General features: G+C 30.5%; 2 protein-coding genes, 1 long non-coding RNA gene, 1 other non-coding gene and 1 pseudogene across 6 annotated transcripts; 2 read left to right on the top strand and 3 right to left on the bottom strand.

Moving 5' to 3' along the window:
- Positions 1–9,787: 9,787 nt before the first annotated feature.
- On the bottom strand, positions 9,788–11,769 carry LOC121222545 (uncharacterized). Its single transcript, XR_005919853.1, has 2 exons — positions 11,348–11,769; positions 9,788–11,031 (listed from the first exon to the last, which is right to left on the bottom strand). It is a non-coding gene; the product is annotated as an uncharacterized lncRNA (long non-coding RNA).
- A 2,830-nt stretch (positions 11,770–14,599) lies between these two features.
- Positions 14,600–14,706, bottom strand: LOC121222689 (small nucleolar RNA R71). Its single transcript, XR_005920050.1, has one exon. It is a non-coding gene; the product is annotated as a small nucleolar RNA R71 (small nucleolar RNA).
- A 5,838-nt stretch (positions 14,707–20,544) lies between these two features.
- LOC121222546 (uncharacterized protein slr1919) lies at positions 20,545–29,343 on the top strand. 3 transcript variants are annotated; one of them, XM_041103530.1, is made up of 16 exons: positions 20,545–21,049; positions 21,475–21,650; positions 22,427–22,592; positions 22,750–22,802; positions 23,250–23,393; positions 23,506–23,610; positions 23,699–23,824; positions 24,116–24,316; positions 25,051–25,157; positions 25,242–25,404; positions 25,600–25,665; positions 25,903–25,996; positions 26,746–26,858; positions 27,362–27,432; positions 28,043–28,196; positions 28,427–29,343. In XM_041103530.1, exons 1-16 carry the CDS (start codon positions 20,692–20,694, stop codon positions 28,871–28,873), a joined length of 2,544 nt encoding a protein of 847 aa, XP_040959464.1. In that variant the 5' UTR covers positions 20,545–20,691; the 3' UTR covers positions 28,874–29,343. The 3 variants fall into 3 exon arrangements, with proteins under 3 accessions (XP_040959464.1, XP_040959466.1, XP_040959465.1); XM_041103531.1 differs by having other exon boundaries at positions 20,949–21,024; XM_041103532.1 differs by lacking the exons at positions 26,746–26,858; positions 28,427–29,343 and having other exon boundaries at positions 28,043–28,197.
- A 1,933-nt stretch (positions 29,344–31,276) lies between these two features.
- On the top strand, positions 31,277–34,896 carry LOC121222547 (rhomboid-like protein 19). Its single transcript, XM_041103533.1, has 8 exons — positions 31,277–31,480; positions 31,596–31,720; positions 32,926–32,986; positions 33,070–33,236; positions 33,491–33,596; positions 33,702–33,904; positions 34,009–34,146; positions 34,534–34,896. The coding sequence occupies exons 1-8, from the start codon at positions 31,469–31,471 to the stop codon at positions 34,634–34,636; spliced, it is 915 nt and encodes a 304-aa protein (XP_040959467.1). The 5' UTR covers positions 31,277–31,468; the 3' UTR covers positions 34,637–34,896.
- A 68-nt stretch (positions 34,897–34,964) lies between these two features.
- LOC121222548 (MLO-like protein 12) lies at positions 34,965–38,742 on the bottom strand (annotated as a pseudogene).
- Between the last annotated feature and the right edge of the window lie 33,347 nt (positions 38,743–72,089).

Genomic DNA, 72,089 nt, shown 5'->3' on the forward strand with positions numbered 1-72,089 from the left:
GGGTTACAACACGTCTGATTCACCAAAATATGTATTAAAAATTATGTCTGCACTCCTATATGGCAGAGTAACATTGTTAGGCTCAATAGTTGCAACACTCCCATCCAAATATGAAAAAATATCCTCAAAAAATTTTACATTGTGGGACACAAAGAACTTCTTAGAATCTAGATCATATAAATACCAACCCTTTTTGCCAAAAGGGTAGTCCACAAAAATACACTTTCGACTTCGACTAACAAACTTATCACCCTTAGAACGTTAATTATGAACAAAACATAAGCAACCAAACACATAAAGATCATCAAACAAAGGAGGGCTACCAAACAACATTTCATAGGGTGTTTTATTATGAAGAAGAGGTGAAGGAGTTCAATTAATGAGGTGAGAAGCAGCCAACAGACACTCCTCCCAAAAATATATAGGAAAATTTCCTTAGAAACGTAAAGCACAAATACATTTAAAATATGTTGATGTTTCCTCTCCAATCTTCCATTTTGTTGAGGAGTACCAACACAAGATGTTTGAAAAATAATATCATTTGTAAGAAAATAATATTGGAGACAATTAAATACCATTCGTTATCACTTCTAACACACTTTATTTGTTGAGAAAATTGATGATCAACCATAGCAATGAATGAGTTGAAAACTTTGAAAACCTTATTTTTATTAACCAATAGATATACCCAAACAACACGAGAGAAATCATCAACCAATGTAAAAAAATAATGAGATCCACAAGATGGAGTGTCATAAAACGCCCATATATCACAATGAACTAATTCAAAAATACGAGTGGCTTTCTGTTCACTAATTGGAATTTTATTTCTAGTCTGCCTAGCACGATAACAAATTTCACATGCTTTATTCAGATGATCTCTAGAGTTACCAACATAAGGAAATAATTTTACTACTTTCTCGAAAAGATGATCCAATCTTCTATGCCAAAGTTCCAAAGAGAATGAAGCTTCATCCGAAACCGCGTTGATAGTCGAAACTTGCCAGAAATAGTAAAGTCCATCCCATCTCTCACCTGCTCCAATCAGCTCCCTCGAATGAAGTTCCTGAATAGTACATATGTTAGTAGAAAATTAGATAAAACAATTCATATCATCATTTAATTGGGAAATTAAAATTAAATTACAATTCAATTTTGGAACGTAAAGAACATGTTTTAAGTGAATTTTGTTCGTCAATTTAACCATTCCTTCTTGGGTAGCCACCACTGTCTGGCCATCAGGGAGTCTTATGGAACATGCTACAACATCTTTCACATTCGTCAAACACATAAGATCACCCGTAACATGATTTGAACACCTCATATAAAAAATTCAATTTTTCTTGGACTTACCATTTAACTGAGTGGAAGTTGATTGTTTAATATTGAATATTTTCAGAAGAGACTGTCATTGCTCAACGGTAAAACTAGGATGTGTGCCCCCTGGTGGTGGTGGAGGAGGAGAAGACTTGCCACCAGCCATTTAGAATGATGAAAAAAATTGTGTCAAAAACCTTGCTCGGATGTCATGACAAAAATAAGGTAATCTCTTGAATTTTATTAATAGGCCTCAAAGGTATATATATTTATATAGTAGTAGTCACGTAGGAATCAAATTGCTAAAAGATAATATCCCATAATAATATCCTATAATATCTCATTAGGAATCAAATTGCTAAGAAGAAATAATATCTCATAATAATATCATATAATATCCCATTAGGAATCAAATTGATAAAAGATAATATCCCATAATAATATCCTGACAGATCGTATTACATTTTTTTTCTTAATTTTATTTTTATTTAAGGGCATATATTGATTAGCAAATTATTATTGTTAAGGTTATAGATTGGTTTATGTACGTCAGCATGAGGTGCATGTGGCACATCACGCCTAACTATCTGATTATTTCATCAGCCACTTAGATTTTTAACAATAAAAATAGATGAAATTTTTAACAGAAATAATCAATTTACTTTTTGATCTAACGTAAATAAAGATAGAACATTTATATTTATGCATGAGTTTTGTATAAATTTATAACTCTGTTAATATTTAGTGTCATAATAACTTCTTAATAAGATGTTATTATTTGGTTTGGTTGAGTTGTTAATAAAGTGAATGGTATGATCGGTTAAGAGATTGTAGGATCTGGATTGAGAATCTCGACGTGTCTGCAAGGTCTTTTGGACCGTATCGTTAATGTCTCTGCCTCAAGGTGAGTGAGTTTCTGACAACACGACACCGACCTTTGCCTCTAATCTTGCCATATTTTGTTTCGTCAAGGTGGATTTACCTTTTCAACATGACACTGCTTGTAGTGCTCCTCCTCTGCCCTTTCTCTCTGTGATCCGCATGTTAACGGATGGTGTTGCCCACTTCGGTTCTGTTTTCGGGTCTTTTATCTTTTCTACTTTCGGGCCTTTTCTGTAAGGTCTTTTCTACTTTGAATGAATTTTTTTTTCTCATGATGAAATAATTTGGTTAACTAACAAATATAGGAAAAGAAAGTAATCATTCAATTCAGTACATTCTTTGTTATGTTCAGTGATTATGAAACTATATCTAGAAAGCTCTTTTCTTCCATCGCAATTCCAATGAGAAAGATGGGAGTAATGGGTGGTCCTATGATAAGAATCTAAACCAAAAAATAATTAAAAATATGATATGATACCAAAAAAAAAAGCATCAACATTATATGATTACGAACATAAAATAGATTCGAGCTCAAAAGTCCGTCCATACCGATTTAAACTCATTTGATCTGAGCTTATAATAGATTTGAGTTCAAGAAAGCCCTAGCTCGTAACAGATTCAAGTCCGAGATTGATCTGGCCCAAGTTCAAAATAAATTCGATCTGAAACCCAAAAAATCCCAAATTTATAATTGAACAACCATAATAAGCATTAATAATTAATATAATTTTATGATATTACTTAAAAAAAACGTAAATGAACAATAGTCTCTATATTTTTTGAAAATGTATTCATAACATGACATATTTATATTAAAAATTTATTAATAGGAAAAATAATTACTAATAATTTTTATGTTAAATTATAAAGCGAAATAAAATTTTAAAAACATTAATTTAATACAAATAGTTTGAATACTATAATTATATATGTATAAAAAATATATAAAAATAATAATTATTAAAATATATAAAATTAAGCTTTAATGATAATAGAGTAATAAATTATATAAGTATTACAAAAAATTGAAACCGATTACCTAACTCGACCTTAAACCAATACTAAATTGATATATTACTAATACATAATACAATAATATATTATAATGTATTAGTATTACTAACATAAAATAATATAACATATAATTATCTCAAAACATATTAATACATATATAACTATTATAATAGAGATTATAATAAAATATATAGTATTAAATGATATTATAATGGTTAATTATCGATGCATATATATAAATTATTAATTTATTATATGATGTCATATAACACTATATAATATAGTAGGAGGGATAATTTTTAAATATACGAAAAGTATAGGGGCTTAGAGCATATTTCAACTAGTATAACAATAAACAATAATATTTAATGTACTATTGTTATATATAACTATTATTATATTATAGATTATAATAAAATATATAGTATTACGTGATACTATAATGTTTAATAAATATTTATACATATATATAAACTATTAATATATATTATATACTATATCGTATGATATAGAATAATATAATATAATAAAAGGGTTAACTTTCAAATGTATGAAACGTATAGGGACTTAGAGCATATTTCAACCAATATAATAATAAGTAATAATATATGATAAAAATTAATATATTATGTACTATTTTACTATTATAGCATGTGATATAGTATTACATAATGAAATAATATATTTTATAAGTATTAATATATATAAATATTATTATTTTATATATTATAATAAAAGATATAGCATCAATAGTTATGTGTAATTTAGTATATTAAAATATATGTTTATAATTATAGGTAGCAATATATAAATTATTATTAAAATTTTAACATAATTTATTCAAATCGAAATTTAAATAAAAATATATATTTTGAGTTATTTTTAAATGAAAAAATTTAAACTCACTTAAATAGTATGCAACTCTTTACCTCTTCTTCCAACAAATAATTCTATTTTTTGTTGAAGCTAAAGTATTGATTATTTAATTAAAATCAAAATATTTTATATTTTTATAATTAAAATTTTCATTATTAAAAAGCAAATTGAGTAATCAACGCAAATTACAAAATCTATAATCTCATACTTAAACAAGCTTGTCTGAAAGGTGGTTGGAAAGTCTCCACAAATATTCTCCATATATATATATATATGAGTACATAAGGTAGCTCTTGTCACGTAGTAACGTAAAAAGGATGAAAGTATGCAATAGCAATAATATGTCTGCATGCTTCTTCTGTAATAAAACAAGAACAAAAGTTAAACAAGTCCATGGACAAAGCATTGGAAGCAATAAACAAAAATAATATAATATAAAAACCCAAGGAAGCAAAGCCTTGATCTATAGAAATGGAAAGACCTCGGGGAAGAGAGAGAGAGAGAGAGTATAAGAAGAAAAGGCTGCAAAGGAAAAAGGAATTTGGTTTCCTTGTTTGGAGAAAATGGCAACTGATGAAATAAAGGAAGGAAACCCTAATGTTAATTATGGAATAAAAAAAAGGGATACTGTTTATCGTGTAGAGTGTTGGAAGCAATCAAGTGTGAGAATCTTGGTGTCAGTATAATGGGGTTTTTCTCTGCTTCTTCTTTTTTTCCACAGATTTTCTTTTATAATAAATTTTGTTGTTTTTTCTTTCGAAAATATAAGGAATTTTCTACCGTTTTTATATAAAAACTTTGTGAATCAATTTTGTTTTTCTTGTTACAATATTGTTGCCTCGAACAGCACAAACTCGAAAACACTGTTTTGGAGAATTATGAGAATGACGATGATGAGGTATCTGTCTCTCTCTATTTCTCTTTGCAGAGAGTCATGTGCTCTGCATTTTTTCACTTTGGTTTGCCTTTTGGAGTTATGTAATTCGTCCGTTATTTTTTACTATTATATACTAACATGTACATATTTATTAAGGTTTTCAGTATTGGTTCCGTGGTTAAATCGGATCGATCATTGATTCATATAGTTCAATTACGAAAGTATAAAATTAATATTTACAAATTGATAATTAGAAATTCTGTGTTCTGGTTTTGCTTGTGTAAACAATATAGCGGAAGTCAAACTGCTCTGCACTTGAATTGCTAAGGATTGGCAAGTGAAGCTTAGATTTTTATCGAGAGATGGTAACAGAGTCACTGACTGCTTGGCTAAGAAAATCTCGGAAAGCTTGAACCAATTGATCATCCTTGATGAATATCCGATCTATGTGCGACGTCTATTGAAAATTGATGCTTATCATGCAATGTCTGATTTAATCGACGGAAATTAGACTAGTTTTATTTTAGTCTAATTTTTTCTTCTACCAAAAACAAAATCAATGCCAACTACTCGCATGAAGTATAAACAAGGTAGAAAAACAAAAACACACCAGATATGTTATACAGTTCAATTTTCTTATTTTATGGGGTCTTGTCTAAAGACATAATTCATTATCTTAATAAAGTGATTACAATTTTTAACACTCACTTTTGTATCTAAAATCTAAATATTTCCTCCTCTAAGCTTCCTCCCTGAAAGCTTAGAGCATTAACCAAGTGACTTATTTGATTTTACACTTAATGCATGCATAAGAAATGTTCCTCAATGAACATGAATAAGTGCTCTTAGATCTGTACATTAACTATACAAGTCGCCTAAATTTATAAGGAATCGAGATTTATTAATATACTATATAAATTACAATTAATTTTTTCATAAAACTAGTAAGATAATAAGTATAAAAAATATATCTAATGCTTGGAATAATTATTAAAAATAATTAATATGTATTATTAAAAAATAAAAGACTTTCAAATCATTTTATAATATTAAAAAGTATAATATGTACCAACAGTAGATTTACACTTTTTATTCTTCAATCTTAATTTATTTTAATCTCTACTAATCGATGTAACTCATATTTTGTATATACCTCCTCTTTTTTATGTTTTTTTTCAATCAAATAATTTTATTATAAATTAAAAACAAAAGCTTACAAATAAAAGCACAAATCAACGAGCAAGAAATGTGGGTTTTTTTCTTAAAAATAATACTAGAAAATAATTAAATATAAAAATAGCATGGGAAATAGATTAAATAGAAAAATAGTTTTTTTTAGTGTTTTTCTATGCAATTTGACTGGTTGATAGCATTTTTTTAAATAAATTTTTATTAGTGTCGCCTGATACAGTGATCACGCCGAAATAAAGTGTAATGAATCAAAACATTCATGGATTTAATATAAAAGGTTCCTTTTTAAATTGGTTGGTGTAAAAAAAAAAAAGGTTAAGGGTGACGCTTGATAACGTGATGGCATCAACACAGACGATAATTGCTTCATAAACTTTTCTATTTAAATTTTTAAAAAAATTTTAAAAATATCTGAAAAATATTTTTTTAAAAAAACTAGAAATTATGGAAAACTTTAAACTATAGAAAACATCACATCTGTTTTTCATACCATTTTTGTATTTAATTATATTTTAATATTATTAAAAAAACCCAAGAAATGTAAATACAGTAGATGACGCCACAAGGCCACAAATGCTGAAGCAAACAGTACAAAGAGAGGCAGTGATCTAGAAAAGAGCTAAAAACGAAGATTAAAGCTAAGCAAAGAACTGATCACGAGAAAGCCCTGTTTTAGCAATTCCATCTACAAAGCAGTTCAAAACATGGTTGGTATGGATGAAATCTACTTCTCCAATTTCTCCAGTAAGAGTCAATATCTTGGAAGGAAAAAAATTATACTAAAATACACTACATCACAAGTATTTTAAAATTTATATTAAAAATTTTGTCTCACGTATTTAGAACACATGTTTCAAAATAATATACACTAAATAATGAGATGTAAATAGTGAAACTAATAATAACAATATATACGAAATTAAAATTAAAAATAATTTAAATTGTGAGTAAAAAGAAATTAAAATAAGTAAATAGATCAAATTATGCTATACCCATAATGTGGGTGAAAAATAAAATTATATAACAAATACATTTATAAAAAAATTGAATTGAATAATAAATTGAGCTTTGATTAAATTGTAAAGTATGAACACGATAAACTAAAGAGGCATGGATTTAACTCCTATTATCTGCATATATTTTTTTATTTTTATAAATAAAGAAACAAAATGAGAAAATCACTCTCAAAATAAATAAAAGATAACTAATTAACCGGTGACACAAACTTAATTAGAGATTTTATAATAAATATAGATAAATGTATTTTAAACATAATTATAGTTTAAAAGATAATATTATGTGCCATTAAAAAATATATATTTTATAAATTTTCAACTTTACTATATGGAGAAAAGTTTACCTAAGCTTGTTTATGGAAAACTAGATTTAAATTTTTTTAATTAATATAAGTGGACTATGTAACCTAATTAGTGATGTTTCAATATTTTGACTTGGTAGTATTGTATAAGAAATTATATAATTGTTATTATTATTATTATCAGGTAATAATATTTATTTATTTTTTAATTTATCAAATAAAATTTTATTTAATATTAAAGTACAATAACGATGTAATCATGTTAACTCGATGGATCCATACTAATTTTTACTTTTGAATAATTTCATTACAGGTTCTAATCATACCTGCTCTTTTTAACACAATGTTTAAAATTGCCCATAGTTCGTCCCCGACTCATAAACATTAATTTTTTTTTATAATTTATTTTCAAACATAGTTTTTTGAAATTTCGAAAATCGATTTTCATAAAATATATAGACTGATAAAATATTATACACCCATCCAAGATTCATGTCTGCACAAACTTGGGCCTATTAAGGGTTCAAGCTTTTCATAACTCTTATGAATGCTGGCCATTGCACAAGTTCAAATATCATGTGTAATACAAATAATCTTTAAGTTTTAGAGAAATCCAATGAATAAAAAACAATTTATGCTAAATTTTGTCATATTTATGACGTGGATAAAATATTATGTAAAAATATTTTTATCAAATTTATCTTTTAAGACAGTAGTAAGATTTTTTCTAAATAAAGGACAATTTCTTCAAGACAAAGAAATATTGTAATAATTGGATAGTTGATCGAATTGGTCAAACTACTAGATTTTGATTCAATAAATTGAATCATGATGATAAAAATAAATACAAATAAATAATAACTATAAATCCTACCACATGCATATATGTAGAAATCATGGATTTAAAACACAAATGTATATTCAAAAATAAAATACAATAAATAATGTATCGTATAGTTTGAAACTAATTAATCATAATAACACATGGAATATGTACGATATTAAAATAAATAAAAATTAGATTAACAATACTAAATGCTCTACAATTGTTTATCATGATATTGTTTTCAATTGTGACGCTGTGACACTAACTCAGTTAGGGGTTTTATTAATAATATATAGATACACAAATTTGGTGAGAGAAAACATATTATGTTAAATTTTTTTTTTTAAGTTTACTCACGAATTATTAATGGTGTAGTGGTAAAGAATTTGTTTATAAATTCATTAAACATGGGTTCAATATTTAGATAGGTTAATTTTAGTTATTTTATTTAAAAATTATATTTTATATGTAAGTATAAAAAGACAAAAAGGCTATCCAAAACTTATTTGTATACTACGGGTCCGTTTGATTGCCAGTAAAATGTTTTCCGTAAAATGATTTCTGAAAAATATTTTACTTTTCTGTAAAATGATTTACTGGAAAATATTTTCTGGTGTTTGATTGAATCTGTGTAAAATATTTTCTGCTGTTTGGTAGATTTCCTGAAAATATTTTTCGGAAAAGTTATTTTTACATATATTAATAAATTTTTATATTTTATTGCAATGATTTATTTATAACAATACTAAATTATTAAGCTACAATATTAATCGTTAAATTGAAAAAAACTAATATCAAATAAATTATTTGTAATTGTGTTATAAAAATAAGTATTGTGGTTGAATTTGAGTTGATGTAAAAGTTATTAGATATATTTAAGCTACAATATTACCTTGTTATTAATTAATATATTATTATTCGAGTATGAATATATACATTTCAACAATTGTGATTGAATTTGAGTTGATGTAAAAATTATTAGATATATTTAAAGATAATAATGTGGATATAGAGTATAAACTATCAATATCTATACATCACATCACAAAGAGTCAAGAAATCATTCATTTTGTGCCCATTCATCAAATTTCGTTTATATACATTGGACCAACGAAAATTTGTCCTAATCTTTTCAATTATGCTAGTTAGTATACCAAAAGATATATTCTTTTCAGATTTTACTGTTTCTTAAAAAAATAAATCAATGGTTGTACATCTTAATTAATTATAGAAAAATATTTAAAACATAATGACTTAAAAACTCTAGTTAGAACAAATAAATAAACTCTCCACCTACAGAAAATGTACCCAACAAATAAATATAATATAATGTACAAATAGCTCTATTTTAGCAAATCTTACAGCATCAATATAATGCATATAGTTTTTGATTGCATATATTTAAGTATGGTATATACGATTGAAGTTTTTTTTCTTTTCCATATAGTGGATAATATTAATTTACTTCAAATTTTACACGATTATCAAAACAAGATGCTAAAATATTAATAGTATAAATTGTAAAGCGTATAAAGTTATTTTGATTTTACATCATATAGTAGATATTTACAATAATCTCAAAACCCGACACGACCCAAAGCATATTAAGGGTTCACGGACTACTCTACACCAAACTTTTCTCCATTCATTCCTCTATAAATAACAATCTTTAGGTAGCTTAGCTCCGCCACACCGCAGATCCCCATAGGCGTAGCTCTCAATCCACATCATAAAAAAAGTAATGGAGAAAATGAAGGGTGGGTCTGCATGCACTTATATTGGTATAGGGATCCCAATCTAACATATAACTATATATAGATCGAAAAATAAAGATTTATTTTATTTTGAAATCAGAAAGCTGAAGTTCCTCGAGGCATTGGACTAGTAAGCTATTCTAAATAAACTTCATAAATAGAGAAAGAATCAAGACACCTTCAGACGAATAACAAGTACACAATTTAACACCGAAACAAATTGAAGCAAATCAGTAATTTACAGAAACAAATACCATTATGCACCATTATATCTGCAGTAGTTAATCAATATTCATGAATATCCAATATGCATTAATATTTCATCAGTTTTTTCTTTCTTTCTAAAAGGGTGGCTATTCCAGTTGGCAAGAAATAGAGCAGTAACGATGTCAATGGAATTGATATTTCTCACCTAGGCATGATTCCTACAGACATGATTCCTCACCTAGGCTCCATATTTGCCACTTTAAATGTTTGTTTGGGCAGTTTTCAAGCAGTATTTCCCATACCAATTTCGAGGCTATATCGAAAAATACTCCCAAAGATTGCTTAGTTTTGTCTATCCTTACATTCAGATTACTTTCAATGAGTTCACAGGTGAACGTTTGAATCACCCATCTCATGTCTTCAAGTTCTCTTTTAGAAACAGATTTTACTTATGTTTAAGTGTTCCAAATTCCAAATTCCCAGAAAATTAGCAGAAGAACAAATAATAGACAATTTCGATATGGCTGCTATCTTCACCTTCCTTTTGTTTTTTTCACTTCTCATTTCTTTTTTCTATTCTGTTTTTCCAAAATGGAGGTCCTTACATGCATTGTTGGCCAATGGCCACTACATTTAAAGCTTACAGTGAAGTCCTCATGCTTGTAAACAGTTCTCCCACTGCTTTTCTTTTAAATCTTGTTAAAAGAGTTCTGGGTGAGAACTTCATTTTCTTCCCATGGTAGGACTGTTTACGCTTTATAAACCAAACCTATGAAAATCAATCGTGGTAGTGTAAAGATATATTTTATTCATATAAAAATCATTTTAGGCTGGAAATGGTCAAGTACTGAAACATTACAAAGATTTGTCGCCATTCTTAAGGAAATGTAAAACTTTAACACTGAGCCCAGATTTCCTAATTCGCCATTCTTATTACCCTAATATATCCCTTAAGGATTTCATCAATAGACTAGGCAAAAGGCTTGATGTTATGCAACAATGCACAAGCTACCATCTAGCAAGAAAAAAGCAAGAACCAGACCCGATCCACCACTCAAATCAGTGAAAATTAACAGAAAAAATACCTGTTGATGACAGAGAGAGAACCACTGCTTCTGGGTTTTCTTTTCTTGACTGTGCCTGCCAATTTTTTAGGGCTTCTTCAAAATAGAAGTAAGGCCGACGGTCGACGGAGATGACGGACGGAGATGGTGAGGGGAGGTGATGAACGGAGATGAGGATGTGGAAGAAAATTTGCTTAGAAGAGAAAGGAGAAAGGGAAAATGTCTTACGGTAGAGAAATGGGTAAGACAATTTCCAAAAAAAAAGCTTTGGATTTTACTCGTGTTTGTAAAATGTTTTCCTATGGGAATTCATTTTACACAAAACAAACACCGGAGATTTCGGAAAATGTTTTCCAGAAAATATTTTACACCAATCAAACAGACTCTACATGTCACAATTTATATACTTATGTCTGTAATTTTTGAATAAGTTTTTGGTGTCATTGTCGGGGAGCCAATTGCTAATTTAGATGACATCAATTTAATTACTTTTCGCCAAGTTCAAAATTTTTTTAGGTGCTTTTGGCTTTTTGTATACACAGAAGGCAAAATCCATATTTGTTACTGATTGATTTAGAGATTAGGAGAACTTTACAAAGACTTAAAAGATTAAACATCAACTCCGAGGTTGTATCCGAAGAGTCAACAATGGCCAAATCCAAATGGAAATAATAATGGCAACAAGTGGAATAATGCACGAGTTCCTCTTGTTGTCCCTATTACTCATATATTTATCAAAGATTGTGCCATACTGTATGTCAAAGGGTGTAACATCCCAAAAATTTTTACAATAAAATATTATCTTTAATATAATAAAATAAGGAAATAAAGTAACAAAAAGGGAAAATTTTAGAGTTATGTCAACATTGGGAAGTATATTATGACATATTAGTTCAAGAAAGGATTAAATCATAAAAGTGAGAAAAGTTTAGTTGCCCAAGAGTAAATACTACAAAATTGAGGGGTTAAAGTGTAAATATGAAAAAGTTAAAGGACCAATGGTATAAATATTTTAAGGGTGGAATGATCTAGAAACTAAGAAAAATGGATGGATTAGGACCAAATTGAAAATTGTGAAGAATTTTGAGGGACTAAATCACAAGTTTACCAAATTAAGTGATGACTAAATGATGAAATTTTAAAAGATCATAAAGGGCAAAATGGTCAATTAGAAGAGAGAGAAATCTAGAAGATAATGATGATGTTGGAGATATTTTATATTAATTAATTAAATAAATATTAGTTTATTAGTATTTTAATTTAATTTTTAAATGATATTTTATTATTTTATTATTATTTATTTAGTATATATATAAGAAAAGGAAGATGAAGAAGCATGCACCCCACCATTTTTCCATGCACCAACGTGAGAAAAAGAGAGAAAGAAAGAAAGTTTTGCTTTCTTTACAATTTGATCCTTTTACCAAAAATTCACCATTTTTATCTAGAAATCAAAAGAATTTCCATAGCCACCAAGAGAGAAAATTGATAAGGAGACTAAGGGGAGCTAGAATATCAATCAATAGAGCAAGGTAAGAACATTAAGATTTCAATATATTTTTGAGTTTGATATTATTGAAAAAGTAGGGAATTGATGTTAATGTAGGGATTTATTATATAAGGTTCTATGTTCTTGATATGTTAGTGAAGGGAAACAAGAGGAATTGATAGAAAATATTGCAGAGAAAGGAAAGGAGGGTGTTATAAATTTGATTATCAACATCTTGCACTAAAACAGTTTTGGATAGCTGCAGTAGGTTAACTTTGAAAAATCACCATAAATTTTTAAAATTGAATTAGAGAGTGAATAAGATATGAAATGAAAGCTTAATGAGTCTATTTTTACATAAAAGAAACATAGAAAGTAAAATAGTTATATATTTTGAGATATTTGAATTTTAGTGAGGCAGGGTCAGATTGATTTTGGAATCCCCTATTCTAAATTTGATAAATCATTATAAATTTTAAAAAAATAATTGTAATTTTTAATTTATATGCTTAAATTCCTTAATGAGTCTAGTTTCAAGAGAAATAAACGAAACTATCATCAGAATTTTGTACTAAGAGATATTTGATTTTTAGTGAAGAGAGGTTAGAAACGGCAAGCAGTGAAACAAGGGAATCTTTAAAGAATAAACTGTACCAATTGGATAAACTAAAAATTCTGTAAATTTTATGGTAAAAATATATATGAGTCTAGTTTTAGGAAAAATTAACATTCCATAATTTGGAGTTCTTTAGCTACAAATGAAAATAATTTAGTGATACTGACTCGGATAGACAGCTTTGAATATACTTAAGGTGAATAATGAAACTTTAGAAAATGTTATTTCTAAGAGTGTTAAGTACATTAAGGATGTGAAATGGAGTGGAGGAGGAGGAAAAATATGTGTGAATATTCTGATAATATGAGTTTATTTTAAAAATAGCTAATTTACATGTTTTAGGTTCAGCGATTAAATTGAATAAAATTAAATTTTTTAGGGTAATTGTTTAAAAATGGCAAAAATGGCAAAAATGACAAAATTTCAAGAATTGAATAGTTTTATTATCTAAATTAATAAATTGAATGAAATTATTAATTTAGATCAAGATCGCGTGAAAAGTCGAGGGAAATGAAAAATTTCCAAAATGCCCCTGTATCATGGTATTTCTGCAATTAGTGATATGATTTGAATTGTGAGCATGAGAAATTGTGAACTGAATGAAATGGAAATGAAGCATTGAATTGCATGGGTATGTATCGGGTCTCGTAGGCCCTATTTATTATGAATATAATATTTTAAGGATATATTGTGAAGAATTATAAAAGCATGTTAAAAAAATTTGAAAGTTTTAATTTAGATGAAATTTTATAACTCGGTTAAATACGTTTACAAGTGTATGTGTTCTAGTAATGCCTTATGCCCTATTCCGGCGTCGAATATGGGTAAGGGGTGTTACAAAGGGCTTCATACTAGTATTCGCTTTCCAACCATGGAAGCGACCAATTTTTAGATTAAATAGGCAGTTAATCAGATGGTTGAAGCTAATCAATTCTCTGGTTTTCCGAATGAAAATCGCAATTAACATTTGCGGAAATTCATCAAACTACGCAATACATTTAAATTTAATGGTGTTTTAGTAGAAATTGTAAAATTAAGGTTGTTTTAGTTTTCTTTATCTGGACGAGCAGTAGATTGGTTAGATGGATTACCAAATGAGTTGATTACAACTTGGGATCAAGTTGTGGAAATTTTTTTGGCTAAGTTCTTCCATCCAACAAAGACAACAAAATTGTGGAATGATATTACTAGTTTCTAACAGTATGAAGAGGAAACTTTATATGAGGTATGGGAATGATTTATGGATATGCAAAAGAAGTGTCCTCACCACCAAGTGCTAGACTGGTTGTTGATCTAGACTTTGTACATTGGTTTGCGATAGTCCATTAAAGGTAATCTAGATGTAGCAACTAATTGGGAATTATTGAGTAAGTCGCTTGAAGAAGCTACCAAGATAATTCAAGACATGGTAGAAATTAATCTATAATGGATTTCGAGCAGAACTGGTGCAAGCTAACAAAAATCGATTGAAGTATTAGAAGTTGATGCGATGACTACCCTTGTTGCTAAAATGATTGCTTTGAGATGAGATGTGAATGAGAAAATCCTGGTTAGCAGGAAGCAACTAGTTTATGCTACTTTTGATTAGTGTGGGGATAATAATAATTTTTGGTGGTGCACAACTGAATCAAAACTGGTTGGATATGTTAGAAATTCAAAAAGACGGCAAAATAACCTATTTGCCAACACGTATAATCTGGGAATACCCTCTTGTACCATGAAATGACACTTCTTTCAATTGAGCATTAAATTAGTCTCCTCGCACCACTTAAGAACTTGTTTCAAATTAAATAAACATCATCAAAAGAATTTCCAAAAACAGAAAAATCATCCATAGATACCTTAACACCACTTTCCACAATGTTTGAGAAAATTGCCATCATGCATCTTTGAAAGGTGGTTAGTGTATTGCACAACCTAAAAAGCATCCATTTAAATATGAAAGTGCCAAATAGACAAGTGGATATCTTTTTTCTCTGATTCACAAGTTCAATGGAAATTTGATTATAACTTGAATAGCCATCGAGAAAACAATAGAATTCTTTTCCTACCAACCAATTTAAATTTTGTTCAATAAACAGTAATAGAAAAAAACCTTCTTTGTAGCCTAATTTAATTTTCGATATTCCATACGAACTCTCTAACCCATCACTGTTTAAGTAGGTACAAGCTCCTTATTCTCATTAGCTACTATAACCATACCACTCTTCTGAGGAACAATTTGAATATGATTGAGCTATAAACTATCAGAAATTGGGTAAATAATACCTACATCAAGCCACTTGTTTATCTCATTCTTGACCACTTCCTTTATTATCAGATTGAGTTGAATTTCGTGTTTAACAGTGGGTTTGTGATTCTCCTTTAATCTATTTTTGTGTATGCAAAAAGCTGAATTGCTTCCTCAAATGTCTAAAATCAACCATCCAATTTCCCTCTTAAATTCTCCAAGAACCTTTAGTAGTTGTTCTTGCTCATCAGTAAGCAAGGTGGATTTATGACTGATAACTTTTGATTGTCACCCATAAACACATACTCACTACACTAGAATAGGGTTTTAGCGGCACTTTTAGTGGCGTTTAGACAAAAAACGCCGGTAAAAATCAAGCATTAGGGGCGCTTTACGAAAATTGCCGCTAAAGATCAAGAATTAGCGGCATTTTATATAAAACGCCGCTAAAAATAGGCATTAGCGGCGTTTTTAGTAAAAACGCGCAAAAAACCTAAGATCGATTCTGACCTTTCGAGTGCTTTAACGGTGTTTTCTATGGGCTTTAGCGGTGTTTATGAAAAAGCGCCGGTAATGTTCGGGGTTTTAATGGCGTTTATGAAAAAGCACCGCTAATGCTCTGAGTTTTAACGGCGTTTATGAAAAAACGCCACTAATGCTCGGGGATTTAGCGGCGTTTTTAAAAAAGCGCTGCTAATGTTCCAGGATTTAGCGGCATTTATAGAAAAGCACCGCTCGAGGTTGTAGCGGCATTTATGAAAAAGCGTCGCTAATGCTCAGGCTTTAGCGGCGTTTTTGGAGAAGCGCCACAAAAAAACATTTTATCTTAATTGGTTTATTATTTATATTAATTAAATAAAATTCAATTTATTTCTAAATTGAATATTTAAAATCTTCAGAAAAAAGTTAATGACACGTAGAAATAATTTGAAATAAAACACATGGAAAATTTAAAATACTATTATTTAAAATCATTTTTAATTTTTTTAGGTACATGATTATTGATTGTTTTTTAATTTATATATTAAAATTTTCTTATATAATCGTAAAAGAGATAGTATTAATTTTAAAATATTGAATTAATTATCACTATTGTTTAGGGTATATGATTATTAATTTAAGATTTAAGGCCGGTTTAGGAGTTATTATTTTAAGGTTAATTAAATTTAGAGAGTATATATATGGATTTAGGGATTATGGTTTAAGGGTTGAGATTTAATTTTTAGGGGTTAGGGGTTAGATGTTAGGGGTTAAGAGTTAGGGATTTAAGTTTTAGGAATTCAGGGGTCGAGTTAGGGTTTTGGGTTTAGATTAATTAGTTTTTTAATTTATATTTTAATATGTTCTTATATAATTGTAAAAGAGATCATAATAATAAATTTGTTTAGGGTTATTGGTTTAAGGTATATGATTAATTTAAGATTTAAAGTAGGTTTAGGAGTTACTATTTTAAGGTTTAGGGAATATATATGGATTTAGGGATTATGTATTAAGGGTTGAAATTTAAAGGTTTAGGGGTTAAGGGTTAGGGGTTAGAGGTTAAGAAAATGATTTAGGATTTAGGTATTCAGGGGTCGGGTTAGGATTTTAGGTTTAGATTAATTAGTTTTTTAAATTTATATTTTAAATATGTTCTTATATAATTGTAAAAGCTATAATAATACATATTGAAATTATGAGTATAGTTTAAATTATTTAAGAGATATGTAATAGATAGACTTTATGTATTGAATGGTTAACTTAGGGTTTAAGGTTAATTAAGGGTTTAGTACTTGAGATTTGTTGGAAGATATGAATTTTAGTTATGGGAAGATGAACCAACTGCCAAACACACAAAGAAATAGAAGATCAAATGATGAAGCTGATGATGACTCTGATGAAGAGGATGGTTGTAACACCCCTTACCCGTATCCGTTGTCGGAATAGGGCACGAGGCATTACCGGAGTTTACTGAACATTTTCAATAATTTTGAGTCATTTATTATTCATATTCTGAAAATAATCATAACGTCCCTCTATTGGGCCCTCGAAGCCCAAAACATTCATTAGGAACCTACTAGGATTAAATTGGAATCATAGGAAATTTTTCGTAGAATCCTAAATATATATATTTTAATTTTTTTATTTTTGAATTAGGTGCAGGATTCATATGGGCGTATCACATAACAAATCTTTTCATAAGAAATTGCATAACTGAAACCTTTTCACTCTTTCATAAGCTCAGATATATTTTTGTCTAAGCACTTATCATTCCAATGCACCTTATAATTAAACATATTACCATTCAACAGTAATTTGGCACTTGCCTAAACTTCAAGCAACAACATTGGGTAGCGTACTTTAATATTGACAAACTTATTTTTCTCTCCATGTCTCACTTAAATTTATTACTCGTCTTAATACACTTAATTTTCCTTGTATCAACGTATCAAAGATAGTCTCATATTTACATGTCATGATACATATAATTTTCTTGTTGTTTCTTCTTAAATATAAATCATTCAATTCATTATGACAATATTTCATGTACCATAATTTTTTTATAAGTTCAATGTATATTTATTCCAGTAGCAGTTCATAATCTTGAATATGCATAATTATCACGGAAGTTTCACATACATGTATTTTTCCATGTCATATTTCAGTATATCAAATAATTGTCATTTCTATGTATTTCAATTTTAATTTCATGATTTTAAGTACTTACCATTTTCTATTTTTATCTCGTTGAATTTCTAGGAAATTCGATGGATTTTCAGAGGTACACTTTTAGTGTACAAATTTGGGTCCGTCAATTCATATTCATATGCACACATTTTCATTTCAGAGAGCACACTCCCGCGAACCTCATCCTTATAGCGGGATTACTAGTTCAGGCTAAATCCCCTGTAATATAAACTCATAGAGTATTGTCGATATTACCAGTCCAGGCTAAATCCCCTGCAATGACAATTACTCTAATGAGCTTGGATTAGAATTAATAGTCCAAGCTAAATTCAGACCCTAATTCGGAGTACCCGTCTGGGCTAAATCCATTTTCCACATATTCTTCGGGAGGGCTATATCAGGATAGGATCACCCGTCTGGGCTAGATCCTTTTTACCGTCAATTTCTTTTCAGAGATCTATCGAATTTTTCTTCCATTCAACCGGGATTTCTTCCCCTTTTTATCAAATATATCAATGTTTCATCAATTATCATACAACGAACATTCAAATCATATTCACATCAATAACATACATTTCAAGCATTTAAGAATATAATTCAAATTACACGAACTTACCTCGTTACTTGTTCGTGTTTACAATTTCACTAATCCGATTTCTTGTCTTTTCCACGTTCAAGTATCGTATTTGAGTCATTCAGATCTTTATAAATAAATTTGATCATTACTTTCATTCATTTCATATTCTAATACATTCAATTAATGCTCTAGGCAAGATTACCATTTTGTCCCTAAGCTTTTAATTAATGACGATTTTAATCCTTAGGCTCAGAAAAATAAATTCTTGTAATTTTAATCCTTGTTTTAAGCCTAATTATTCCCATACATATTGATAACAGCCCATGAATTCTATAAAATATCAGAATTTTTCATAATTTCAACACTTTTCAATTTAATCCCTAAAACATGTTTTCACCCGATCTTGTTCTAATTTCATTCAATTTTGTAATTTAAATAAATAAACAATCCATTTCATGCAATTGGTCATTTTTGACATTTTTACAAAATTACTCATAAAGTTTTACTTTTATTCAATTTAGTCCTGAGCCTAAAAAGTGCTAATTATCCATGCTAGCTGAATATTCATATATATATATATATTATTCCTCCTCCTCCTCTCCATTCCACATCCTTAATTTATATAACAGACTTATAAGTAACATTATCTATGATTTTACTATTTACTTGTAAATAGTTTCAAAGCTGCCCATTTGAGTCATAGTCACTAAATTATTTTTATCTTGAGCTACAAAACTTCAAATTAGGGTCTGCTAATTTTACCTAAAACTAGACTCACATATATTCTTATCATAAAATTTTCAGAATTTTTGGTTTAGCCAATAAGTACAGTTTATTCTTTAAAGTCACCTCTGTTCTGCTGTCTAACAGTTCTAACCCTTCTTCACTGAAACTTAATTATCCCCTTGTACAGGATTCGAATGATGTTACCATTTGTTTATATTGAAAATAGACTCATTCAGGGTTTTAAATATATAAATTTAAGTCTCTAATCATTTTTATTCAATTTTTTATGATTTTCCAAATTCAAAACAGGGGAACCGGAAATCATTTTGACTTTGTCTCATAAAAGTTATTATATCTCATAATTTACAATTCCATTACTTACACTGTTTCTTCTTTGAGAAACTAGACTCAATAAGCTTTAATTCAATATTTTTTTCATCCTCTAATTAAATTTCTATGATTTTTGGTAAATTTTCAAAGTTAGACTACTGCTGCTGTCTCAAAACCATTTTAACGTAAATGTTGATAACTAAATTTATAACACCTTCCTAATACAATAATTATTCATAGTCATAATACAATAAGCGAAAATATTTGGTATTCTCTACAAGTAAAATTAAGAGATTAGTAAATATAATATAAAGATATAATAAAATATTAAAAATTATATAAAATACCTTTTTTTAAAACAAAAAATGGAGAATACCAAATACCCAACCATAAATTAATATTTTCATAACGGTCCAACTGCCAAAATTTTCACTGCGGTGAAACCCACCGACCTTTGTAGTCTCATCTGAAATCTGCAAAATAATCGCTACGTGTCTATTTGCAATTGGTGTGAAATATTATCTGATAAATTTGTTTGACAAATCATCTTTTTTCAAGGAGTTAAGTTTTGCTGAATTGACCGCAGCAGATCCCCCACTCTTTCACTGCCTTCTTCCCTCTCCATTTCTTCTTTCTAGAGCCACAAACTCCCTTCGTTTTCCAATAAATAAACAACAACAACAAAAATCCTCCCCCCCCCAAAAAATAAAAAAATAAAAAAAATCAGAGGATGGCTTTAACAACATCGCTGACAGCGTCGATGTCGGTGACGTCGCTGCGGGAGAGCAGAGTATTGAAGACGACGACGTATAGGAGAAAGCAGCGAGTAAAGCAGCAGCAGCAGCAGCAACCACAACGACGCGTGCAGGCTTTTTTTGCTAACTTTAGTCATTTCGGTGATGTTGTACGTAGAGACATGGATTTCTTGAAGAAAGGAGTTCAAAGAGGAGTGGAGTGGGCGAACGAAACGTTTCGGATTCCTCAGGCTAAGAAAGCCGTTGACGACGTCGTTTGGCTTCGGAATCTCGAGGATCCTAACTTCTCTCCGCCTGCGCAACCACCGTTGTGGCCTCAACCTTGTTATCCAGGTTTTCTTTTCGTTTTTGGCCAAATTAGTAATCAATTAATTATTGAAACTGTTAAGGAGAAATGAAAATGAAGTGGGAAGTGAAGGAAGATAGGAGAAAATTTTATTTTATTTTAGTTTTTGGCGAGCTAGGAAATTAATTGAATAGTTGAAAATGTTATTTAAGTTTCCATGCTGCTATTCCTTAGATTGAGATAAATACAGAGAGAGAAGGAAAATGAAGAGAAACTTTTGTTATGCTTTCTCTTGTTTGGTTTTGAAAATGGAGAGAGAAATGAGCGAAGAGAAGATAAAATTTGATTTTGATTTTGATTTTTTATATTTGGTATAATTAGAAACCATACGGAGATAAAATTCAGTTAAAGTTTTTAGTTTTCATTTATCCTAATTTTAGTTATTGATAGTGGAATACGATTATTTTGATAGCACTGTCTGGTATGGATTTGATGATGGCTGATCTTAAAGCATTGGAAGCTTATGTCAGTTATTTCTACTACCAGTCAAAAAAATGGTCAAAGCCACTTCCAGAAGCTTATGATGCGGAAGAAGTAGCTGATTATTTCAGTCACCGGCCCCATGTAGTGGCTTTTCGACTTCTCGAGGTAGTTAAAATGATTGATCAATCGTTTTATGAACTTCTATTAGGTTTCTACTTCTTCTATTTGTCCTTTACAGAAGTTGTTAAAAAGTAAATGGTAAAGGAAAAAAGTTAGTTTTGGTTAATCATGAACAAATGATTAAAATGTCTCGTTGATGTTTCAGATGATAAAAATAAAAGATTTACAAAACGAGACCTTTATTCTTATATATATCATTCTTTACAATATTTAAAATCATTTAAAATCACGCATTTTATTTGCCACAGAAATCACAATTTTATTTATAGTTCTTTGAAAATATATTTATCTGTCTGTATCTTAAGATGTGATTTACATATTTGCTCCTGGAAGTAAAAACAAGTAGAGCATTTGGAATCATAATATATTTTATTCTTTTATCTAGAATAATAATGTGTAAATGTGTATTACATTGTAACAATTTTCTTTTTTTAATTACGTTTGTAATTCTTTTTTGGATATTGCTTTTACCCCTTATCTAAAAAACAAGGCAACAATAACCAAATGAATTTATAACCAGAGGTGCTTATTAGTTGAAATGCACATGGAGCAGACAAGGCATGATCAGCAAAATTGTTGATAAGATAACATGTATAACTTTATAATTCCTAAATTCTGTTTTGAAGTCGAATCTACTTTCCAAGATTTTCCTTTCTGAGATGAGCTACGTTTATTATATTTTCTGTTCGCTTTTATGAGCATCTCTTTGAACATTTAGTTACACCAAGTCTTTTGGGGCTCACGATTTTGTGTTCTGCAAGGTTTTCTCATCCTTTGCCTCTGCTGCAATTAGAATTCGAATGGCTGGGCTCAAAAAGTCCTTAAGACCTGGTTCATCTAAAGATATTGATGAGAACTTATCACAGTACAACTTTGGGATGGTGTTAAAGGAAACAATGCTAAGCCTTGGTCCCACTTTTATCAAAGGTCAGAATGTGGTCTAGTTGAAGCTTGAGCACTTAATTTGCTGTTTACATCCTCTCATAGTTGTTTTTCTTTGAGTTATATGCGGGGCATTTTATTTTTCTCCTGCAGTCACACGCTTACCAATATGCTAGTTACATGCATTTGCTTGCTGATGCAGTTGGCCAGTCCCTTTCCACAAGACCAGATATTATTGGTCCTGAAATTTCCAAGGTCAGATTACAGAGAAGTTTCTTATCATATATTTCTTGTATCTTATGTGGGAACCTTTAAGGGACTAATTTTGTTTGTGGTTGCTTCTAACTGTTAGATAATTCACTTTAGCAGGCATCAGTCTATTCATACGTATATACCATTAATTTCAACATTTTCTTGCTACATTGTCTACTAAATTTAATAAAAAAATTGATTAACTTTACATTGTTTTTTTTTAAATTGTTCATAATGAGATCCAAATGCTTTGCATTCTTTTCTTCATTTAATAGATCATTAATGATTATGTTTCAGCCTTCAGAGTTGTGGCTCTTAATTTATGCTTGAATGTGTATTAATCTATTACTGGGAGACATGATCTAAATATGAGGTTTCTCATATTCTCCTTGATCTTCTGCATTTTTAGTGAGCATGCCTTGATAATTTGGATTGAATTTATGATGGCAGGCTTTGTCTGAGCTACACGATCAAATACCTCCCTTTCCAAGACCTCTGGCTATGAAAATTATTGAGGAGGAATTAGGTTCTCCTATTGGGTCATTCTTCAGCTACATCTCTGAGGAACCAGTAGCTGCAGCATCATTTGGTCAGGTGGGCTGCAAATATCACATATCTCATGATATCACTATCTTTTTTATTTCTTTTTCCTTGTATAACTCACTTCAGTGTTTTTATTGTGATCTTCTTTTAATTACCCTTTTAGGTCTACCGTGGGTGTACACTGGATGGTTCTGATGTTGCTGTGAAAGTGCAACGTCCTAATTTGCGCCATGTGGTAGTGCGAGATGTTTATATTTTACGTCTTGGGGTATGTATTGACATCTCTATCAGCATCTCCCTATGTGGTTGAGAATTCAATTTCTATTTAAACTTGGTAATTGATATTCTTTTTTCAGCTCGGGCTTTTGCAAAAGATTGCAAAGAGAAAAAGTGATCCTCGTCTATATGCTGATGAGCTTGGCAAAGGTTTAGTTGGGGAACTTGATTACACTTCGGAGGCTGCTAATGCTTCTCAGTTTCTGGTAATGATAATATTGGAACTTCCACAAAAAGTTGCATATTGCCACCATAATGAGCTTAGTTATTATAGTTGGCCAAAATTGTCTTCTGTCTGATATCATCAGCCTACTGAGACCTTGTATTGAAAATTGAGTTTAGAGTGAGGATGAATTCTCAGCCATAGGTTAACTTTGGTTGTGGCAGTCATGGATTTTGATTTCTATTATTTTTCCTTAATTCAAATATTTTATGTTTCTAAGTTCTTGTCTTGGAAAGATGCCCTTTCTTCAATTAACTTGATGTGCCTTTCACAGGATGCTCATTCTCACTTTTCGTTTATGCAAGTTCCAAAAGTATTTCAACATTTAACCAGGAAGAGAGTTTTGACAATGGAGTGGATGGTTGGTGAGAGTTCAACTGATTTACTCTCTATTACTACGAGCAGCTCCATCAAGCACGGGTCCAAATATTTAGAGAGGCAGAAAGTTGATGCAAAAAGGCGTCTTCTTGACCTAGTGAGTAGTGATTTACCATTAAACCCTGCATTTAGCATCTGATAGCTTGTATGAAATAGAGTTCTGCTCCTGACCAATCACTTTGTATTTGACTGTGGCCTGTGGCACATGTATAGTCACAATAAGTTTACATTTAGGTGGGTGATTTACTACAGATCAACTGGGAGTGATAACAAATTGTCATATGTCTCTTGTATACAAGTATAATATATATAAAGATTTTAGAGTGATCAACAAGGTGTTGGAATATTCATAAATTTGCAAATAATGTTGCTATATATATGGTGCAAACTGTAATATATATTTGGTTTGTTTACCAAGAAGTTCACACGATAAGAACATTAAACAGCAAGAGCTTAACAAGTCCAAAAATTTGGATTGGCAGTTGAGAATGTGAGTAAGTAGTGGAGGTCAAAGGTTTGGTTTATGTTTTAAAATTTGAATTTCTTTAATCTGCTGATTGCAAAAGTTATCTGCTGTTTTGAATATATCAGCCACATTTTGGTGTTAAGTCAGTCCTCCTAAATACCTATTAGGCTAATTAGATTGGGATTGCATATTTTACCCTCAAAGTTGGTAACTCTTAAACTGATTTTCTCTTTTGGCAAAAAAATGGAAAAAGAAAAAAGGAAGCTCATTGTCTATAATACTTGTATATAGAATGCTATGCCAATATGACCTAGCCTAATTTTATTTGCAATTGGTTGAAATCTTTTGTGCTATAACTATTTTAGGTTAACAAAGGAGTGGAGGCATCACTTACTCAACTCCTTGAAACAGGCATGTTGCATGCTGATCCACATCCTGGAAACTTGCGTTACACGGCATCAGGACGGATAGGGTAAACTTGTGTTGCCTTCTTTGTGTTAGAACTTCTGGTTTTGCTCTGCTAACTTATTATTTTTAATGATGATTTCTGCGTCAGGTTTTTGGACTTTGGTTTGCTTTGTCGAATGGAAAAGAAACATCAATTTGCAATGCTAGCATCCATAGTGCACATAGTAAATGGTGATTGGTCATCCCTTCTTCAAGCTCTGACTGAAATGGATGTTGTAAGGCCAGGAACTAATATCCGACGTGTTACAATGGTATGACATACTTCTTTAATGGCTCTATGTACAGACTAAAAATTTGTTCTTGAGCTCAGAGTTTTCTAAGAGACCTACAGTATTTTCTGCTTATTGTTAATGCAGCAAAGCCTAGTTTTTCTTGTTGCTTTTATCATGTGGTAACTGTTGAAGTCCTGCCAATAATGCTGACCCTGAATCTTGAAAATGGTTCAGGATCTGGAGGATGCCCTTGGGGAGGTAGAATTAAAAGACGGGATTCCTGATATCAAGTTCAGTAGGGTGAGAATCAATATTTCATAATTTCATAATTTCATAATTATGAAATACGAAAAATACCTATCATAATTTCATAGCATTAATTCCTTTGCAAATGCTTATTATCAGGCTTTCCTTTTTGACTGTCCATGCTAGTGCTTTTACATGATTCCTCTTAATGGCCCAGCTAAATTAAAACAATATTTCTTCTTACTGCTTTATATTTTTAAGTGGTTGATTGTCATATTGACATTGTTGAAGGTTTTGGGCAAAATATGGTCTGTAGCTCTCAAATATCATTTCCGCATGCCTCCATACTACACGCTAGTCCTACGTTCTCTTGCGTCCTTGGAGGGTAAGTCATTGTGTTTCAGATGTCTTCGTTTTGAGTTGATTCTTTTGATTTATTTATTTATTTAGTGGTAAATTCATTGTTGGTTATTCTTTTTTATTCACCTGGGTTGTAAATTGTAATCTCATGTCTCAACATCATGTTTTGCATGAAGACCACCAAAAGTGGTTAAAGAATGGAAAGTTAAAAGTTTGGAAAGAAGCAATGTTTTATAAAGGATTCAGAAGTGCAGTGCATAATTTTGATAATGCTTCAACTTCTATGTGACAAAAAGAATACTGTTACCGTAGTACTTAATCATTACTAATTGAACCTCTGGCAGAGGAACCAAGCCTAAGTGTTTGCAATGATTTAAATAACTGATACGGCTTGACTCAAATTTAGTTGGCCGAAGTTTTTGGTGTTCTCTTGTTCAAGATCTTTGTGAGAAAAGAGTTCATAGAATATGCTCGGGAGAAGAACTAAAATACCAATCATGGGAGTGATGCCAACAGATTTTCAGTTGTCAAGTGGAGTAGGTGTATATGTATGTAGGTTTTCTGTCACACATATGATACGACTCTGCATTTTCTTTCATGTATCACTTCTGACAGTATATCCTATGCATTTTTCTTTCATTGCATATGTTTCTTTAATTGTTTTTCATATCTGATAATCTGTAGTTCATTATTTCTGGTTCTTCTATACCAAGTTTACACATAATCATCTCAACTGGCTTTAATTCACCAAGCATTTTCCTGATATTCCTTCAGGTTTGGCAGTAGCTGCAGATCCAAGTTTTAAGACATTTGAGGCAGCTTATCCTTTTGTTGTCCGCAAACTTCTAACTGAAAATTCAGCTGAAACAAGGAAAATTTTACATTCGGTGGTGGTTTAACCCTGTAGTTTATCTATGAATATTGTGCATCATTATGAAAGTCTCTATCAGTGGACCTTTTTTCTTTGTAGCTCTGTCAATAGGCCTGAACTGTTAATAGTAGTTTTGGTCCCAAGTATTTTCCTGCTACTAATATAAATAAATTTTAGATTTTGCAATGTTCGTTTTCTAAATTAGGTAATGGTGTTGAGGAAAAGTAGCTTAAGCTTTCTTAAGTTTATTGCTGTTATGTGTTTGAACTGTAGTCGGATGTGCTTCTGCTTGCACTGTTATCATCCAAAATTTATATTTCCAGGAGGTGAAACTATAGTTAGTTCCTAATTTCCAGCACTGTAAAATGCTTCATTTGGTTCTTAGGACCTCTCTGTAGTGGTCACTGCTATATGGGGTACTGAACTATGTTTTCTGTTAGTAACACTAGGTATCATTGGGAGATTCCTGAGTTGATTTTGGGTTCCTTGTCTAATCTATTTGATGTTTTCCCGATACAGGTGGTTTTGAACAGAAAGAAGGAATTTCGGTGGGAGAGGCTGGCACTTTTCATGAGAGTTGGTGCAACTAGGTACGTTCAACTCTCATGGTTTACCCCTTTCTCTTCACATTGTCAATGATCATGTGCCCATATTTTGGAGGATTCTTTCCATAACTGGATCCTTCCAATTTCTGTTACTGCATCAATCAAATTTAATTACATAGAAGGGGAAGGAAAAACCATTCATCAAGAATTTAAATGCTTTTACGTCATAGTCCTGCATGTTCACAGATACTTTCCATGGCATTTCTGTTTGTACTTATAATTATACCAAAAGGGGAAAAAAGAGAGGAAGAGTTGTAGATTCCAGAATCTTCTATCTGAATAGACAGCCATGGTGAAATGAATTCAATCCATTTAATGAACATAAAATGTGTACAGTAGAGTTTCAAGAAATGTAAGTAGTTCTCAAGGAATTTTGTGTCTAGCAGTAAAATGTAGAAGAGGCTTATCCTTCTATGGTTTAAGGAAATGTATGCATTTGGAGCAAGCATTGCTATAGAGATATATATAAGATGGTCATTTGCTCTTTATCATGTGCTCTCAGGACAGGCACTCTAATGGTTTCTTTTTTTGGGTGTGTGTGTGATAGCATTTATCTGTTTCAAATTTAGGCTCTAAATATGAAAATTTTCTGCAGAAGGAGTTTGCAGTTGGTGGAAGCTTCAAGTGGTGAAACTTCCCTAGATAATTTACCTAGTAGGACTGATGGTGTGTTTGACGTTGCATATTTGTTGCTAAGGCTTTTACCATCTAAAGACGGTGTGGTACTAAGAAGACTTATAATGACTGCGGTGAGTGCTGTTCAGCTTGATTCCTTTTCTATTTCCACCTTTCCTCCTGAACATAAATATGGCGTGATATTAGACGACATATAATGACTTACAGGATGGTTGATGGCAACCAAGAATACCAAGGGGCTTTATGATATTGTTAATATGTTGTCTTACCATGTAAATTTGATGTGGAAGCTAGAAATTTTTTTGTTCATTTTGTATTTTAAACTTGTATGTTGGATAAGCAGGATGGAGCTTCATTAGTACGAGCTGCAGTTTCCAAAGAAGCGAAGGCCTTCCGATTCCAACTGTGCAAAATCATTGCTGATATCCTATACCAACGGATGGTCAAAGCTCTTGGGCAACTTGTGCCAGCTAGCCAGTATAGTTACAAGTTAAGGCTGGCCGGTGGGCATCAGAATACAGAGCTACACCCATCCGCTAGATTATCCACAAGTTCAACCGTCTATGACTACCAGTCCCTTTTAAGCGACCGGCGACTGAAGCTAATCTTATCCAAGATCCTCAATTCCGCAAGAAAGGAACCAGCATTGATGTTACGGTTTTACTGGGTTTCATTTGTCACATTCATCGCTGCTTCAGCCCTGGCTTTTCATCGGCTTTTAATCTCTTTGTCAGCAGCGTACATTGGCCCAGCATCATTCATTCCCAAAAGATTTGCAATCAGTGCATGAAACTTTAGTAGAACCCTGCAGTGAGCCTATACTTTTTCCATAAAAATTTTTCTTCAAGCAGCCATAGGTATATGTTTGGGAGACGGTAGCTATATGGTATTTCTGGGATGAGTTTGTCTTCTTTAGTGATATATGTATATAAAATATCACTGTTTAAAAGCTTTGAAAGACATCAAATGGGGAGAATTTAACGCCTTGAGGCCAGTGCTCCTGCAGCGATGTAAACCATATCATGCAATATGAAGGCAGCAGGCAGTCTTCGTGACTGGATACCTCAAAGCTGACAGGGAACATTTTTGTCTATAGAACTTGTACGTCTAATACCTAAATGTAAGTAGTCAATAACTTTTAAGTTTCACCATTCAATTCAATTCATATATATTATTTTAGTGTAATTGATAATCTTACCATAGCTCCATTGTACTCGTGAAATTATATATTTTTAAAAACACCGATGTTCGCCATCTCTATATATGGTTTATATCCTGTTCAGCTATCTAGTATATTAACACAAGAAAAAGTTTATTTATTATTTATGTAAGAAATAACATAAAAAGTAATTGGCAATTTACAACATATTAGAAAGATGAGTAAAATTTTAGTAAAAAGTAGGGACACTTTCAAAAAAGTAAAAAACATGAGTAGCAAAAAGTTAATTTATTGTAACTTATATCTTAAAACTTGTTAAAAAAAAAATTGTTCCTACCGATCATAACATTAGTTGCAAGTTTTACTGAATGTGCTTTATTATAATTATCCAAATTCTTAACACAAATTAAAAGATTTTAAAAAAAATGTAAGCATGGTGATATATTCCCTTAATTGCATGCAGTTCTTTAATGGCATCTTCGATTATCATTATCCCGTGTGAAGCTTCAATTTAGGTTTTTAGATAGGATACGTACCAAGAGGGAATAAGTTGGTATATTCTTGCTAAAGAGAGAGAGTTTAAATAAAAATATTAGAAAATGTTTACGGAGGTTTTGCCCTTTTCCTTAACCTCAGCAATTACAAATTGATTAACTATTTACAGTATTTTATCTTTTCTGTAGGTTAAGATACAAATAAAAATCCTCTAATCAGTAAGTTTTTGAAGAAATAAGTGGTCACAAATACAATGATGTTGAATTCAACCCTATGTCTATGTAAAAGCAAAAGAATTTTCTCACTAATTTGCTTAAGCATTGGTCACATAGTAATGTTGTAGAATCAGTCGCCATAAAATTTTGGAGTGACTCCCAAGCTATCACTGATCTGTTGTAATACAGTGATTAAAAGTTACTCCCACCACCAATGTTAATGGTGTGGATTCTTTTCTTTCACTAACCTTTTTTCTTCTCCCATTTTTTCCTACTAATATTTAACTACTTAATGATCTTCATGTCCATTAAAAGAATATAAATCATTTTGTTATCTAACATAAATTTCTTATTTATTTTTTCTTAATTATATAATTTTGTAAAACTTTGTTATTATCTTTTGCCCCTAATACACATATTTTAGTTCATAACTAAAATTCATTTATTTAAAGTTAAACTATCAAAATAGTCACTTTTATTTACTTCCTATTATATTTTAGCTACTTACGTTACCGTATTATAACATTTTAATCATTAATATATTAGGTTATACAATTGATCCCCATATTTTTTCATTTTGAGCAATTTAATTTTTTTCTTTCATGTTCTTTTTATTTTCTTTATTTTTCATTCTCTTCTGTTTCTCCCTTTGTTTTCTTCATTTCTCCATCTCTTTTATGTTTTCCATTTGTTAAAATTAGTCCTATATTTTATTTTTTTGAACCATTTAATTTTTTCTTTTTATTTCTTTATTTTCTTTTTCTTCTTCCCCTTTAGTTTTAACAAATGAAAAATATAAAAAAAAACTACATTAAAAGAGATGGAGAAGGAATGAAAATAGAGGAAGAAGCAAAAGAGAATGAAAAAAAAAGAAAGTTAAAAAACACACAAAAAATTAAATTGCTCAAAATAAAAATATGAGAACTAATTGTATAATTTAACTTAAAATTTTTGTTTGAAATAATGATTTAACGTGTCACGTCAGCTTACTGTTACACCGTTAATGGCAATTAATGTTCAGTGACTAAAATGTTACAACATGTTAATGTAAGTGACTAAAACATAATATTTCAAACATAAACAATTAAAATGTAACTTGAGTTAAACAAAAGTGATTATTTTAATAGTTTATCATTTGTTTAAAAAATTAGTGTATTGATCAATTAAATCTTAGCTTAATTGACATCGACATTATTATCGATGGATGAATACGTCGATTCGAATAGGTTAAACGCATTCTCTTTTTATTTAAAGGTTGAATAAAATTATAAAAAGTTCTAGCATTATATAAAAGAAAATAGATATGATAATAAAAAAAAGTGTTTGATATAAATTTATATTAAAATTTAAGCTGTTCGCCGTAAGCATAACGGCGTTATCTCACTCCGATCAACAACATTAAGAAAGCCCAAAAATCAAATCAAAGGAAAATAAAATAAAGGTCTCCTCCTTTTATAGATCACTCCGTTCTTCACTGGAAAAACATAATCAAACTGCTACAAAATAATTCTCCACCATGAGCTCTCCGGTAATTTGATCTTTGTTTCTCCAAATTTCAATTCTACATTAACGAAATGAAACATATCCAAAATGAATTAATTTGCTTTTTTCTTTACAAATTTTTTTTAAATTTGAATTTATAGGGAAGTGGAATGTTAAGTGGATTTACAAAGTTATGTAAGGGATTGGCTGTGATATTAATCGGGGGCCACGTTGTGGTTCAGCTTCTTCCTACTTCTGTTACTTACCTTGCTCTTATTCCCGCCAGGTTCTCTTTTTTTATATATATTTTTTCTCATCAGTTTTATGTCAATTTGATTCTATTTGGCGTTAGAATTTTTGGGTCATGATTTAATATTTGTATCGGTTGCTCTTTACGGCTCGGTTCTAGTTTTAATCAAAAAGTTGATGTTTTGACGAACTCGTTGGACTGCTTCAAGATTTTGTTATTTGGATGTTTAGATCTGCGTTTGTGAATAGTGTTATCCTTTTCTTGAAATTGGCATGTTGCCTTTTGATGGTTTTTTTTCCTTCCTAGTTAAGTGAAATGCATATGCTTTGTACAAATGTTCAAAGGAGGTGACTTGCTACTTTGTTCATTTGAATGCTTAGATCTGGATTTAGGAACTTGAAATAAACTAGTAGTAATCCTTATGTAATGATTTTAGCTTTCCTTTTGAACTTGCTTACTCTTTTCCGGTGAGCAGTTGCTAGTTAAGCAGAATACTTATTGCCTTTTTGCATATTTGAAAAGAATTACATAAGATTTTGATGTCCTGAAGCATAGATCTGGACTTTGGTGCTTTACACAACCTTTAGACACCATTTCTTTTAGCATCTCCATCTGCATAGCTGCTTACTGTGTGATCGGCTTATTTATTTATTTAATGTTTTATTTACCCTTGGCTGAAGGGATCGGTTATCAGGATTTGTTATAAGATTTTATATAAACCAGCACCCTACCTGTTATTTGTTCTGGATTAAAGATAGCAATGGTTTTGGCTGAATTGGGAAGATTAATATCAGATCCTGTCAAAAGAATGAGTTTTGCACTTTGAGGTGGAAGATCTGGTTGTAGTGCATCCCATTTGATGTTAGTAAATATTGAAACAAGAGCAACATATTATAAATGGCCTTCTCAGACATTACAATGAATTGCATGCTAGTTGCCATTATGATATGATTTCTTAGCCACTAGATAAGCATGTTCCATGCCAACAATCTCTTGGCCTATTGGCAAGATTATTATGTTGTTTGGTATGAGATATTGGAATCAGTCCCTAGCAACCCCACCAACTACCCCCAATTATAAAAAAAGAAAGAGAAAGAAGATAAAGCATGCTCCTGTATATTGTTGATTAATATATGTTGGAATATTCGTTTTCCTTGAGATGCAATAGAGTAATGCTTTGGATTGCAAGTTTATTCCAAGGACTTAAACATTTTTTGTCCCGCCTGAAACTTTTTTTGCAGGACTATTCCTTTTGGTTGGAACCTCATAACTGCTGGTTACATTGAACAATCAGTGCATGGGGTATTAACATTTATTTACTCTTTGTTTTACCTAATATTCTTTTTTTTCTTATTAGTCGTTGTAATGGTTACTGATTTCTGCAGGTGGTTGTTAGCACCCTTGGTCTTCTTTTCATGGGGAAGTTGCTTGAGCCTATATGGGGTTCTAAGGAGTTCTTGAAGTTCATCTTCATAGTTAACTTTCTGACGTCTGTTTGTGTTTTCATTACCGCTATTGCTTTATACTACCTAACAATGCAGGAAAAGTACCTGTGAGTACTTTGATCTTCCCATGTCTTTAAGAGAATTTAATTCTGTTTATTTCTTCTTCTTCTGCCCCTCCCTCTTCTGCTTGTTCTTTTTTTCCACTAGTCTTTTCAGTCAAATGTTTGAGAAACAAAAGAGAGTGAATTTATAAAATTGAAGTACCCTTTCTCATGTTCTTCTCTGACTGAATAGTAGAAATGTTGACTTATTATGCAAAATTTGATCTAATATATTTTCTATTCATGTTGATAATTCTTAGTTACATGCCTCTTTCCGGCTTCCATGGGGTGCTGGCAGGCTTCTTGGTTGGCATCAAGCAAATAGTACCTGACCAAGAGCTATATCTCCTAAAAATCAAAGTAAAGGTAAAGATTTATGTTGCGAGGTCATTTAAGTCTATTTGGCATAAAACTCTTTCTAGCTGGGAATTCCCCCTTCACACCTTTTATGATGCTTCCTATGCCATGCAGTGGTTGCCATCACTTATGCTATTGCTTTCAATTGCCATAAGTTTCTTCACCCCAGAGTCCGCAACATATCTTCCAACTTTGATATTTGGGACATATATTGGCTGGATTTACCTCAGGTACCTGCAGAGAAAACCAGAATCAAAGCTTAGGGGAGATCCAAGTGAAGATTTTGCATTCTCCACATTCTTCCCTGAATTTCTCAGGTATTGTTCAGTTTCCTTTTAGCCTATGAAATGACCAGTTCATTTCTCTCTCTCTCCCCCCCCCCCTTTTTTTTCTCTCTCAAGTATTTCTCCGTGATTTACAGGCCAATCATTGATCCCATTGCATCAATATTTCACCGGATGCTTTGTGGGAAATCTGAAGTTTCATCAAATCCTCAGGGTTATACATTGGGAGGTGCACCATTACTTGGTTCTGACCCCATTGAGGCATCTAGGAGACGGTACCTTTTTCACTCTTTTAATATGTAGAGAAAATGGTTTTCATAAATGTATTCATCATAGGATGGGGAAGGCTGTCAATGCGAAATTTGTAGAATAAACTTGGCCAGTTGGCCTTGTCCTTGAAGTTGGATAATTTAGGAATAAGAATTATGGGGAAGAAAATTGCTGGTTACATGCTAAACTTGCCTTAGCTTTGCAACAAATCTAAAGACCGAATACTTGAACCTCACGCAGGTTGCATAATTTGATGTATTCTTTATCACTATTGGGAAAAAAGGAAGTGTCTTGTATTTTCTAGAGAGCTTACCCGGCACACATTGCATAAGATGTCTGTAGTTGCTAATAATTTGCTTTTATTGTGAACTAAACAATATGTCACCTTGCAGAGAAAGAGGGGCTAGAGCGCTGGAGGAGAGATTGGCAGCTGAGAAATTGGCTGCCGGACGTGATTCAGAAGAGCCACACATAGACGGAAATGATCGTGTTTGATTGCTAAGAAAGTCAATCGTCATTGACACCCATCAAGGCTTATGCACAATCATCCATATGTGCTGTTGCCGCATATATGATTAGAAATGAAAAGATTCCAGACCATGTTGTTACCCTTACAGTATAACATAGGCGAAATTCTTTCTTTTTTTTCTTTTTTTCACTTTCTTTTGTTCCTATTTGTTGATTGCTTGTACAACTGCACTTTGTCCTCATTGTGAACCTTCTTTTTCAATGTAGAATTTCTCTTTTTTTCTTCTTATTATGGTCGGAATAATACATACCCTAAATAAAACATGTGACAGTCATTTATGAAGTATCTTAAATATTCCATCAAAGATTTTTTTTTATTTTTAAAAAAAGGTTAAAGTATTATTTAAACAGATTGGAAACTGTAAAAGAAAAGCAAATACAAAATGCTATAAAGAATAAAATGAACTTAGTATACTGAACTAACAAATTTTGAAAAAAGTTCTTCGTCTACATACATGAACAAAGGAAGAGTTCAATCTCTCTCTTCTTTTGTTTCCTTGTTTCCCAAGTTTTTAAGTTTCCCTGTATGCTGGCTTCAGTTCAAATGCATGTAACATGTACAAAAAAAATGGCAGAAGTTAGGAGCATTGTCCCTTTCATCCGAGCTGATCTTCATTGGATTGATTAATTTTTTGCGAATGAGAAATCAGATGGAATGATGTCAATCTCGTGTTGTGTTCGAATTGTTTGAGGTGTCGCATCATCCATTTGTGAAGAGCCAGACTCTTGAACTGTCCTATCTACATCCCTCACTTCTATCTGTGTTCTATCATGAATAGGGTCATTGATTTCGTGACTGTGTAGTGGAGAATGGAACAACCCTGGATCCCAGTGATCAACCGAATGTCCTGAAGATATACCATAGGTTTCGGATCTTTGAGGATGTTTATGCAGAATATGAACCGGTGACATCCCATGAGTCGGAGTTGCCGGCCTGCTCGAAAATGGTGTCGTATTCTCGGAATGTAGCAGCCTGCTTTGTTTAGTGTGTTTCTTTGCTGTATGATGCCAGTTTTTGAGTGCAGTTGCAACTCTATCAGTAAAGATAGTTGGTCTCATATTAGTTCCCATCTGTAAACAAAACAAAACAAAACAGACAAATTTAGTATCATTTTTCACTGTTATAAACTCGACTTCGAGCTAGATTTTGATTCTTTTTGGATCAAATATTGGCTTTGCATTGTGGTCTTAACTTGTTCCAGGCTTATCATAGATCAGAATATGAGAACTGCAGAAGATTTTAAAAGTTTCTATTATTTATATCTTACCCGAGTCACCAAAGCATAGAGTGGAAGAGTCACATAACTGCAAAGGAACTGTATGATAACCCTGAAAAAGTTGCAAATTTTGCATTTTATGAGAAAAGTTTTCACTTTGTTAAATCAAAATGTTGGCCTAAGAAGTTGCATGAACTCACCCCATTGAGACTCTAATGATGACATCTTCAATATGTTCATGGTAGCAAGATCTTATCGTAAATTCATACTGAAATTTGATGAAAAAAGGACTTATTAGATAAGGTGATCAAACAATTGCATATGAAACACGCAACAGAAAGGAAAGAACTACAAGGAATAGGATTGTTTACCATGCTCCACACGAAAAAGGCCAGTTGAAATGCATTCTGGATATGAAATCAAGGATCAATGTACAAGCATTAGCACAAGCGATGACAATGATGATTGGTTTAATGTTGGTAGATTAAAGGAAAATTACCGTAAAAAGAACGACGTGAATGAGAAAAAGAAGGAAGCTTGGGCGTCCAAACCAGAAGAGGTCATCGCCTGGTTGAACCACGGGTGCACCCTTGACTACATCCCCTCTATCTTGAATCCTCAACCCCATTTTGGTTATGATCACTTGTAGCTTGGCTCCAACCATTAGGATTATCTGCAAAGACGAGGATGTAAGATTAATTTGCTCATAATCCCAAACCAGAAATACATGTACAAATGAATCTAACATGCTATTGTACTTACAATTAAGGGGATAAAAGGTAGCCATAAATATGAATACCATCCTGTTGATGAAGAGCAAATTGATCATTAATCATTAGTAAGCTCAAAAAAAATCCATCACTATGTTCATATGACGACACTATTGAACTCAATTCTTTATGAATATGATGAGATACTTACCATGTGTATAGGCAAGCAAGAACAAGACAGCAATGAACCAGATGATTGGACTGCAAACACAATCATTAACTTAGCATCGTAAAATTTTAACTAATAAAATTGAAGAACTCTTGGTTAGCTTGAGACTACCAACCTGATCCCTACAACAACTTTAAAATCATCCTCTAATGATCTCTTGATGTATTTCTGGAAATCGAATTTTGTTTCGTTTCCAGGTGCCAAATGTGCCTGAAAGCATTGCAGATTGAGGTTTCAATTAGAAACAAGAAAATAGGAAAAATAAAATAGCATAAAACTCCATAGGAATCCATGGCTTAGCTTACCATGATAAATCCATGCCTCAATGTCAGGTAATCAACCTTTGTGACTGACCCAAAGAATTGTCTAAAGAAACAGACCTATAAATAAAGAATCAAATCAGAATTCATAACCATAAAATGTCACCTAAAGAAAAAGAATCCCGTGCTATAAATTCATTGGTTGCTGGACTTCTTTTACAGAAGGGACTCGGATTTTTCATTTTTCTTGAACTGCTCAAGTTTTTTCGTAGAAGTCGGGCCCTCCAAATATATGAAAAAAAAGTTCAAATGTTCATCTGATTGTACTTACAATCCAAAGAGTTAAGGTAGAACGGCTCCAAAAGCTCAGATGCCTGCGCCCAAATGAAGTGTCCCTTGCAAATCTGAACCTGTCTGGGTCTTCATTAAATAAAGTAAATGAAGAAACATATGGTCAACGCATATCTAGCTAAACATAAGCACGAAGATGCGATCTTCCACATACAAACATACATACCATTGTAGAATTGGTATTCAATTGTCTTTGTCTCATTTTCCCAGGCCTTCCATTTCCTCATCTGCAGTTCAAAGCCATTATTAAAGAAGGGGAAAACAGGCAGAATAAAGAGAGAAAAAAAATCAGTGAAAGTAATTTTTTTTCCCTTCATTTAGTTACCTTAGTTCTTCCCAAAGCATAGATTATGATACAGTAAAGAATGTGACAAACTGCCAACACAAAGATGAATATATGGAGCTGATGGATACCATAAGCTGAAACAAATGCAACTTTACCCTGAAATAATATATATACTTCTCAGTCTAAATGAACAGTTTATATGAATAAACTATGAAATATGCATAGATTAAAGCTAAACAATCTTGCCTGTTCTGCACATTTGTCAGATTTGGATGCAAGACTGCGTCTAGGAATATAAAAACTATCATCGTCAGAGAATTCAACAAGCTTTCTACCAGAGGATTTTTCAGAATATTTTTCAGCCTCAGTTTCGTATTGCATGGATGCCAAGTGTTTGCTACATGTGCTGGAATGCAAATTTCAGATATGGGACCTTGAAAGACTGTTAGAAGCAATGATATGAATCCCATAAGCATAAGCTCTACACAAAAAGAAAAAGAAACAATGTTAGTTTTTTTAATTAAGATTAAAGAAACGGAAATAGTGTTAAATTACCTGCTTTAATCTTCTCAAGTGCTTCATAAAGAGATGTCTTGTGCCTTTTCTTGAACCACTGTGTGAAGGGTGAAACAATGCAATGTTATATAATCAAACATACAACTATGTCAAGGGAGTAATGTCTGAAAATCAAAATGTATATAAGAAAAAAAGAAAGAAAGAACAAACCTTGCCTACAATGTGAATGGCATGTTCAATGAAGATTGAAATAACAACCAAAACAAAACACACCACAGCAACAGCCCATGTTGGTGTCTCCTCTAATGAACGTGCTTTATAATCATTCGCCATTGATATTATAAAAGCTTGCAATGCTTTTGCAACTATATATATACACGTACGTATCAACAACAAAAGGAGAAAAAGAGAAAAGCTCTTCTTCTGGAATTGCTTTTATTGTTGTTTGTTTAAAGCTTTGATCCAAAAAGAAAGTGATGTAAGTAATAAAGAAGGCAAAAGAAGGTGTATTGAGAGAAAGTTGTAAGAAGAAGTGATGTAAAGGTGTTATTTATATAATAGCTTTGAGTTTCAGAGAATTATTACAAAGAGAGATGACTTTTTCAAAGAGAGGGGCCTCGTTGACTTATGAGATTCCCACCGTTTAGCCATGGCTTGTTGACCGATAACTAGCTGCAATGGAGACCAAACCAGATAAATTAATTGAAGAATTGAAATACAATTTTATTATTATACTAATATATAATTTTATAAAAATTTAAAAGATTAAATAATAAAATTTCCATTTTTAGAAGAAGAAAAATTGTAAATGAGGTTCCAATTCATTAAATAGGAGGATAAAGTCGCTTCAGTATGCTTAAACTCACTTCCTCTTGCACGAACAACAATCTTAATGCCAACCGAGTTAAGACTCAAACGACTATAATTTTCTAAAACAATGGAAAGATTTGACTAAGGTTAATATTTATTTATTTTGATGAAATATTAATTCAAACCATAATACATTTTTTTGAAAAAAATAATCTCATTATAAGTTTTGATCATATCAGTTCTTTTTGACAAAATGTTTAAAACTAACTATAGTCCTTGCTCAACCCATAAATAGGAGGATAATGCACTTCAAAACACTCAAACACATGTTTTCCTATATTAGCAATAATAATCATGCTAATCGAGCTAACACTCAATTGACCAAACCATGATATAGTTACTTTTAAACAATTTGTTTTTTTTTAAATCGGCTTAATAATGTTTACAAATACTAGTTAATTTTTTTAGTTATCATTTTAAAAAGACATAATGTCAAATTTAGTTATCGATATTTACATCTTTTGTTAATTTGGCTCTTGTTTTTTTTTAAGCTAAATTTGACCCTTGACCTTTAGAAAAAAAATTAATTTGGTCATTAACCTTTCAAAAAGAGTTAAATTGTTTTTTTAACAAAAATACTGATTAAAACGTTGAATTTTTAAACATGATAGCTTGAATGACAATCCACATTTACTTAATGCTAATTTTTTTGGAATTTTTATGAAATTTTTATAATTTTTTGAATTTTAAATAATTTTATTTTTTATATTTTTCAGAATTATTTATTGATATAACATACAAGATAAATAGTGTTATTTCAGTATTAAAGTACATGTGGATTGTCATGCAGGTTGCCACACAAACATCGTCAAAAAATTATTGTTTTAATCAACATTTTCATTAAAAAAACTATTTGACTCTTTTCTGAAAAGTTGAGGGTCGAATTTAACTCAAAAAAGTTAAGGGAAAAATTAATAAAAGATGTAAACATTGTGGGTAAAATTCAAAATAAAAGTTTTGACATGGTTTTTTGGTAATAAGGTTTGACATTTTAAGTCAAAGACATTAGCGCGTGAGGTGTGGCAAAAACGACAAACCTCCCACTGGTTTTTTTTCCCCTTTTTTTTTTGTTCATGATAAAATAAATAAAAATAAAAATGCATTATCTACTAAGGCTTTGACCACAACCAATGATTTTTCTTGCACAATAATTTGAAACAATTTATTGGTGAAGTGTATATATATTATATATTAATTTTAATAAGATATATTAATTTTAGTCAATGAGTTTATCTTTGATTGTTTTGGGTATTAAGAGTAGATCAAATTAAAGGTAAACGTTCGATCGAATCGAGTCGAATCGAGTGAAAAGATTTCGAATTAATCGAGTTGATGAGTCATATTTTACTGTTCGAGTTAAATTAAAATTTTAAACATGTCAAATTAAAATCTTGTTACAGTATAATTAATTTCATATTAGAGCACATAAATTTGAAACCATATATATTTGAAAACTTTTTCAAAGAAAAAAAATACTTTAGTGCGATAAAGTTGAACCATTAATTAACTTATTCTAGATTTTTTTTTAATTTTTTTAACTTTATATATTTTTTAGATTTTTTTAATTTCTATAATTTTAAAAAATATAAATTTTTGGATTTTTTATAAATATTTTGAATTTTAAAAAATCATTTTGAATTTTTTAAAATTATTTTGAATTATTTTGTAATTTTTGTTGAGAGAGAGACCAATTTGCTCATTTTCAAATTTGACAGGGACCAAAAGGGTATTTGCACCAATATGTTATTTGAATTATTTGAATTATTCGAATTATAAAGTTCAACTCAATTCGAACTCAAAACTCGAATTACTTATTCGAGTTGACTCGATTAACTTGAAATTCGAATTTTTTTTAATTTTTTTAATCGAAACGAATTTTGTTCACCCCTAATTCTAATAAGTTTACTGTTGTATTACTATAAAAATAATTGATCCAAAAATGAAGATCCTAAAACTGTGGATAGATGTAGTCACTAGGTTAAGTATTTATGGTTCTATATATTAGTGATGAAGATGTAGCACCTGTCCGATTGCTCCAAAGACTACTTCAAAGAGTATAAAATAATAAGTATTATTAAAATCAATTGGTTCACTTCTATAAATATATGGTCAAAGATTTGGCAGGTGACAACCTTAATGACTTCATACTTCATCATTATTATTTTTTAATGATTCTATTGAAATTAATCTCTGATTAATGTTGGGTTTTAACCTTGTAGTAGTAGAGGTGTCCATGGCCGGGCCGGGCCTAAAAAAAATTTTGGCCCGCGTCCTAGGCCAGGAAAAAAATTCTAAGCCTGAGCCCGGCCCGGCTCATTTTTTTAGTAAACACCAAAAATTTATTTTTAAAAAAAGTATTTTAAAAATATTTTAAAATTTAAAAAATAAAAAAAATATATATTTATTATATTTGGGCCGGGCCGTGGTGCCCGAGGCCCGACCTCTTTTCTAAACGGGTCTCGTTTTTTCCCAAACTCATATTTTGGACTTATATTTTTACCCAAACCCTCCCATATTTCAGACGGACCGTCAGGCCGGGCCGGGCCGCCTGGCCCATGGACACCTCTACCTTGTAGTATGAGCATAAAAGAGTAATCATGATGCATCAAAGTGTTGTTATTTTAAGAATTTTGAGATTTCACTTTCAGTTTGGTTGGTTAATTATTGAATTAATTATTCAATTATCGAGTTAATTACTTAATCTAGTGCTTGATTTTTTTTAGTTTTAAAATTTTAGTCATGATGAAACTATAGTAATTAAATTCGTTGGATAAAATTTTACTATTAGTCTTATGCTATGTTTAAATCGTAGATTGAGTCATTATCATTCAATTTGTTCATCTTTAGCCTTATACTTTTTAATTTTGAAATTTTAATAATGGCTTAAGGCTAACTAAATCTATTAGTTAAAATAATATTGATCTTTTATTATAATTAAAAATAAAAAAACCTAACATAACATTACATATGTGATAATATATTTACTACATAAAATTTTAGAAGTAGCAAATTTTAATTTAAAGAAATTAATGGTTACTACTTCACTCATGGTTAAAATTTTAAAATTCAAAGAAATGTATAAGCTGGAATGATAAAAAGTAGAATATAATACTAAATCTACCATTTGTGTATATTATAAGACTATATAAGTAACTATTCAATAAAATAATTAAATGATGATTAAATAATGCTTAACAATAATTACAAGCATCAACTGTTAAATGCATTAAAACCCAACTTCAAAAATAAATATTCGATATGGAATAAGATTATTATTTTATACCGAAAATTTTTAATTCTACAAGGGAGAGTTAGAAGTTGTCACAACTTATGTGTCATGTTAGAGTTGTGTGACTTGAATCCCGGCCTTAAAAGTTTGAGGTACAACTTACTTATTAAAAAAATAAAATAGAGAGGCAAAATTGAGGATCTATAGGTACGAACCTTGCCGCACAAGTTGAATCCACATAGGACTATACTTTTTTTATTAGACGTTGATTATAAAAGGGTTGTTTAACCCTTAAAACGTGTGTAGCAAAAAACCTTTTGTGTTCTGTTTTTCAAAATTAGTAAATTTCTCCTCCTCAGTCTGTGGTTTTTCCCGATAAGGGTTTTTCACGTAAAATCTGCATGTTCTTATTTTTCTTTCTTATTGCTTTGCGATCATTCCTACTGCCATTATCGATGTATAGTATAATAAACTGGTATCAGAGCATTCGAGTTGCTTGTCTCAATCACGATAATGATGATATTAAAGTATGATATTTTGTTGTTGGACCACAATACCAGATTTGCATTGTGGCAGGTAAAGATGCAGACAATTCTCGCGCAGATGAATTTGGATGATGCCCTACTAGGGTTAGATAAGATGCCTTCGACATTGACGCTTGAAGAAAAGTAGCGTAAGGATCGAAAAGCCTTATTACAATTACATCTGCATCTGTCAAATGAAATTTTACAGGACGTGTTGAAAGAGAAGACCATCGTTGTGTTATGGTTGAAGCTGGAGCAACTATGCATATCAAAAACCCTAACTAGCAAGTTGCATCTGAAGTAATGTATTTATTCTCATTGTTTGGAAGAAGGTATTTGGTAGAACACTTAACTGTCTTTAAAGAAATTGTCTCGGACCTAGAGGCCATAAAGGTTTAGTATGATAAAGAGGATTTAAGGTTAATTTTGCTTTGTTCGTTGCCCCTTATTATTCAACCTTTAGAGATGCAATTTTATATAGTCATGGATCTTTCATAGTTGATGAAGTTTATGATTCATTAGCCTTGTATGATAAAATGAAACTTCTTGTAGCTAGATTCGACTCTTAGGGAGATGATCTCATTGTTCGTAAGAGACAAGAACAAAATACTGGTGATAATCATGGGAGGACACAAGAACAAAATCTTGGTAGTAAAGCTAAGGGTAGATTGAAATCTTCAAATAGAGGTAAAACTTGTAATTTTTACAAAAAGAAAGGGCACATTAAGTCTGAGTGCTAAAAGTTACAGAATAAGATCAAAAAGAAGATTGTGAATCAAAAAGGAAAACAACTGAAAAAATCTGGTGAAGCTGATGTAGTACAGGACTACAGTGATGGTGAACTCTTAGTTGCTTCTGTTGACAACTCTAAAGTAAGCGATGAGTGGATCATCGATTCTAGTTGCACTTTTCATATGAGTCCCAACCGAGATTGGTTTACAACATATGAAACTGTGTCTAAAGATGTTGTTTTTGTGAGAAATAATGCTTCATATAGAATTATAGGTATTGACACAATCAAAATTAAGATATTCAATGGAGTCGTCAGAACACTTGGTGACGTACGACTTGTACCAGAATTGAAGAGAAATTTGATTTCGTTGAGTACTATTAATTCAAAAGGGTACAAGTACAAAGCTGAAAGTGGAGTTCTAAAGATTAGCAAGGGTTCTCTCGTCGTGATTAAAGGGCAAAGAAAGACTGCCAAATTATATGTTTTGCAGGGTTTAACAGTTACAAGAGATGCAGTCGTTGCTTCCTCTTCCTGGTCAAATAATGATGTTACTAGACTTTGGCACATGCGTGTAGGGCATATAAGTGAGAATGGCATGGAAGAATTAAGCAAAAGAGCACTTATTGATGGACAAGACACTTGCAAACTGAAGTTTTGTGAGCGCTGTATTTTTTGGAAGCAAAAGAGAGTTTGATTCACCAGAGGAGTCTATAACATGAAGGGAAAGCTAGATTATACTCATTTTGATCTCTAGAGGCCATCTAGAATGCCTTCTAGGGGTGGCGTTAATTTTATGCTGACAATCATTGATGATTTTTTCCAAAAAAAGTTTGGGCATTATTCCTAAAACAGAAAAGTGATGTGTTACCCACATTTAAGGATTGGAAGACTTTGATCAAAAAGCAAATAGGAAAACATATGAAACACCTTCGCACAAATAATGGCTTGAAATTGTGTTCTAATGAGTTTAATGAATTGTGCAAATCAGAAGATATTGTGAGACACTTGACAGTCCGTCATACTTCACAGTAAAGCAGCATTGCAGAACAGTTGAATAGAACAATAATGGAAAAGGTTTGATGCATGTTGTCGATGCTCGTCTACCAAAGTTGTTTTGGGCTGAAGCGACCTTTACAACATGTTTACTGATTAATCGGTCTCCTTCTATTGCTATTAAGAAAAAGACTCTACAAGAGGTATGTTTGGTACTCCTACTAACTATTCTAATTTGAAGATTTTTGGATGTCTCGCGTATGCTCGTGCTAATAATGGTAAATTGGAGCCTAGATCTATTAAGTGTATTTTTCTTGGATATAAAGTTGGTATTAAAGGGTATAAATTATGGTGTCCTAAAACTAGAAAAGTTATAATTAGTAGAGATGTTATTTTTATTGAGACTGCTAGGCTGCATAACTTACCTTTTAAATACTCTTTTGAAAAAGACCAGTAGAGATCAAGCACATACGTGGAGCAGGTGGAACTTCAGATTAATTCAAGATCTATAATAAAGTTTACTCCTCGGGTTAGTACAAAAACTTAGAGTAGAGTTATTCCTTCACCACAACCAACACCACAATATTCTATTGCCAGAACATACCTAAAAGAGAAATTAAACTTCCATAAAGGTTTGTTGAGGTTGGTTTAGTTGTTTATGCTTTAAATGTGGTTGAAGATATAGATGCAAATCAAGAATCATCTACTTATTCTGAGGTAGATAGTTGTGAAGGTTCAACCAATTGGATGATTGTTATGAAAGAAAAGATGAAATCACTTAATAAAAATAGTACATAGAGCCTGGTGAAGCTTCCTAAGCGTAAAAATGTTGTTCGTTGTAAATGAGTATTCAAGAAGAAAGAATGGACTCTAGGAGTTAAAGAACCTAGGTATAAAGTAAAATTGGTTGCAAAAGGTTACAATCAGATTCTAGGTGTATACTTCATAGATGTGTTTTCTCTTGTTGTTAAGTATAGTTCGATTCAAAACTTACTTGGTATTGTTGCCATGTATGATTTGAAGCTTGAGCAGTTAGATGTGAAAACAACATTCTTGCATGGAGAACTTGAGGAAGACATTTACATGCAACAACCAAAGGGTTTTATAGTCTCAGGAAAAGAAGACTATGTTTACTTGCTGAAAAAGTCTTTTTATGGCCTGAAACAATCACCTAGGCAGTGGTACAAGAGGTTTGATTCATTTATGACTACTCATGATTTCAGAATAAGCAGTTTTGACAGTTGTGTTTATTTTAAGAAGAGTGGTGATGGTTCATTTGTATATCTACTCATTTATGTTGATGATATGTTAATAGCAACTAAAGTTAAATGAGAGATAAGAAAGGTCAAAGCCCAGCTTAATAAAGAACTTGAGATGAAATATTTGGGAGAAGCAAAGAAAATACTCGGGATGGAGATTTTTAGAGATAGAAAAGTTGTAAATTATACCTAACTCAGAAAGAGTCATTGAAAACGCTATTTGCAGGTTCAATATGCAGAGTGCTAAGTCTGTTAGTACTCCATTTGCAGCCTAGTTCAGACTTTCATCAGCCTTGTCTCCGCAATCAGATGATGAGATTGACTATATGTCACAGGTTCATTATTCTAGTGCAGTGGGATCTCTCATGTATGCTATGGTTTGCTCACGTTTAAATTTATTATATACAGTTAGTGTAATTAGTTGATACATGGTGAATTCCGGTAAAGAATACTGGAAAGTAATTTAATGGATTTTCAGATACTTACGAGGAACTACTGATGTTTGCTTACAGTTTGGAAGAAGTAGAGATGGAGTCATTGGGTATGTTTATTCTAATTTTGCTGAAGACCTTGATAAAAGAAGGTCTCTCACAGGGTATATCTTTACTATTGGGGGTTGCACCATCAGTTGGAAAGTCACTATACAGACTACAGTTGTTTTGTCTACTACTGAAGCTAGGTACGTGGCGATTATTGAGGCTTGTAAAAAGGCTTTTTGGTTAAAAGGTCACTTTGGTGAACTCAGTAAAGACCTTTACATTAGTATAATGTTTTGTGATAGTTAGAGTGTCATATTACCACGAAGGATCAAATGTTTCATGAGAAGATGAAGCACGTTGATGTTCAATATCATTTTGTGTGTGATATTACTGCTCGTGGTAATATTGTTGTGAGCAAAGTTAGCACTCATGATAGTCCTGCAGATATGATGACTAAGTCACTTTCTATAGCCAAGTTTGAACATTGCTTGGACTTGGTCAGTGATCATTGTTGAAGAATACCCCTTAAGGGGTTTCGTGAAAGAAGTGGAGAACTTGTTCATCGAGAATTCGTATCAATGTGGAGATTGTTAGAGTTGTGTGAACTGAATCCCGACCTAAAAAGTTCAAGGTGCAACTTACTTGTTAAAGAAATAAAATAGAGAGGAAAATTTGGGGATTTGTGGGTACAGACCTTGCGCACAAGTTAAATTCGTATAAGATTATACTTCTTCTATTAAACGTTAATTATAAAAGGGTTATTTAAACCTTAAAATGTATGTAGCAGAAAACCTCTTGTATTATGTTTTTCAACATTAGTGAATTTCTCCTCATTTACCCATAGTTTTTCTCAATAAGGATTTTTCATGTAAAATCTACGTGTTCTTATTTTTCTTTCTTATTGCTTTACGATCATTCCTACTGTCATTATCGACATATAATATAACATGTCCTTATGTAATATTAAAAAACTAAAAATTAATCAAAATAAACACATGTCAATCATTTAACTTTATCCATGGAGTTTAAAAAATTCAATTGATATTGTATCAAATAATTTTCCTAAAAAAATGATGATTAAGTATTTTTAAAGTGATATGTTTCTCATTAGGAACTGTCAAGAGATGCCATAGAAAAATAATAACTGGTAAAAACATTAATACAATGATTAGCCTCACAATGCAATAGTCCTTCATTAAATCCTCCTAACCTCAATGCCTCTCTCAATAAAAGGTAGTTTTGAAGCGCATAGACTATGTCTTCCCTTACTACACAATCATTGGACGTTGGCATCATAGCAATTCTTGCTGCCATTGGCAAAATTTCATGTCTCAACCTCTAAGAAAAAATTTTAAGCTTCGATAAGGTATGAATACTCCAAATTGTGTGCTAAAGAAAGCAATGTAGACCATAGTTTGTATCTTTTGACAAGAGCTAACTATAACAAGCTTTTGTAGAGTAGATACTTTAGGGTGCATGCCACCATATAATCACATCTTACACTAGATCATGCATGCCACCATATAATCACATCTTACACTAGATCATGCAAAGAGAACTTATTTAAAAAAAAAGTAATACCAAAGTACTTGAATCCACTCATGCCATTTGGTAATCTAACTATATCCCATTACAATATTGCCCATTTTTTATCGCCACTCTTCCTAGAACAAAGTTGTGGAGGAGAAAATTAGGCATGAGTGTTCAATCGAATCGAATAAAAAATTTCAAGTTAATCGAGTTGAAAAATCCTATTTTATAATCCTAACTCAATTTGAAATTTTCTCGAATCGATTCGAGTGAGATAGGGTTTGGGGAAAAGCAAAAGGAAAAAAGTTTTTAGGGGTTTGGGGAAAGTAAAAGGAAAAAATTAAAAGGGTTTTGGAAAAGTAAATGTTTTAGGGGGAAAGTAAAAGGAAAAAAGTTTTGGAGGTTTGGGGAAAGTACAATTTTTAGGGGGAAAGTAAAAGTGTTTGAAGAGGGTTGGGGGAAGGAAAGTAAAAGTGTTTGGTATTTGGTTTATTCGAATTACTCAAGTTTTTCGAATTCAAAAATTCAACTCAATTCGAACTTAAAATTAAAAAAAATCGAGTTGATTCAATTAACCCGATTAATTTGACTCGTTCGAGTCAAATCGAATTTTGCTCGCCCCTAGAGAAAACAACACATAACATATGTAAGCATCGCTTGCAATACTGATTTAGCAAAAACCTTTCAACCTCCAAATGATAACAATCACTCCAATCAACTCTATTTTTTTTTTTTGTAATTTATCAACAACTTGTTTAAAAGTGTTCACGAATGTATCAAGGGAGGAGATAAGGAGAAGGTTGCGTTAATGTTAAGGAAAGTCGGTTCACCTTAGCTGAGTGAAAAGTCAGAAGAAGTAGCTGAGTAAGGAGGCTGAGTATGTAAAGTAGAAAGCCAAGGATAATAAGGTGGTTATTGCTTAAGGGTCGACCTTTTCTTCATTGAGTCGGGGGATATATATAATGGAGGTTTCGTGCTTGGCGATTCTATCATTATTGTGAAGTGCACGGGGGGATGTATGTGATGGGACTCATTCTAGCATTCCTTCTAAATGATAGTGTAAGGTTGTAACATTCAAGTAAGGTTTGGTGGCCTAAAAGTCACACTCTCAACAGAAGAGCAGGTGCCCTGAGGAATGGATGGACGAGACCCTTCTAAAATGAGTGAGAAGCTAGTTCATAGAGATGGTCGACAAAGACCCTTTCGAGGATAACACAAGGTCGGCTAGGATCAGGCCTTCCGAGCCACTGGTCCTCTGGCGGTTTGTTGTGCGTGTCCCAAGCCATAAGGGGTATAACCAAAAGCTATTAATTTTTTCTTACTAATAATAAGTGGCAAACCCAAATAGCAATCCAAATCATTTTCCTCTTTAACGTCCCAAAATTACTTTGGTGTTGAAAAGAGAAACACACATGTATTTATATTTATCATCTTTCAATTAAGATAAAATATGCTTCAAGTCTCTATACTTTTCATAATTTCGAATTTTGTCCTACTTTTATTTTCAAGAATTTAATCCTTTTAATTTCAGATTTAAAATTGTAAGTCTAACTGTTAACACTGTTAAAATTCTTCTGCTAAATTTAGGTCCATTACAACGTCAATATTTTGTTTCATGGTTACCAAGTGAGTATTTTTTTTTAATTTCAAAATGTCAAACCAGAAAATTTAACAAACAAATAAGTGACGATGTTAACATTTGCACTTCATTTTTAAATCCAAAAAATATAATGACTGAATTCTTAAAACTAAAAAATAGAAAGACTAATTTTTAAATATGAATAAAGTATAAAAATTGTTATAACCCTGCCTCAATTTGGACTTAGTTGGACCCTTCATTTGACCACCCGATGCTCACTAAGTGGCATAATTGGATATGAACTCTCGCTTACCTATAAAGACCTCAAAGATCAACACTGTAGGAGACTCATCTCTCCCAAAACCCTAATTCATTAAGCACTCATCCTCTTTTACTTGATTCCCTCTACTTTTTCGACTCTCAATCCTATAATGAATAAATCGGTCTTCTTCAATATGCCCCTCTCCTCCTTCTCCATCTTTATTAGTACCATATATCAACAAGAACTTAAAAAAACATATTTTAACTTTCAAACTCATTCAAATGTTGGAAATGATCACAATTGTTTTACAATATTTCGTTCTCTTTTTTTTATCACTAAGTAATTCCTAAGGACCCATTTCTAATTTTGGCTGCTCCCCACCATGTCTTCAAGGTTTGGTTGGTATTGATCGTTGAGTCTCTTAGTGGTTGACATTTGACATAAATCCCCCCCATTCCCATTGGAGAATCCCTTTTTTTACAAAATTCAAGAAATACTATTCAAAAGGTCAATTAACATTTATTTTTATTTATTCTGAATTAAAAAGAATGAAAGGTATTGATTTTTTAAATATATGTATATAAATTTATACAATGAATGTATATTAAGCCATTCAAGTATATACATGATCAAGTTTAATATATGTCTTTATCTAACTGGCTGGGTTTATTGAAATGGATTGTATATCATTTAGGCTTTTTTTCAGTATTTTCATTGAAAAATACAAATTATTTTCATCTGCCTTTTTCTTTTTTGCCAAACAAATAGTATGGTAATTGTTAAATATCGATTTTTCATTTTATTATTTTCGTTCTTCTAAATGATTTCAAGCAGCAAAACAGGACCAATATGGACAAGTCCTTTCATTGAAGAATGGTGGTTGTCTTTTTTGAAAACCCTTTGTCAAAAAAAGAAAATATGCGCGAATTGCTTAAAAATTTAATCGTGGATCGCATAAGATTACTTACAGATTGGCATATTGAAACTTTCTTTTATATGAGCTTAAGTCAGTAATCGAATTTTTTTTACTGGAGTTGCAGTTACACGAAAGAGGGCATAAGAACTAGCGTTGAAGCAATTTTTTAACAAAAGGAAAACATTAAAAAAAAACTACGTTGAAAGAGATGGAGAATGGAGGAAAATAGAGGGAGAAGCAAAAGAGAATGGAAAATAATAAAATAAAAAAGTTAAAAGAACATAGAAGAAAAAATTAACTTGTTCAAAACGAAAAAATATGGGGACCAATTGTACAATTTAACCTAAATTTTTTATTTGAAATGATGATTTAATGTGTCAGTCAATTTACCATTTCACCCGTTAATGGTAATTAACGGCTCAGTCCTTAAAATGTTACAATACATTAACATAAATGACTAAAACGTAACATTTCAAACATAAGTGACTAAAATATAACCTGAGGTAAAAAGTGACTATTTTAACAATTTACCCAATAAGTTATTGCTTGCGAATATAAGTCAAACTTTTATGAATATAAAAGCAATCACTCATGTCCGAATCTCGCCTTCTTTAATTATAATGTGTGGTATCATGTGCATATGTCATATGAATTTTATTCGGTTGTTTTTAGATTAATTTGGTTTTATAGTGTTTTTTTATCATTTGTGCATTCTACTAGTTGGATTATACATTATAATCAATCGAGTATATATTTGTATTTATTTATCTAAATTTTTGAAGTGGTTGTCTATGTGTCGAGGGAAGTGTTCGCTTTCTTTATCACTATGCTAGGCACATAACTTGTCTTATTTGTTGGTATGTTAGACTAAAATATTTTGATGATTTGGTTACATATTTTTTAGGATCTTGTACAGTGAGTCTCGTGTTTATCATTGAAGAAGAGATTGAGTCAAGTAAGAAAAAATTTCAAGTATTATTATGTGGCCTACTTGAGATATGCAATCCATGAAGATATGAGCTGATTTTATTATCTTTGTATCCTTATAATAAGAATAAATGATTTGATGAGATTTGGACAGATTAAGTTGGATTAGACGTTAATTTTGTCAAAACGAATTCATGCTCTAAACATGAAAAGCTTTTTCAACCTTGATAGAGGTTTCATTGTTAAAGCAAATATTTTTTAAGTGGCTGCCAATTTACTAAAGAAAATTGCCACTTTTGCTAGCATATTGACAAGCAATATAACTTACCTTATTTGGAGTTGGAAATCTTTTTAACTAAATTTGTTTGGCAATAACTTAAATGATTTTGTGGACGTGTGTTGGCCTTTGAATCTATCTTTTGGAGCAACAAACCTTTGAAGATTTAATCATATCGAATCAAATAGTCGAATCTCATGAGGTATGGATCGAATCAATACTGATTTGAAAACTTACCTTGAAGATCTTTGATTTATTTTGAGTTTTATGAGGATATTTGTACAGTCTTTTTATGAGGTTATTTTAGTAAGATCTTGATTGTAATTAATCTTTATCTTAGCAAGCTTTAAACTATTATATATTAGAGGCTTGTGTAAGTTAGAATCAAGGAAAGAGAGCACTTATCAGTCTATTGAGGAACATTGTCTTGCAAGTGCATTTGAGGCTATAAAACCTTTTGTTGTTGGTTTTACAAACTAAATAATCGGGGAGAAAATTTATGGTCTAGCCTTTGAGATACAAAAGTGAGGATTTTTCACTAGGGTGTGTTAGAACTAAGATCACTGGTTGTATTTGTTTCAAAGATAGCGGATTCATCTGTGGCACTTTATACCCGACTCAGTTGTCGGATCCGAATATTAAATGTCACATTTCGTTGCCGAAGCAACTCACTTTTTCATTTTTTTTTGAAAAAGAAACGTACTGGTAAAATTATTTTATAAAAATTTCAGCAACATTTCTACCTATCTTACGTAAAACCCCCTGCAAAATAATTTAGATTTTCACAAAATATATATCCACATTCAAATTATCTCCCAAATCAATTTCTAGCACTATGATTTCTCAAAACACATCAATAAACTAGATTTCTACGCTTTACTATTTTATCAAAATATTAGTTATAAAATACTAGCTAAGAAAACATAGTGAAAATATTTAAATTCAGTTTATGACATAATATTATATATATGAGCCTAGGTACATGTCATTTACATCAACCATAAAGTAAACTCTTCACCAACATTGTTTAAGCTGAAGTTCGATTCTTCGGATGTTGCTGGAACGATATAACGAATCTAACTACTTGCGCACGAAAAAATAAACAAATCTTACGCTGAGCAATTTTTATGCTCAGTGGTGTTAATATCATATAAATCATTACATAAGTATTGGATAGAAATTGATTGATAGAAATAAACTAAAACATGATTAAAAATATCATTAATAACATCACAATAAAAGAAAATTCTAATATTAATAAACTTTAATATTTTGGATATTGACAAATCAAATAAAGAAAATAAGTTTTTTAATTAAATTCAAAATCGCGTAAATAATTTAATTTGCACAATATGGAACTTCAAATAAATTCAAGTTTTGTTTTTGCTTTTCTTTCAATTTAGACCCCGTACTAAAGTTTAGACTGATAACCAGATACACGAATCCGCAACCCCGAATTGTTTAGCAACGATGGTTATCAGAGTAGTTTACGACCCTCTGAGAATTGGGGATAACCATAATACAACTGACCGACTTGGCCTTTTCTCTCTCGACCCTCTGGGAATTGGGGAGATCTAAATTCTCAGACATAAAGACTCTATGGCTTGCCAATTATATCTGTTTTAGTCTAGCTTAGTAAAATAGGGTAAAAACCAAATTTCATGATCCATTTCAATTCTATTTTCATATAATTCTCATTTCAATTATATTTCATATTCAAATCACATATCGCCTAATGTAAAATAGGCTTCCAATTTGAAACATATTAAATATTTTATTGCTCAATCATCTAAAATTATAATATTCAAATCCAAATCATAACCATGAATTCGCTAATTTAGTCTTATGAAAAACATAGTATTCATCTCGAAACATAATTTTATAAATATTAACTAAATTATTCAAGCTCATCCAAAACTCATAAAAACAAAACAAAATAAAATAAATATAACTAGTCATATTAAATTAAATATTCTAAAGCTTTATGTAATGAAAATAAGATATTAGCACAAACAGAAGTTTTAATCGCTTTACTCCTTTTCTTTGTCTTTCTCCTTCAAGATGTTCGTTTCGTTTTTAGCTACAATAGGAGCAATTCAATACGAAACAACATCATTTATCCATTCTAAAACTAAAATTAATAAAAACAAACTTAAATATGCATGATTATTTATATTGACAACTTAAGTTTTCTAGTCCGAAATTTGCATATCTTTCGACTCGATTATCCGTTCTCAATTTCGTCTTCATTAGAATACTCACTGCTTCACAAGCTATCATTTAGCACCAATATTACACAAAGTGACCAATGTTCTTTACTTTCTCTTTAACATGGCCAAATATACCAAATAAACTTTTCATCCATTTTTGTTTCTTTTTCACACTTCTAACAAGCTAGAACTATCTTCTAATAATTTCCTATCCAAAAATATATCTATTTCACTTAAGTTTTCTAAGCTTCCATCAATGTCATTTAATGGCAACTTCTATAATACTTGATAAAATCAAAAACTATCGGTATTTATATGTAAAGCAAGCTTCAAATATTCAAAATCTATAAATAAATAAAAAAAAACTTGAAGAAAAATCATACATTAAGCTTAAAATTGAAGGAAAATTATGAAAGGGGTTTTCTTCTTTTTCTTTTTTTCCCAAACTTTCGTGAGAAAGATCAGAAAGAACTTATCTTTCTCTCTTTATAGATATTTATATATATATTATATAATATAATATTTAATAAATTACTATTATTTTAAACAAAATGTTAAATAATAATTATTTAATGAAAATATAATTTAAGGCCATCATGAAATTTTTGATTTTTTTAAGTAATGGTAAAATTGCCATTAAGTCCTTTTCATCAAAATAAAATAGGATAATTGCACTTTAGTCTATATACTTTACTAACTTATTCAATTTAATCCCTGAACTCGATACCGAATTTTTAACTTAACCACGTACTCCTACTAATAATCCTCTATGTTTTCATGTATGACGATTTTCTCTAAAAACGATCACAATTTCGTATACTACAAGTTATGTATAGATCACTTATTCAAGGACTCCTATCATAATATTATTCTTCTCTTTTCTTTTCTTTTAAAGTAGGGATGTTACATCATCTTATTGAGCGTAGCCATAGAGAACCCAAAATGCATAATCAATTTGATGTCCCCTGTTTTTTGTTATGTTTTTCGCAATGCCAGTAAAAGTGCCCACTTATGCTGCCACTTCTACTTATATTCTATTTCTAGTTATTACCAACTGTTTTAGGTCAACAATATTTATAATTGTTGTCGAAACCATTTCTATTTTTGGAAAAAAATAAAAATTAGTTGTCGACTTTAAAAAAATAGAAATTGGGAGTCACCACCAATCTTTTATTAACGTATGATTGGATCAGCTAAAAAATAGCTTTGGTCTACGAGTTTCAGAAAAACGAATCCGGGAGTCAGTTACGTACGAGGAAGGATTAGCACCCTCGTAACGCCCAAAAATTGGTACCAAATTGATTAATTAGTGTCTTAAAGTCGAGAGTTTAAAAAAATACTATCCTTAGTTAAATGAAATTATTTATTAAGACTTTCTCTTTTTGAAAAGAAAAATATCACACCCAATGCGTTAGGGTACAACATTTTGTTCTCTTCAAAATGAGTTGGTCCAAAAAACTCGTATAATAAAATTTAAGAAAATATTTAATTGTTTAAAATTTATGAAGAAATCGCAGCCCAATACGTTAGGGCACGATTTCTTAAAATCCCAAACATTCAATATTTCCTTTATATATATATATATATATTTAAAAATATTTATCTCGAGAAATCAACGTGTCACATTCAATACGTTAGGACACAACACATTAAATTCCCGATGACAAGTTTTATTTTGTTTGATTAAAGACCAATCCTCGATTGTTAGATTTTACGAAGAAAATCGGAACCCAATACGTTAGGGCTCAAATTTCTTGAAAATCCTAAATACGAGTATTATCTTTATTTTGAAAATTTTCCATTTTTAAATTCGAGTAAATAGTAATAAATACAACAATGGCATAGAAATAATATAAAAAAATAAATAAACCAATAAAAATAAATCAATAACATGCAAAGCATCAAATAAACGAGCGAAATAAAAAAAAAATATGCTTTTAAAATATAAATGAAAACATAAATTGATAAACAAAAGAAGGAAATAAACAAAAAAATATAAAGAGAAAAAAGGGTACAAAATATATACATGTACATATATAAAAAAAATTATATACATATATATAGATTATAAAAAAAAGATAATTACATATATATATAAACAAATAATAATAATTACATATATTAAAATTAATTAATTTAGAAATATATATATATATAAAAATTTATGAAGAATAATATAAGAAAACATACGTATATATATATTTATCAAAGTAAAAAATATATAAAAGTATATATATATATATGCATATAAAAGTTAGGAAATAAAAAATGTATATGTATATAAAATGTAAATGTATATATATGTATATAAAAGTTATGCAAATAGAATAATAATAATAATAATATATATAATATGTGCATGTGTTTATAAAAGTTTTTTAAACAAATGTATGTATATATATTATTGTAAAAAAAATATGCGTATGTGTATATATAGTAATAATAATAATAATAATAGTAATAATAATAACAATAATAATAATAATAACTTAATAACAAGAAAATCAAATTTAATAAAAATAAATAATAATAAAAAAGACTAAATCAAGCTTTGACATAAATTCTATGCCTAAATCCGCAAATGAATGAAGTCGAAAGGACCCTATTGAACACGCCAAAGAAAATAAAAATGCAAGATAAAGAGAAATTTGAGGGAATACTCTTAAGAATTATTATTACTCCCAACCTCCGTTTTTTTTTTCACAATAAAGGGAGAGGCCTCTATTTATAGTTGAGTCTCCCCAAATCTAACGGTACAGATCAATTACATCAACGGCTAAGATTAAAGGGTATCTACAAATTAAATCTCTAAGATTACAAAATCATATCTTCTAAGATTGCATATCATATTTAATATTGCACATCCTTGAAGATTATGTTTCTATAAGCTTGTAGATGGACCTTCAACCTTTTCAAGTAATGGATCATTCCGATTGGGCTAAATGATATAATTTTGTACTAGACTTAGACTTTATTTTATTATTTTGGGTTTATTATTTTTTGTGAGCCCGGGCTAAAATTGGGTATTACAGCTGTAATCATATATATAATATAAAAGAATGTACAAGAGAATATATGGAAACATTGAGTTTTGGGTTAGTTCTTTGAGTTTCAAAATGTTTCCTTTTTAGTTATATTAATTATTTTGATATTGCATTTAATTGTCTTAAACAAATTTATTGGGTTAATTAGAAGAAAGGTCGTTTTTAAAAAATAATTAAGGATTTAGGCCATTTTTTTTCCAAATGTAGGAAAATATATCGATTTTGGAGAAATAGAAAACGTTTCCTACAGGACGCGTTTCTGTTTTTTTTTTCTACGTTATCTGTGTAGAAATATCCACTATCCATTCTTTAAAAAATATAGAAAAATAAATAAAAACATTAAGCAAATTTATTTTTTTACCTCTTTTCTTGACATGATTTTTTCATAATAAGAAAAGAAATTTTCATAATATAATTTATTTTCGTAATTTGGGCTTTGAAAAATAATTTAAATAATTAAACTTTTGAATTGAGCCTTAAAAAGAAATTTTTTTATGGTACATTTTGTATTTTTTGCTAAAAAAGAATGGCAACAGAGTCGATTTCACAAGCCTTAATATCAGTTTTGGATGTTCTACAAGGGCATAGAACTTGACTTGAAAATATTACCTATTTAGTTTCGAGAAACATTGAGAAAGCATGTAATGATCTAACTTTTTTTTTGTTCTGCTTTTTAATTTGTTATTGGATTATATTGAATGATAATTTTCTTTATTTCTCATACATATTAGTTCAACAACAAAATTTTTTAGATTTTATTTTTCTAGAATTTTTATATAGAATTTTCTATTTTTAAATAATTTTTATATAGAATCAATGTCAAATTGAAAAAAAATATAAAAATTGAGGATTAAAATTGTTATTAAACTAACTAAAAAAGTGTCATTTATCAGCCGAGTTACCAAAAACCAATTTCGAAAAGTTTAATGACCAAATTATAACTAAGTTTAATTAAGTGATCAAAATAAAAATTTACCTATAATTTAGTGATTAATAATGGAGTTTACCATAAAACATATTGGTCATTGTAACCGTTACGACTTTTGTTTTGAACAAAGGAAAATTGTCTTTTTAAATCTTTATTTTACTTTTAAATGATAATTTAAAATAATGGATCGAAAAAATTTCGAGTCAATTTAATAATCCAATCCTAAATAATTTTTATAATTAACAAAATAAACTATATTAATAATGGTTTGGTACAATAAAATTTTTAAATAAGTAATTATTATTTAATAAAATTTAGGGTAAACTATATAGTCATTCAATTATCAAAAAAATTTATTATAGGTATCTAAAATAAAAAGGTTACAATTTAAGTACTCACACTATATAGTTCAGCTATTTTGATCACTCCCGTTAAAATCACAGACGACAAACTAACCTAGCAGTTAAAAGAATCAGTATAATAACAAATTTAACCTCAACTTTTACATATTATATCAATTTAATCATAATTTTACGTATGAACCTCATGATCCAAAGCAAAGAAAGTTGACACCCAATTTAGGTGTTTCAGATATTTCGAATGAAGCGATTTTTTTTTAACTGGGTGTATAAGAAAGTAGGATGGATTTCCTTCTTGGATAGTTTATATGAAAAGGTTATGATAATTACTTGTCCTGTCTCGTTCTTTTATATAAAATTATCATTTTACCTTATATTTATAACTATTAAAAAGGTAACTACATAATAATGTGTTGTAGAAAAAAACCATATGTATTATATTTAAATTTTTTGAAAAATTGTGTTTAAATATTTACTTGTCTTTATTGCAACCATTAAAAATAACTAACAAAAAAATTGAAATTGATTGAGATGAAGTGAGAATAAATGCATCTAAGGGTCTGTTTGTTTCACTCAAAATGGCTTCTGGAAAATGACTTACTTTCCTGAAAAAGTTAATATTTTCTGGTGTTTAGATGAACCTGTGTAAAATATTTTTTGTCGTTTGACAAATTTTTTAAAAATACTTTATAAAATTTGTTTTCAATTAAAAAAATATACATTTGAGATTTTGTTATCTTTTCATTGTTTAATTGAGTTCGTTTTATACCTATAAATTTATATTTTACATTTTTTTTACATATATTAAAAATATTTTGTTAAATTTAGGTTCATTACGACGTCATTTTTTAGTTACATGACTACCAAGTGAATATTTTTATTTAAAAATGTGACATCAACAAAATTGACAAAAAAAAATTTAACAATGTCGACAATTGAACTTAATTTTTAAACCTGAAAAGTAGAGGACTAGATTCTTGAAAATAAAATTACAAAAGCTAAATTGCAAATTTGTTAAGAGTAGATGGACTTATGATATATTATAACCTTTACACAACAAAATATTTATTATTAAAATATTAATATTTAATATTTTCAATAATATGTGAAGAATATTATTTAAAATTATTATTTTTAAAATTTATTATTAAAATAAAATAAAAATATTAAATAATTTATTAAAATAATAAATTATATTAATAATTTATTATATGATTAAATATAAATAATTAAATATGTATGTTTAATAATATGAAAATATAATATTTTATATTAATATTTTAATATTTTTAAATTTTTTAATGATAAAAATAAATTTTATTATCGATAGAAGAGCCTTTTCTGAAAAATAACTTACTCTTTTCAGAAAAGTAAGTCATTTTACAAGTGTAAAATAACTTATTTTATGTTGACATATAAGTTATTTTTGGTTAACTAAAGTGTACCTAACATTCATAAACGTAATAATAATTATAAATATTATTTAATGATGAAGAGATAACTTCTATGTCTCTATCTCCCATTGAAGGGGAGTCATCATAATATTGGGCTCTTTAGTCGTTAATGGGCATTGTTTGAGGAAATGAATTGTGCCTCTACACCAACGTCCTTATCCATTAAAAGAAGAAAAAGGCTTGGGCAACCAAAATCAATATAATACAACTTAACTTCTTCTGCCTCTCACTCTACTATTAATTCTTTTATATGAATGTAGCATCACGAATCTTAATCTTTATTTTTTTTATACAATGCTTAGAACATCAAATATTAAAGTTAATTTATCTATAAATCAGAATAATCCAAAGTTTACGATGACAGTAGCCCAAATGTATATGAGATGAGATAAGCCAAACAAACTCTAAATTCACCTTTCATCATATATATTTTTTCCATACTATTTTACTCTATGCTAGATATTTAGGTAAGTTTTAAACCTCGAATAAAATGGTATGAAAAATGTGTCCATATGCATAGTGGGGTGAAGAATTCCAAAGTATTTTTGCACCAACCCACTACGGCTAAAGGCTGAAATAGTTGCATCTCTTTAAGATTTGATGGGAAGAAAATGGTAGGCTTCCCCATGAGTCTTTAGTCTTTACTGACTTGTTTCTTTTACCCCACTATTCAATTGATGTTGACGAGTCCTACTCTTCCAATTACAATTGAAGTATTTGATTTTAAATATACATACACATATGTATTGATAACAATAAGTGGTGAATTTAAAATAGTAGAGTTTCCCTATAAAATGGAGATCACATAAAAAGACTTTCAAAGCAAAAAATTTGCAAGCTATGAAGAGTGTTCAAGTTAAAAATGATGATAGATATTAGCCACGAGTTTTAAAGTTATTCTATACTTAAATAAAGATCGAACTTTTGACCACTAATTAATGTAGGGAAGATTTTTTAAGAAATTGTTTAAGATGGAATATTAATGTCATTCTATTTTTTTTATAGTGGGGTAGTAATGTCATTCAATAACTTACTTTAGGATGGATTATTATAAAATATGAAATACCTTTAAATTTCCAAAGGTAAAAAAGCTAAAAGAAAGAAAAGGGAAAAAATCGGCATTTTGCTACCGACGGGTGCGGAAGATGGCGCCTTAGATACGCCACGTCTGCCCTGATTTATTCTCACGCGCTGTTTTGGCTTGTGGAAACGAGGCTGACAAGTGCGAAGTCGCTTACACGTGTTTGCCAAAGACGATTTCCCCCCGTCGGCACTTGCCGTGGTGCTGACGTTGGGCCACCTCTTGTTGTGTAGTTTTGACTTCTTCGGCTGAGAACTGAGAAGTGTGGAACTGAAACTGAAACGTTGGGAGGTGAGTTATGCGTAGGTTTACATTTTTGCCCTTGATTCTTTTTAAAAGAATTGCAATCAAGTCCTTAATTAAATGCAAATTTGTGGTTTTCTAGAGAGAAAATTAGTCAAAAAGTAAAATAGGAAAACGGAATACGCTTTTATTCTGAGAAATAAATGCTATTTCTACTTTACATTGTTATTTTTCATTTAGAATCCAATCTTTATTTTTTTTATTTTAAAAATTTATTCTTTTTATTTTTTATTTAAAATTTAATTTTAATAGTTAATATCATTAAAAATTTCTATTAAATTCGCTAGAGTGATATTTTAATTTTTTTAAATACTCACATGGAGATCTGTCCATGGGCCGGGTCAAAAGTTCGTCCAAAAAACTAGAGGTTTTTGGTAAAAGTATAGGTCCGAAAAATAGACTTGGACAAAAAAAAAAGACATGTTTAGAAAACAAACTGGGCCTCGGGTAAGACTTTTTGGCCCGAGCCCGGCTCGGCCCTACCCGAATATACAAAAAAACTGTTTTTTTTGCTATTCTTGCTTTTTTTTGCTATTTTTTTGTTTTTTTCACTATTTTGCTACCATTTCATTACTATGTTACTATTATTTTATTGTTATTATTTGGATATTGTACAATTTTTGTTTTATTGTTAATTTTGTTACTATTTTAGAGGTATTTGCTTGTTAAGTTATATCTATCTTAGTGTTATTTAAGTGTACATATTATTTTTTAATTTATTTTCAATTTGTTGGGAAACATTTATTTTAATGTTTTTAGTATTTTTTATGTATTATATAGTTTTTAAAAATTATATAAAAAATTAATACGGCTTGGCCGAGCTCGGGTTTCAACATTTTTATTCGGGTCGAGCTTGGGCAACATTTTAGACCCATTTTTCAAGCGGGGCCCGAGCCTAGCAAGCATACCTAAAATTTTGATTGGACCCAAACTCAACCCGGCCCATGTACACCTCTACTCATGTGGTAACCATGTAACAAAAAATTATTGCAATGGATGTAATTTAATAGATAATTTTAATAGTATTAACAACTCTTAAAAGTTACGTTATCATTTTAATCAAAATGAAGCATTTGGGTTGATCAATGAGATTGTAAAAGTTGAGATACCAAATTATGTCAAGAAGTTAAAGTATAAAGATTAAATCTTAAATTTGATCATAGTATAGGGACCAAAATTGAACATTGACCATTATTATATAATTTATAAAAAAAATACGATATCATACCACTTTGTCATGTTCATAGTCTCTTCTTTTTTTTTTTGCCAAGATGTTTATAAATAGTTAAAAATTTTCACTTTAACCTTTCGATTACAAAAATCTTTTTTTTTTAATTCTTGGACACTTGTCAGCATACAAAAGTTATGATAGTAAAATAATAAAACAACTATATATAAATTTTTTGGACTAATTAATACCATTGTAAAAATAAAGGATCGTAAAATTAAAATGTAAAGATTAAATATCAAATGTGAGCATAGTAAAGAAATTGAAACTACAACAAAGATTAAAAAAAGGGAAAAATCATGTCATTAGTTACTCTAAATAATTTCCAAATCATAATGCCAAAATAATTTTTTTAGTTAGAATAGTATTTTGTTTCAAAATTTTCATGTCAAAAATCTTATCCGAGTAATCAACAATATTAATTATTTGTGCTAAACATTATAAAAAAAACCTAAATTATAGTAGAAAGTCAAGTATAAAGATTAAATCTTAATTTTTGACCCAGTGAAGAGATCAAAAGTGATATTTGACCAGTTTTTGTAAAATGCAAAAAGGAATAAAAGAAAAGAGAAAAACACTACATTTTCAATGCTTGATTTTGTTGTGATTATTATGGTTAACAACAAACATATGGCTAAATCATTATATTATAATATACATCTCAGCAATGACAGACTTTATTTGCTATTCTCTCCTTTGATGAAAAGCAATGACAGACCTTACTACATATCACTGTATTAAACTAGATTTAATTAAAAAATAATGAAATAATTAAGACAAAATATAGCCAAGAACAAACAGATTTGGTATAAAATTGTGAGGCCATAAATTACCTTTGGGAAATGCAAATTTGGGGGCGAATCAGCTTTTTGCAATAGTAATGGAGTCTTCTTCATCTTCAAAATTAGGTTTAGAAAACCAATCAAGTTTGCAACAAGTGTTTATGGCTGTTTGCTTCCTTTTATATTTATAAATATAATCCCTAGCTACCATTTATGGTTATTATGGTAATCCACTGCGAAACATTACGAAATTAGCTGGAAAAAAATATTTTTTCTAAATAATTGGATTTTAATTAGTTAAAATTTTATTACTGGATTTTGTATTTGGTAATTAATTTTATTTGATACTCAAAATAAGTAATTTTTGACTACTTTTGTCTTACTTATTAAATTGAGTATGATTATGAAATATAATTTGATATTTGATATAATTTTAATAACATTAATTAGTAAAAAAAACGGGCCGGGCTGAGCCCGGGCCTCATATTTTCTCCACGGGCTAGGCCTGGGCAAAATTTCAGGGCCATATTTTGGGCCGGGCCGGGCTCGGGCCTAGCAATTGGGCTAAAATTTTTTTTGAGCGCCTCTACTTCCAGAATGTTCATCTCAATTACGGTAATAGCGTCTTTGAAGTATGAAATTCCGCTGTTGGATCGCAACACCAGATTCGCGTTGTGGCAGATAAAGATGCAGGCAGTTTTTGCACTGATGGGCTTAGAGGAAGCCCTGCTAGGGGTAGAGAAGATGCCTTCAACATTGACGGAGGAAGAGAAGAAGCGCAAGGATCGAAAGGCGTTAACACAGTTACATCTGCATTTGTCTAATGAAATTTCCAGGATGTGATGAAGGAAAAGACCACCGCTGGATTATGGAAGAGGTTGGAACAAGTATGTATGTCAAAAACTCTGACTAGCAAGCTGCATATGAAGCATCGTCTTTATGCTCATCGTTTGGAGGAATGTGCATCTGTGTACGAACACTTAATAATGTTTAAAGAAATTCTCTCAAACTTAGAGGTCATAGAGGTTTAGTATGATAAGGAAGATCTAGAGTTGATTCAACTTTGTTCGTTGCCCCCATCTTATTCAACCTTTAGAGATACGATTTTATATAGTCGTGAGTCTCTCACAGTTGATAAGGTTTATGATTCTTTAACCTCATATGATAAGATGAAGCATCTTGTGGTTAAAATCGACTCTCAAAAAGAGGGTCTCATTATACGTGAAAGACAAGATCAGAATGCTAATGATGATCGTGGAAGAACACAAAAATGGAATCATCGCGGTAAATCTAAAGGTAGATCGAAGTCTTCAAACAAAGGTAAAACTTGTAACTTCTGTAAGAAGAAATGACACATTAAATCTGAGTGTTATAAGCTACAGAATAAGATCAAAAGGGAGGCTGTGAATCAAAATTGAAAACAACTAGAAAATTCTGGTAAAGCTGATGTTGTAGAAGATTACAACGATGGTAAACTTCTAGTCGCTTCTGTCTACAATTCTAAAGTGAGCGAGGAGTGGATCTTTGATTTGGGTTGCACCTTCTATACGAGTCCCAATCGAGATTGGTTTACAACTTACGAAACAATGTCTGAATGTGTTGTTTTGATGGAAAATAATGCTTCATATAGAATTGTAGGTGTTGGAACAATTAAAGTTAAGATATTTAATAGAGTTGTCAGAACACTTAGTGATGTACGACATGTTCCAGAATTAAAGCGAAAATTAATTCTGTTGAGTACTCTTGATTCAAAAGGGTACAAATACATAGTTGAAAGTGGGGTTTTGAAGATTTTCAAAGGTTCCCTCGTTGTGATGAAAGGACAGAGAAAGAATGTCAAGTTATATGTTTTGCAGGGTTCTACTGTTACTATTGATGCAGCTGTCACATCCTCTTCCTTGTTAAATGATGATATTACTAAACTTTGAAATATGCGCCTAGGGCATATGAGTGAGAATGACATGGAAGAATTGAGCAAAAGAGGACTTCTTGATAGGCAAGGAATTTATAAACTGAAGTTCTGTGAGCATTGTGTTTTTTAGAAGCAAAAGAGAGTTCAATTCACTATAAGAATCCATAACACGAAGGGAAAATTATAGTATATTCATTCTGATATGTTGGGCTCATCCAGAGTGCCTTCGAGAGGTGGAGCTAATTATATGCTAAATTTTATTGATGATTTTTCCAGAAAAGTGTAGGCGTTCTTCCTGAAGCAAAAAAGCGATGTGTTTTTCGTATTTAAGTCTTGGAAAACTATGATTGAAAAATAGACGGGAAAATAAATAAAATACCTCCGAACTGACAATGGCTTAGAGTTCTGTTCTGATGAGTTTAATAAACTGTGCAAGTTAGAATGGATCGTGAGACACTTGACAGTTCGTCATAGTCTACAGCAAAACAGTATTGCAGAATGAATGAACAGAACGATCATGGAGAATGTTCGATGTATGTTATCAAATTCTAACTTACCAAAGTCATTTTGAGCCGAAGTAGCCTCTACTGCATGTTTTTTTATCAATCGATCTCTATCCGTTGCCATTGAGAAAAAGACTTCACAAGAGGTATGGTCTGGTAATCCTGCTGACTATTCTGATTTAATTATCTTTGGGTGTCCTGCGTATGCTCATGTTGATAATGGAAAATTGGAACCAAGATCCATTAAATGTGTTTTTCTTGGTTATAAAGCTGATGTAAAAGGGTATAAGTTATGGTGTCCTAAAAATAGAAAAATTGTGATTAGCAGAGATGTTTTTGATGAAACTGCTATGCTACCTAAATTTTCTCTTAAATAATCTTCCAATAAAGAAATTAAAAGTAGGTGGAGCATCAGATTAATCTAGAATCTACAACGGAGTCAACTCCTCAAAGCCAATACAAAAATTTAGAATAGAATTGCTTCTTCACCACAATACTCTATTGCCAAAAATAGAACTAGAAGAGAAATTAAACCTCTAAAGAAGTATGCCGAGGTTGATCTAGTTGCTTATGCTTTAAATATGGCTGAAGATATTGATGCAAACCAAGAGCCATCTACTTTTTTTAAGGCGGTTAGTTGTGAAGACTCTGAAAAGTGGATGTTTGCTATGCAAGAAGAGATGGAATCACTCCACAAAAACAAAACATAGAATCTTGTGAAACTTTCTAAAGCTAAAAAGGTTGTTCATTGTAAATGGATGTTTAAAAAGAAAGAGGAGACTCCAGGAGTTGAAAAACCTAGATATAAAGAAAGGCTTGTTGCAAAGGGTTACAGTCAAATTCTAGGAGTGGACTTCACAGATGTGTCTCCCCAGTTGTGAAGCATAGTTCGATTCGAGTTTTGCTTGGTATTGTGGTCATGCATGATTTGGAGCTTGAGCAGTTAGATGTAAACATTGTATTTTTACATGGAGAACTTGATGAGGATATTTACATGTAATAACCAGAGGGTTTTACAGTCTCAAAAAAAGAGGACTATGTTTGCTTGTTGAAAAAGTCTATTTACGATTTGAAACAGTTACCGAGACAGTGGTACAAGAGGTTTTATTTCTTTATGACTTCTTATGATTTTAAAAGAAATAGCTTTGACAATTGTGTTTACTTTAAGAAAAACTGTGATGGTTTTTTTGTGCATCTACTCCTTTATGTTGATGACATGTTGATAGTAACGAAAGACAAAGGAGAGATAAAAAAGGTCAAAGCCCAACTAAGTGAAGAATTTGAGATGAAAGATTTGGGACCAACAAAGAAGATACTTGGTATGAAGATTCTCAGATATAGAAAAGCAAGTAAATTGTACCTAAGTTAGAAGGGGTACATTGAGAAAGTTCTTTGCAAATTCAATATGCAGAATGCTAAGCCTATTAGTACTCTTTTAGCAACCTATTTCAAACTTTATCGGTTTTGTCTCCACAATCAGATGATGAGATTGAGTACATGTCACATGTTCCATACTCTAGTGCAGTGGGATCTCTCATGTATGCTATGGTTTGTTCAAGTCCAGATTTATCATATGCAATCAGTGCAGTTAATAGATACATGGCGAATCCTAGTAAAGAACATTGGAAAACAGTTCAATGGATTTTAAGATACTTACGAGGTACTACTGATGTTTGCTTACAGTTTGGAAGAACTAGAGATGGAGTCATTGGGTATATTGATGCTGATTTTGCTAGAGACCTTGATAGAAGAATATCTCTCACAGGTTATGTCTTTACAATCGGAGGTTGTGCAATCAGTTGGAAAGCCACTTTGCAAACTATAGTTGCTTTGTCTACCACTGAAGCTGAGTACATGGCGATTACTGAGGCTTGTAAAGAAGTTATTTTGTTGAAGGGACTCTTTAGTAAACTCAATGAAGACCTTCAAATCAATACAGTATTTTGTGACAGTCAGAGTGTCATTTTTCTTACAAAAGATAAAATGTTTCATAAGAGAACAAAACACATTGATGTTCAGTATCATTTTGTTCGTGATATTATTGCTTGTGGTGATATTGTTGTGAGCAAAATTAAACTCATGAAAATCCTACAGATATGATGACTAAGTCACTTCCTATAACCAAGTTTGAGCATTGCTTAAACTTGATTGGTATTCATTGTTGAAGTTAAACCCTTAAGGGGTTTTATGGAAGAGGTGGGGAACTTGTTTGTTGAGAGTTCACGATAAAGAACTTGTTCATTGAGAATTCGTGTTAAGGTGGAGATTATTAGAATTAAGTGACCCGAATTCTTATTTAAATAAAATACAATGGTAAAATAAAATAAAAGTAAAATGCCTATAGAACTATACTTCTTTTATTTTATTTTAGAATAAGGTTTTTTAAACCTTATTAAACTCTATCTATTTGATATTGATTAGAATAATGTGTTTTAATCTTACTACACTTCTATTAGACTATGGTTTTACAAGCCTATAAATAGACATAGTTTACTCCTCTTGTAATAATTCGAATTCGACATAATGAATTTTTTTCTCCTCTGCCCGTGGTTTTTTCCCAAAAGGGCTTCCGCGTAAAAATCTGTGTGTTCTTTATTTTTATTTCTCTTTTCTTTGTGGTATATTGTTATTACCGACATTCTATTTTTTTTCAATATTTGTAATTACTTAAAATTTTAAAAAAAATGGTATGATATATTAAATAAATTGAATATAAATATTTTGAAAAAAATAAATATGAATAAGGATCATATATGTTTAGAGAATTACGATGGTTGGCTATTCGCGGACTAGCTATACTTATTGTTTCTTTTTTGGGGTCAATATCAGCAATGCGATTCATCCAATAATAAACCTAATTCGAATTAATTATAGAGCTATGGCATGATCAAACCCGAACGAAGAAAATGTTGAATTGAATCGTACCAGTCTATACTAGGGGTTATTACTCGTTTTTTGTACTTGCTGTTTTATTTTCCAATTATTTCTTCAATTAAGAAAAAAAATATTAGTAGAATACTAAATAATAGTAGAAATTCTCTTATCCTATTCGGAAGGATTGTATCTCATAATTATCTATGATTGTTTATATCTTTAGCATGACCACTTGATGAAATGTGGAGGGAAGCTGGATAAATGACCAATACTATTGGAAGGATTCCTCTTTAGATAATAGGTACGGTAATTGGTATTCATGTGATTGGTTTAATAGGTATTTTCTTTTATGGTTCATATCTTGGATTAGGTTCGTCCTTGTAATATGGAATAATGGATAATTGGACGAAATAAGTTATAGGCATGAAAGTGTAAGAACTCAATGGGGCTCGCCTCATCTTTCTTTGCTTGATTCGCGAAGAAGGGTCCTGTTGAATTCTTAATGATTATAATCATAATATTTTGGTTGTGTAAATGACAACAAATAGATCACTTTTTTTTCGATGATTTGTTTGAAAAATGAAAAAGTATCATAAACCTCTATATACTATATTTTATATTGCATTTTAGCTCTTATACTGAAAAAATAGGTAAGTTAGCCCTTGTACGTTAGATGAGTGAGTAAAACAGCCCATTCGTTAAAATTGCATTGTTAAATGTTTGTTTTGGTGTTTATATATAAGGTATAATAACAAATTTAGCCCTCAATCTTTATACATTTATTCAATTTGACCCATACTCTTTTATTGGAAGTAAATTAGAAATTTTTGAAACTAATAAGGCTAAAGGGTCAAAATGGCCTCAGTAACAAATTAAAAAAATCAATTAAGCCCTTTTAAATTTTAAATTTTAAAATTTATTAAAAAATCATAAAAAAAAGTTATAAAATTTTTAAAATTATAATTTTTTATTAAAAAATAACAATACCAACCCAATAAATAGTAGGGGTCAATTTTTTTTAATCTTATACCCATTAGATTTTAATGGGTTGACATTGTTATTTTTTTTTCATAAATTTTGTGCATAATTTTTAATAATTTCAAATTTTATAAGGGTTTTTTTTTAAGAAAAAAATTTGTTTTTAAGGCCTTTTTGACCCTTTAGCTTTATTAGTTTCAAAATTTTCTAATTCACTTTCGATGAAAGAGTAGGGATCAAAATGAATAAATGCATAAAGGTTGAGGGCTAAATTTATTATCATACCTTACACATAAAAAATAAATTTTAATAGAGGGACTATTTTATTCACTCGTCTAACGTTCAAAGACCAATTTACTTATTTTTAAATAACGAAACTAAAATACATTTTAAAATATAATACAAAAGGTTTTGTTATACTTTCTATTGAAAATAACTTGAGCTTTAAGCATAGCATTTTGGGTCCAACCTTAACATTACGCTTTATTATTTATTGTGAAGCATGAAAATTTAATCATATAATTTAGTAACCTCATTTAAAACTTTACATTAAATAATAAAATGCCATATTAAACTTGGACCCAAAAAATTATTTAAAATTCCACCTTAAAACCTTTTTTTCTAAAAGTTTATTATTTTTAATAATTATTAAACTATTAAATTAAATCAAATTCCGATTTCCACCGGCAAATAACTTAATAGGTAGGAATAATAGGTTGCTTCATAGTCAAATTTTTTATTCATCTGTCAAATGAGTTTTAGTTCGATTGACATCAGTATTATTGTCAATGTAAAAGGATGTGGGTTCGAGTGCGCTGGGTTGAGGAGGTATTATGGGTAATTTTAGTCATTGTATTTAGGGGTGTTCATTCGGTTAACCGACCCGAAATTGCTATAACCGAATTAACCGACCTTCTAAAATTTTTAACCGTTAACCGAATTGAATTTAAAAAAAAAATTAACCGAACCGAATTTTTTTCGGTTAATAAGGTTGGTTAACCGAATTAACCGAAAATTATGTGTTTTTTATTTTTGGTTAAAAATTACCCGAATTACCCGATTAACCGAATTAACCGAATTACCCGAAAATTACCCGAATTACCCGAAAATTACCCAAAAAGTTTGGTGTTGAGCTTGAGAAAAAATTGGGCCGGGTTTAATTTGACCTATTTTAGGCCTTACCCTACAAAATTCGGTTTACCCGATTTTTTTCGGATAACCGACCGGTTTCGAACCGATTTAACCGTTAACCAAAAAAATCAAAAAAAATTAATTGACCCCCGACCGAATTTTTTCGGTTAACCGACCGATTAACCAAACTCGGTCGGTTAACCGAAAAAAAATCGGGTTAACTGAATTATGCACAGCCCTAATTGTATTAGAATAAAACTTATATGATAAGAACCAATAATATTATCTTTCTTGCAATCAGAGCCAAGGAATTTTACAAAAAATATATTTTTTATTTTATTTTATTTTAGTTTCATACCATCTAATTGGCTATTCTCGAATAAAAAAGGAAGCTAAGGCTACGCCATCAAACTCTTTATATCTTTAGTCTTTATTAAAAGGAATGTTCTTTTTCCAGAATCTTGATAGACAATACTTCAACATTTTAAAGGTTTTTCCAACTAATTAAAGTTATTCTAAGCTTGGATTTGAAAGCTCGAACTTTTCTCTTTTTTATATTTATTGAATAATTTTAAAAGCTGATTTTTTTTTTAAATCTCAGTTTATTTTAGTTTTTTTATGAAGAAATTCAAAAACTTTTATTATATTAAACACTTATGGTTTTAATTTGAGCTTAATTTAATCCTCATTTCATGTGAACAGATTTATTTATGTAAAGATTTTATATAGTGATAAGCTCACTAAGGCTCATTCTGGATGGACGGTGCGTTTACTCGTAATTAGTGTAAAAACAACGATGATGGTGATATTAAATACTGTAATAATATTATAGTATGAGACAAAAAGTAAACTGCCCAACTATCTATTTAAACCCCATTTAAGAGCTTATTTGAGAACATAGAAATTTTTTTTTACAATAATTTAATAATGTATAAGGAATTTTGTTATTTTTATCAATTTTAAATTTATAGAAGATAAAATCTCACCAATTGAATGTGTAAAGTCAATTTTATTTTATTTAATTATATAAATACAAACATTATGTTACGTAGATACAAGTAGTAGATATACAACGTAGAAAAAATTGTCATTGGTAGATGAACTAACAAATTAATAAAGAAATTGGTGAGCCAACAAATTAATTAAAAATTAGTGCGCAAAACTTGTGAATATCTTAACCAAACTGAAACTATATTTAATCTTTATATATTCTAATGCAATATTTATGTAAAAATGTTTCTGATTTAAGTTGGATTCGTATCGGCACTGTTGTCGGTGTAAGAGGACGTGAGTTTAAGTGTGTCGAAGCGCGTTATCAAAAAGAGCATACACGATAAGAATCTACAATGAAATTAATCTTAAAAAAACTCTCATTATTTTTTAAATAAGCTTGTTCATTTTAGTCATTCGTTCTTCATTGTTATCTCTTTCTTCTCCCTTGTCCTTTATAAAGTTTTCGTTTGAATTTTAATGAAAGTGACCAAAA

Source organism: Gossypium hirsutum, chromosome D10, assembly GCF_007990345.1.
Source record: "Gossypium hirsutum isolate 1008001.06 chromosome D10, Gossypium_hirsutum_v2.1, whole genome shotgun sequence".
NCBI lineage: Eukaryota > Viridiplantae > Streptophyta > Magnoliopsida > Malvales > Malvaceae > Gossypium > Gossypium hirsutum.

What these genes read in the sequence shown, in the direction of transcription:
- LOC121222547 (XM_041103533.1), top strand. An exon ending in TTGAACAATCAGTGCATGGG is followed by an intron (nt 32,987 to 33,069) that starts GTATTAACATTT and finishes TGATTTCTGCAG; the next exon opens with GTGGTTGTTAGCACCCTTGG. An exon ending in TTCTTCCCTGAATTTCTCAG is followed by an intron (nt 33,905 to 34,008) that starts GTATTGTTCAGT and finishes CGTGATTTACAG; the next exon opens with GCCAATCATTGATCCCATTG.
- LOC121222546 (XM_041103530.1), top strand. Translation starts at nt 20,692, where the DNA reads ATGGCTTTAACAACATCGCTGACAGCGTCGATGTCGGTGACGTCGCTG. An exon ending in TTGGTCCTGAAATTTCCAAG is followed by an intron (nt 22,803 to 23,249) that starts GTCAGATTACAG and finishes TTATGATGGCAG; the next exon opens with GCTTTGTCTGAGCTACACGA. An exon ending in CTGATATCAAGTTCAGTAGG is followed by an intron (nt 25,666 to 25,902) that starts GTGAGAATCAAT and finishes ACATTGTTGAAG; the next exon opens with GTTTTGGGCAAAATATGGTC.